The sequence below is a fragment of the Alligator mississippiensis genome, chromosome 5, assembly GCF_030867095.1.
Source record: "Alligator mississippiensis isolate rAllMis1 chromosome 5, rAllMis1, whole genome shotgun sequence".
Lineage (NCBI taxonomy): Eukaryota > Metazoa > Chordata > Crocodylia > Alligatoridae > Alligator > Alligator mississippiensis.
The window spans coordinates 75,128,923-75,198,289 of record NC_081828.1 but is presented as its reverse complement, the minus strand read 5'-3'; the positions used below and the strand labels follow the sequence as shown (position 1 = coordinate 75,198,289).

At 55.6% G+C, this 69,367-nt stretch overlaps 3 protein-coding genes across 10 annotated transcripts; 1 reads left to right on the top strand and 2 right to left on the bottom strand.

The window, feature by feature from the left end:
• Nucleotides 1-23,649: 23,649 nt before the first annotated feature.
• Nucleotides 23,650-25,549, top strand: LOC102574679 (urotensin-2 receptor). The gene is made up of 2 exons (XM_006266545.4): nt 23,650-24,765; nt 25,326-25,549. The coding sequence occupies exon 1, from the start codon at nt 23,746-23,748 to the stop codon at nt 24,733-24,735; it is 990 nt and encodes a 329-aa protein (XP_006266607.4). The 5' UTR covers nt 23,650-23,745; the 3' UTR covers nt 24,736-24,765; nt 25,326-25,549.
• A 2,402-nt stretch (nt 25,550-27,951) lies between these two features.
• On the bottom strand, nt 27,952-59,785 carry LOC102574445 (myosin-10). Of its 8 annotated transcripts, none has more exons than XM_019488027.2 (43): nt 59,574-59,785; nt 56,348-56,737; nt 54,149-54,305; nt 53,771-53,798; nt 53,335-53,437; nt 52,816-52,845; nt 52,004-52,024; nt 51,626-51,718; nt 51,318-51,381; nt 51,104-51,202; nt 50,292-50,435; nt 49,876-49,971; nt 49,484-49,602; nt 49,171-49,323; nt 48,407-48,580; nt 47,802-47,975; nt 47,263-47,377; nt 45,838-46,031; nt 45,274-45,395; nt 44,847-44,916; nt 44,080-44,240; nt 43,516-43,624; nt 42,912-43,043; nt 42,461-42,667; nt 42,060-42,197; nt 40,987-41,110; nt 39,995-40,166; nt 39,539-39,751; nt 38,922-39,066; nt 38,607-38,813; nt 38,179-38,283; nt 37,729-37,881; nt 36,650-36,898; nt 36,223-36,435; nt 35,783-35,995; nt 34,914-35,075; nt 34,588-34,716; nt 34,278-34,366; nt 33,826-33,949; nt 33,155-33,363; nt 32,452-32,560; nt 31,847-32,019; nt 27,952-30,525 (listed from the first exon to the last, which is right to left on the bottom strand). In XM_019488027.2, the coding sequence occupies exons 2-43, from the start codon at nt 56,693-56,695 to the stop codon at nt 30,345-30,347; spliced, it is 6,021 nt and encodes a 2,006-aa protein (XP_019343572.1). In that variant the 5' UTR covers nt 56,696-56,737; nt 59,574-59,785; the 3' UTR covers nt 27,952-30,344. The 8 variants fall into 8 exon arrangements, with proteins under 8 accessions (XP_019343572.1, XP_019343574.1, XP_059584472.1 ...); XM_019488029.2 differs by lacking the exon at nt 59,574-59,785 and adding an exon at nt 57,940-58,181; XM_059728489.1 differs by lacking the exon at nt 49,876-49,971.
• Nucleotides 59,786-65,741: 5,956 nt separating this feature from the next.
• On the bottom strand, nt 65,742-68,714 carry IZUMO3 (IZUMO family member 3). The gene is made up of 5 exons (XM_059729344.1): nt 68,495-68,714; nt 68,306-68,380; nt 67,237-67,326; nt 66,656-66,736; nt 65,742-65,836 (listed from the first exon to the last, which is right to left on the bottom strand). Exons 1-5 carry the CDS (start codon nt 68,712-68,714, stop codon nt 65,742-65,744), a joined length of 561 nt encoding a protein of 186 aa, XP_059585327.1.
• Nucleotides 68,715-69,367: the final 653 nt, after the last annotated feature.

The window sequence follows — 69,367 nt, the reverse complement described above, 5'->3', positions numbered from 1 at the left end:
CAGGTGAGAGCAGCAGCTATGAATTTAGGTCCATTGAACAAGGAGACAGCAATTCAATGGGTTGCAGAGTGTTTGGATCAAACAGGATGGACTATTCCTGATTGTCAAGCTGTAGCTCAAGCTAACTGTAATTCAGGGGACTGGTCAGTGATTAAGGCAGCCTTGGACAATGGACAGACAGTTGAAGATAACTTATATGGATGGACTAGGAGAATTCTGACTGCACTTTCAGGTGCTTGGATAGTGTCCCGGTTGTACTTTTGGGAAGTGCAGAAACCCGGAGAAAGCCCTGAAGCTTATATCCAGAGGAAGCAGTTGTTAGGGTGTGCATCAGGTTTAATTCCTCATCTGGGAAATGGAGATTATAACTTTGATGATTTGGGACTTAAGACCACCCTAATAGAGGGGTTGACTGCATCGATTAAAGTTATATTAGGACCTGTTGATGATGCTATACAGTGGCCTGAGTTGAGGACTCGAATTTGAAATGCAGCATTAATATACAGCGAGAGCAGTCCTAAAAAAGAAGTACAGAATAAGGGTGACAAAGGAAAACCAATACAGGCTGTTACATTTAGTAACAATGGACCACCTTTTTGGAAGTTTGGCACTCCTCAGCACAAGATTCAGGGAAAGAGGTGCAAATAGGGGTTGAGGACCCAGAGGTAGGATGGAATATGGAATCTGCAGAGAGGGTCAGAGGAAGGTTGTGATTCCCTCTGGACAGAGGTCTGGAAGAAACTGATGTTTATGGGGGAAGACAGAAACAAGTGGAATGGGGCTCCCACTAATGAACTAATGAAAAGATTGGTAGAGCTCATTCAGACAGAAGAGCTAATGGAAGGTACAGAGCCAGACCCACATCAGTCAATTCAGCGTTCAGCGCCTTCTGACCCACAGTAGAGATGCCACACTCCCCAGGCACCCAAGGGGCTGGTAGGATGAGTCTGCTTTGACTACTGGGGGCGCCCAACCATTCAAGTTTTAGTGGGAGACAAGGGGAATGTGAAAATCCCCCAAATGCTGATTGATACTGGAGCCTCAATCAATATTTTGCAACAGCGATGGGTTCCAGATGGGGTTTTAATGGACTCCAATCATTTGCAAGTACAGTCCTATACTGGAGAGTTAGAGGACTCATCAGTAACCCAACCTATTGTGACTCAAATAGGAGAGTGAAAGTTTCCAGAAAAATATGAAATACAGAAGGATAAGCCAGGAGGAGACAGTGAGAATGGAATTTTAGGAATGACTGCTTTGCAGCAGGGAGGAATACTGCTGGATTTAGCTAACGGGTGTCTGTAGAAATGGCCAGTAAAGGAAAAAAGTGTTGATTTCTGCAGTGCATTGGTGTGCAGCTATCAAGGCTCCTGCTGTAATTGATTAAGTTAATCAGGATGAGTGGATGCAGGCATTTGCTAAGGCTTGGGCAAAGGATAAGTTAGAATGTGGCAAGATACAGGTTTGTGTCTTGATTAAAGGACCAGACCCTCCACCACAGAGGCAATATAAATATCCATCAGAGGCTGAAGTGGGATTACAACTCACAATAAATAGTTTGTTAAGTCAAGAAGTAATAGTACAGAGGCCTAGTGTTTGCAGTTTCCTGATTTGGCCTGTTTTAAAAGCAGATGGGAAAACCTGGAGACTAACAATAGACTTCAAAGTTTTGAATGCAGTGACTCCTGTCACAGCTCCTGTTGTGGCAAAATACCCTGGAATTCTAGCAGCCATAGCAGGAGGGGCAAAATGGTTTTCAGTACTGGACTTGGCTAATGCATTTTTTGCCATTCTCTTGGCACAGGAATGCTGGTACAAATTTGGATTCACATTCAGGGGACAACAGTATTGTTTTACTCGATTACCCCAAGGATTTCACAATGCCTCAGCAATATGCCATCCATATGTGGTAAGGATGTGGGACAAGCTTTCTCCAGATAGTCAAAGTTGTGTGTTATCATATGTAGATGACATACTGATACATGGAGGCAATAAAAAGCAAGTAGCAAAAGTGACAAGGGAAGTGTTGCAGGTGATTGAGGAAACAGGATCCAAGGTTAATAGAGCTAAGGCGCAGTTGGTAGTCAAGGAGGTGAAGTACCTAGGAGTTACATTGGGACAAGATGGGAGAACTCCAGATAGGCAGCGAGTAGAGCTGATAGGCAAATTGCCAGCTCCAACAGACTTACCATCCCTGCAGGCATAGTTGGGAATATGAAATTTCTCACAGGACTTTATTCCCATGTTTGCTGAGAAAAGTCAACCTCTTGTTAAGTTATAAAAAAAAAAGGTGACAGTGGGAATGGGGCCCAAAGCAACCAGCAGCATTAATTCAGTTAAGAAGGAATCTGGTACAAGCTCGTGCATTGGCTTACCCAGATGAGACAAACCCTTTGCCTTGCAGCTGGCAACTACCAAGAGAGCTATTGGTGCTACCCTACTTCAGGGGAAAGGAAAAAAACAAAGACCAGTGGCTTAAGCCTCAAGAACCCTTGCAGGACCTGAACAGAACTTTAATCCATGTAAAAAGGATTTTTTTTGTGTTTGGCAACAATTTGGGCATTGAGAAAGTGGGAATACATTGTAGGAGGGGTAAGAGTAATAGTCCAAACAGCCCATTCCCCTCTAAAGTATATTATATCTGAAAAAATTAAAGAAGGATGTGTTTCAAGTCCCAGATTAGCTCGGTGGACTCTAGTGCTTATGAATCGTGCTGTTGGTTTTGAACGGCAGCAGACAATACCTACTGTATCATATGGGTTAGGAGTACAAGGGGAAGAGCATGAATGCCCTTTGCCAGAGTATCAAAGGCTGAAATGGTCAGTTCAAACAGGCTTACCTTTAGAAAAGGCAGAATCAGAGAACTGGAGCATTTGGTTTGTGGATGGATTAAGTTACTACATAGAGGGAAAACCATACACTCGATGTGCAGGAATTAGGGTGCAAGATAAGGAAGTGTTTCAGCAACAAGTGACTCATTGTGCACAAGCAGCAGAGGTGCAGGCTGTTAAGGCAGTGCTAGAGGTTGAGCCATTAGAAAAAAATGTAGCTATTTTTACAGATCCAGATTGAACTTGTAGGGTACTGACTACATGGTTGCCCATCTGGGCAAAGAACCGGATGTACATGGGAGAAGGAAAATTAGTGGCTCATTCAGCTTTATGGGAACAGGTGTATCAGCTTACTGTTAATAGATCAGGAAAGTGCAGTCCAGCATGTCAGAGGCCATCAGAAGACAAAGAGTAAAGAAGGATTCTGGAATAATTGGACAGATGCACTGGCAAAACAAGCAGCAAGAAAGGGAAAACAATGCCAGCAGCTGGACATGCTTACTTGGCAAGCTCAAAGGAAAAAAGATGGGGTGAGCCTAGGTGATTTAAAACAATTGCAGGAAAATGACAGACTTGAAAAGCCTTCTAGGCAGAGATACAACTGGATGGTGTGATTTGGAGGATTTGACCCACCTACTCAGGCTAGACAGTGGGCAGTTCCACAAGAAGTCAGAAATGAGTTAATACAGTTTGTACGTGAGAAAGGACACCTACGCTGGAAAAAGACCATGGAAATAGTCTTTCAAACAAGATGGTGGCCCTCTGTAAAGCAACATGTCAAGCAATGGGTAAACAATTGTTTGCCGTGTGCTATGGTCAATGCCGATTCTAGTAAAAGAAAGCTTTTCTCTGAGCCATCAGAGAATCAGGCATCAGAGCCTTGGTCAAGAATACAGGTGGATTACATCAGACCCCTGCCTGATGGAAACAGGTATTGCTTAGTAGTAATGGGTCCTTTTTCAAAATAGATTGAAGCCATTCCAACTAGATGTAACACTGCTAACATAACTGCAAAGCAATTGTTTAACATTATGTTTTCACAGTGGGGAGTACCTAAAGAAATAGATTTGGATCAGGGACCTCATTTTGTTGCTGAAGTTATGAAAGAAGTTCCACACTAGGAATTAAACAGAAGTTTCATATTGCTGGGCACCCTCAAAGCTCAGGTTAATTAGAAAGAACCAACGAACGTTAAAGGAGTCATTGGCTAAAATGGTAAAATGTGATGGAAAGAATTGGGATGAAAAGCTACTAGTAATTTTGATGGCACTTTGAGCAGCTCCAGCAGCTCACGGGCTTGCACCCTTTTCTGTCATGACAGGCAGACAAAGGCAACTGCCACAGCAGTGGTGGATCAATACAGACTTACCTGATGACCTAGTCCCTCAAGTTGTAACAGATCAATGGGTACAGGCTTTAATACGACACATCAATGATATACATGTCAGGGTGACCCAAGAATTAGGCCTAAATGTCAAAAGAATGGACAAGAGATTCGGGCCTAACAAAGATCTGACAGAATGGAACATGGGTGACCAGGTAATGTACTGAAAATGGGAAGATAAAGAGCTCGGACTGGATGTTAAATAGAAGGGACCTGCATATGCAGTGGACAAGGCAAGTCCAACTATTTACCTAGTTGAGTTACCAGGAAAACTGAGGGGAGATAGCCTTTGGAGAAAATGGTTTCACATATCACAGTTAAAACCTTGGAAAGGAAAATAATTTGTTTTTGCAGTAATATGCAAAAAAGCATAGAAGAGTTATAAAAGACACACCCTAAAAATTGCGGTGCTGTGCACATTGCCACTGTGCATGTTAGTACTGTAAATATAAATAATATCTTACTGCGAGGAATTTCCCTCGACAAGCTTGTTTATTTTCTTTTCCAGAAACCAGTGTGAAAATTTAATCTAGTGGTAAGGGTGGTGAATGGACCCAGAGGCCCAGGTGTTGTCAGCAGGGTCACCAGTGATTTCTCTGTCTCAACCATGGCTCAGCTGCTACAATGATCCAAGCTAAACCATGGCTATATCAGGATATAACTCCAGTGCAGATGGGATTGGATTTGCCACTTTTGCAGCAGGTTTTGTCTCACTCTGATCTACACACTATACTCCAATCTATTAAGAATATAATCAAGAAACTGTGGTTCAAATGAAACATAACAAAAAAGAAGTACTGACAGTACTAGAAAAGGTCCGGAAAGCTGGACAGAATTCTTGGTGAAAATCTTTAATTAAATGGAACCCAAGTGCTTTGGGATTTTTTTTTAATTTAATATTATATCCTATTGTTATTTTGTTTTTTGTGCAAATGATCATTTGTGTTCATGATTTTATTGTGTTGGAAAATGAAATGGCTATATTTTAAACTAGAACGCTATCAAGCTCAGTGACTGCAAGAATTATATTATGACAAGCTCCTTCAATAAGCAGGATGTCAAGCAAGCCTGGTGTAAAATGATCACTTGCTGCGTAAAGAGCTCAGCTGATGGTTGCAACTCATACAGGCCTTGAGCGGCAGGGGCAGAGTTTCATTACCAGACTGACTTCCATGCAGTGATGGCATAGGTAAACCTAGCCATCAAGGGGGGAACTGTTAGAGTAGCTTGTCATATTTTATGCTTTAAAGTTGCACCTGTTTATAGAGTGGTAAATTATAGCATTGGTTAAAGTTTTCTTTATATTCAGCCTAAAGTTCTGTATAGCCTCAATGTTATCTGAACTTTTCATTTTGCTGGTGTTTGCAATACCAGCTGCCCTTGTTTCTTGCAAGCAGCTTATGGCCTTGAGTTTGCTCGCATGGTGTTTCTTTCCTTTTTCTATCACTGTGAGAAGTATTTCTAACACAACACAGCAATAGTTTTGTTACTTGCTCAAATTAACTGAACTTGGCACTAATCAGCTGAATCAGAGGGATGAAATGGTTGGATATGTTAATGAAAGGTGCTAAGGAGACCAATGGACAACGTTTAAAGTAAGACACTAGAAAAAGGCCAAATTAAAAGGTGTGCTCTTAATGGGGATGTTGAACAAAGGAATATGCTGAAAGTTTAAAATATGAACAATATGCCGACTGCAGAAAGACCAATGCAAAAGCAAGGAGTCATCAAAGGAGTCAAGTTAAAGAAAAGCATAAAAGGGGAAAGCAAGAAAGTTAAGTGTCATCATAGTCATCATTATCATTTACATCCTGAATCCAGCTTTCAACACCTGTCTGGATCATCCCAGCAAACGACACATCCTTTGCTTCAGGAACTGAGTGGCCATCTTTTCTGTAAGGCAAAGTAACATCTGGGATTGGGTGAGATCATTGTACTAAGTGTTTTTTCTCTCTCTGAATATAGAAACTGCTGAGATAATACTTGTTGTATTAATAAAGTTAGACTTTGATTTTAGGACACTGAGTTGTCTGCGTTCGTATTTCACGTTCCATTTAAGAAACATGTGCTTTAATGATCCCTAAGCACTCTCTGCTGATCAGTGGTGCGAACACAGCGGCATCTCCAGAATGGTAACTTTGCAACTTCACACAGTGTGGTAGGTAGCCCTTCCTTAACCCTTCAGTATTTCAAACCTTCCTATTTCTCATCATTCCCATTTCCATTCCAGAATCCACTTCCCACTCCTGTTTCACCCACTACCACAGTGTTCTGCACTGCCCAGCGCAGCAGCATCAGCAGAATGGCAATTTTCCAACTTTCTGGAGTTTGGTACCTACCTACCTACCTCTTAACCCTTCAATATGTCCAACCTTCTTATTTCTTATAATTCACATTCCCGTTCCAGAACCACAATGATTAGTCAAGGTGGATGCTGCCTGCCAGACCGTCCCCCCAGATTATGAAGCGTCCCTAGTGGTATATAGGTAATGAATGTCCCAGTGACCGGGGGTGGGGGGGAAGGGTTCTGCAGGCAGGCGTCAGTGTTTTGACATTTGTTCTTTAAAAACCCCATTCTTCTTTTTTCTTCCCTTCCCTGAAGAACACTATGGACATCGGAGATTGAACATTTTCAATATTGATAGTAAAGAAGACACTTTTTTCCCTAAACTATATAAAAGTTCCAAAGTTTGAAATTGTGTCAGTTGTTCTTTCTTTCTCAGATTACATTTCTGGGGTGGGTGCGGTCGGTTGAGAGAAGTGCTGGTCGCACCCGCCCTTCTCAGTGTCAGGATCCTTTGCATGTATGCAAGTTTCACAAAAAACAGGAGGTCACATGAATCATTCACTTTTAACAATCCTATTGTTTAATACAAGATGGGGGATTTATGGAATCATGGCATTCCTGGAAAGATGGGAGGTCCTTCAAAGCTTTCTTTACCCACAATCCCAAATCCAGGAGCACTTTGTTGTAAGCAATAGACATCCCATTGTCCCCCACCCCCTCTGCCCGTCCACCCCAGAACCCAACAGACAGGAAGCAGCAAGAGGTAATACTTGGCCAGGCACACATGCAGGGACCTTAAATAACAGCAACTCTTCTATGTAATTGTTGGCTTTTGTTTTTCCCATGTTTTCACCCACCTCCAAAACACCCTCCCCAATCAATCAATCAATCAATCAATCAAAACACCATCCCCTCCCCAATCAATCAATGAAGTAGGAGCAAGTACAAATCAGGATTTTCTCTTTATTTTTTTCACAATAAATTGCAATGCTATCTATTTCAACTGGAAATCACAGCACAGCTGAAACAGTATAGACGTTTTTGTTTTAATAAACAATGCCGTTGGTAGTCAAGTGGTGAATAATAATTATCACAATAATAAAGATTGCAATGGGGCAACAGGTATCAAACCTGTATCTGATGTAACCAGTGACTTATCTACAAAACCTACATGAAAAGAAAAGTAACATTGTGTGTGGGGGGCGGGCGCCCATCCCGGGGGGAAACAGGGACCTAGGGAGGGAATTTTGTACCAACCATCATTTGATGAGACATGGCCAGTAACCAGAAAGGGGGAGAGTATTTTCCCTCAGCCAGAAGTTGGGTGGGGTGGGGTGGGGTGGGGTGTGTGCGTGTGTGCAAGGGGGCTGGAGGAGGTTCCTACAGACTTAGCCTGGGGCCCTGGTGAGCCCAGAGTGAGGGGCTCAGTGCATAAGTCTGTCGAATGACTGTCATTGGTAGTCAAGTGGTGAAGCAGAGTGTGTGTGTGTGTTAATGGCGGGTGACAACAGGTCACAGACCCCTGTCCCAGCTAGAGATAGAGGGAAGGAATTTTCCCCCACCAGAAGCAGGGTCATATTTTGGCCCTGGGGCAACAGGCAGACAGGGAGGGAGGGAGGAAACCCAGGCTGCAACTAGAATTCTATTATTCTATTGTTTGAATTTTTACTCGATAATTACTATTAATTACTATATGTGTAGCGTGTTTTATTTCATAGGCAGATTAACATGCATGGCTGGGTGGGTTGACTGGCCAAACTGAAGACTGCGCCCTCCTCAGCCAGTGTGGGGATGCTTTGCTTGGGGGCATTTATGGGGTCAAGGCATTACTGGAAAGAGTTGCAATCTGGGCCATTATCGGAGGTTGAATGCTTGTTATAACCCTCCCCCCCGGCCCCATCCCAGTGTATAGCACAGCAATCCTGGCGATCATACAAGTGGCAGGTCACAGGTGTCACTTACCAATGCATAAAGGTGACTTCAGAGCACATCGCACTGCCTTCCTTCAAGTCGCACATCGCAAAGCTGCAGCACTCGAAACTTCACTGCACCCCACTTCATCAGCCTGCAGTCTTCTCAAACCATGGATTCGCATTACTGTTCCTGCAGGGGCAAGTCTCATCACTGGGCTGAGACCTTCTCTCCCTCCGGTGCACTGTTGTCTTGCAGCTGCTTCAAGCCTCCCTCGTCAATAAGCGGACATGCAACCAGACCACTGCTCCCCCAATTTATAATCCACAAGCCCCCCCACCCCACCTACAGCCTCATTTTGGTGTAAAAAAACCAGACAGTCTGATGCCAGGCTGCAAAAGAGCGTGAAAAGAAGGCAGGAAAGTTTGCAAAGTCTGCCTCAACATTTTAAAATAGGCGAAAAGAAGGCAGGGAAAATTTGTTTGCATCAGCCACTGTGACTACTTTTGCAAAGTGCTTGTGTGCAAGCATGGCTTGTGATGGGTGACATACCACACACACCGTATGGGACCCCAGGCAGGCAAGGTTTGCAAGGTTTTCTGGGTTTTTGCCAAAGTCTGCCAGAAATCTGATTTTGCAAAAATCTGACACAGTCTCTTGTCATGCACAATGCAAGTGTGTATGCATGGCTTGTCGAGGAGGGGGAGACACCACTCATATTTCATGGGAACGTTAGAATGCTTCTCTTCTCCGAACTGATTGTGACTTGGCAGAGTGGAAGCTTTTCACTCTCCCTCCCCCAGTAAAGCCTGGCTCATGAAGCCTTATGGAGGGAACGTTATGGACCCACAGAAGCTGCTTTTCAACTACCGTCTGAGCAGCTGCAGGATGGCCATTGAATGCGACTTTGGCTGACTGAAAGGACATTGGAGGGCGCTTACATTCCGGCTTGACCAGGAGCCAGAAAATATAACGGCCTTTGTAGTGGCAGCCCGCATGCTCCACAACATCTATGAGACCCACAGAGAGGTTTTCAGGGACTCATGGGCTGAAGAAGAGGGACAGGCAGTGGCCTGACAGATGTGGCCAGGCAGTGCAGGGACTAAGGAGATTGACTTTTATTAGTAAAAGTTTAGGATTGTGAATCCAAAAAAGCTGACAAAGCCGGTAGAGAAATACATAGTGTCATAACCCAATGATTTTTAGTGCCTCTGTACATTGGAATTTTCCTGCCACATGGAGCTTTCTTTGCACAGTGGATTTCTCAGCTGCAGAGACAAAACCCCGGTGCAAAAGAGTTCCCGCCACACGTATGCAAATTAGTGTCCCACTATTGGTCAATTCTAAATTATTCCTACGTGGCAGCTGGCAATTGGCTCGCTAGCCATATAAAAGGTTAGAGCAGTCTCCGCCAAGTTGGAGGACTCCACAACCATCTCATGGGGAACTCTAAGCGCGCTGTGGAGCCTAGCAAACTCCGCGTGTGTCTTGGAGGAGGACATAAAGGCCTGATCAGCTTTTAGCCACTCCCCGTCATAGTGGAAAATTTGACGTACCCCCGTGTAAAGCACTCGTGGAGTCGTACATCGACCACTCATCTCGGTTCGGTTAGGTTCAGAAGAGATCTCATTTGTGTTTGTTTGCGTGCAACTGCAACTCAAGCAAGTTTCCTTCCTGCACTGTGACCATCGGCAGTGTAAGTAAAGCTCTCTTTGTAAAACCAATATGCTTCCGTGCCTAACTCTACTCCGTCGTGGAAAAACCCCACCTGACGGTCCGAGCTACTGACTGTAGCCTTAGACCGCTCTCGGTCCCGACACATAGCACCCGAGCGAGGGACTAACATTAGAGGGATGGGGGTGAGGAGGGGAACACAACTAGGTTACAGGAGATACAATGTTAGCCAACTAAGGGGGCGGGCGGGGAAGGGGAGGCAGGGGGTTCACGATGCTGAGAGAAAAAGAGGATAGACACACACAAACCCATTACAATGGTCTGCAATGGTGGAAGAAGTGGTTCGAAGAAAAAAGTGTCTCAGTCCATATAGAGTCTCATCGCGGTGGTCCTCTTCGGGTGGAGCAGGGTCATCTGTTGATGAAGAATCCTCTCAAAGTGAAGTCCATCTGGTGCAGAGTGGGGGTTCAGGCGGTCCCCTCTGGGTCCGGTCCGGTGGCAATTCGTCTGGTGGGGTCGGTGTACTGGCGGTGGCCCACGATGTGTTCCATGTAGATGTCACGGGACCAACGGATGGTGTCGGACACCATGAGGCAGTGCATCAGCTTGGCATAGCGACGGGAGACGCGACGGGCACACAGGACACTCTTGTTGCTGGGGTCCCACAATGAGCGTGTTGACCGTCACGTTGTAGCCGTGGCCCCTCAGGATGTCAGTCAGTGGGGCATACTTCTTCTTGTGAGCCTGGGCGTCGGTGAAGGCTTGGCGCCGGTTCTAAAAGGGGATGGTAACGTCCATGATCACGACCTTCTTGGCCTCCTCGTTGGTGATGACGATGTCAGGATGCATCTGGCTCTCGCAGCCTGGGACAGTGCGGTTCACAGAGACCTCCCCCGCTGCAACCGGGATGGCCCTTACTAGGTGGTCCTGGACAGCGTTGTGGCGGAGCTGCCAGGCCCTGGCGTGCGGCTTGCAGCTGCACAGCACATGGGGGAGGGTCTCTGCTGCATAGCCACACCGTCGGCACCTCTTGTCCCGGTGGCCGAAGCGAACGGCCCCGTTCAGAGGCAGGCAGTAGAGGCGGGCGCGGTGGAGGAAGCGCCAGTCCGCGAAGCGCGTGAAGCTCCCGCTGGGCATGAAGTGGTTGCTGGAGTCCCACTTCGAAGTCACGTTGAAGACCTTGCCCTGGTCGGGTTTGGCCCTCAGGTCGCCAGCATACTTGTTTTGGACGGCGTCCTTCAGGAACCTCCCCACAAAGTTCCTCGTGCAGGGCGTCACTGTCACAGGGTCGGCGTGTGGGGCTGGTTGCAAGGAGACTCTCAGCTCCCGGCGCTCCTCGGTCCAGGTCCAGGCGCAGCTGATGCGTTTCCTGAGGTGGCGCGTGGTGTTGCGGGCTCGGCTCCACAGTGAGGCACAGTCCCCGCCATCTCTGCTGAACTCGCCCTCCAGCAAGCCACTGAGAAAGGTGGCCAAGTCACTTCCAGTCGGCTGCCTCCTGATCCTCTTGCGGGCAGTCTCCTCGAGAGCGCTGGCGGCGATGGTACGTACCGTTGCGTCCAGGCAGGTCAGGAGGCAGAAGGCGTGGGTGACCACCGCGATGTCGCAGAGGTCTCCCATGCAGGGTACGTTGGCACCTCCCTGCCAGTAGGGAATGTGCAGGACCTTGTTGCTGGCCCTTAGCACCAGGTGCAGCCACCTCTTGAATAGCCACTGGATCTCGGCGTCCGCCTTCTTGAGGGGGGTCTTGGCGACCACCGAGCCTCTCAAGATGAATGCAACGCGGGGAATGAGGAAGGTGTTCACTGCATCTATCTTCTGCCAGGGGGCCAGCAGGGACGAGAAGCTGAACAAGCGGCACTTGTGCAAGACTCCCTGGCAGCACATATAGCTGACAGCAACTAGCAGTGGTCTTTCTTTTCAGTACAATAAATTGTTCTGCAATTTCAACTAAACATCTGTGTCTTTCTTCAGGGGTGTATGGTGTAGTGGACAGGGAGTAGAGGGGAGTGAGGGCTAGGTGGACTGGAGCAGGGGGTTGCTTCTTTGGAGGCTGGCATTGTTGGGGAGGGTTGGCGGGGGGGTGCTCATTACACACCAGCACCTACTGTCCTGTGGATAGAAAAGTTAAGTATACCTGTCCCTGTCGGGAGCGGGGGGGGCGCGCTGGGCAGCGGGAAAGGGGTGTGGATGGGAGGCGATTGAGCGGCCTGAAGTGGGGTGGGGGGCATATTATACCCCAAGCCCAACAACAACTCACCATTTCAAAAAACAATTTCACAGCATACCTCTAAAAGACGTTTGCAGCATCATTGATGTGTCCCCATGGAAACTGTTCCAAGCCCTGGCAGCTCGGGAATGCTGGGAAATGTCATGCAAGACCAGAAAAGCTCGTCTTCCACCATCAGTTGCAATATCACCCAACCAGGGCAGCAACACCCACAAACACCCACCCACCCACAATTCTCAGCCCTGTACACTTAAAAAACTCACCACCACCACCCCGCCGCCCCCACCGCTGCCGGCTTCTCCAGTCACTTCCTGTCCCCCTCGCCCACACTGCCACTGGCTTCTTTGGCCACTTGCTACCCACCTGCCCCCTCCTCAACCCCTGCCACTACTGCCACCGCTGCCAGCTTCTTTGCGTCAGAGAGTCTCAAAGCTATATCTTTCAGAGGCCCCCAAAAATTGTGGGCCAGCCCTGACTGTGGGCATCTCTGGCCCAAGTGACAGGGTTTTGGGGTGAGGAGGCTGTGTGCAAGGGTGGGATTAGCAAGAGACTCCTGGCAGGACAGGGGGCAGGGGCAGTGAAGGCTGGTTTACACGCACCTCCTGCTGTAATTCATCAGGAAAAATAGTACTGGGGGGTAGATTGGTATTTGGCTACCCCTGCTGGAATCTGCAGGGAATGACACACAAGACTTAATGTGCTCAAAAGAGTGTCATACAAACACAAATGCACTGCACCGCAATAACCCGGGTTAAAATTTTTCAGGCGCGGGAAATTAACAAAGATCAAACGACATGTCACCTACAAGTGCCCCTAGTCGTAGTGAATCTGTTTCTGTTTCAGCAGAGTCCACTGTGAAGGAACCCTGGTCTCAGTAGGTCTGTTTGTGGGCAGAGCTTCTCAGCATTAGGCTATATGTGTTTCTTGTTTTCCTGTTCATGAGCCTCATTTCCTGCCCAGCTCTGGCTGCAACATCAAGTGTCCAGGCACCGTTGTGGGCTCCATCGCCATGAGTTACATTCTGGTCTTCATTCTTATTACCTGTGAGTACACTACTTTTGTCCGTTATTTTCCATGCCCTCCCCTCTCCCTACTATTCACAACCCTCCCCCTTCCACACTGTTCCCCAGACCCAGCCCTCCCCTGCCAACACAACACTTATCCCTACAGCCCATAAATGTAAACTACCCTCCCCACCGCACACACACACAGACCAGCTCCAGTTCTGCCTGTGGGAATCTCCCTGCCCCACCCAAGTTCTCATTCCAGACCTCTTCACTCTGTAAACCTGGGGGGCTCCTGTCCTTCCCCAAGCCTGTGCCTTGGACTTCATCATGGGGCTTCCTCCTCTCTCCCAGGGCCCCCAGCAATGTCAGAGGGCCAGTGTAGCCATGTCTGCTGCCCTGCTGCCCCTGCCAGTCGCATAACATTCTTGGAACCTGGGAAGCCATCTTCCCCAAAAGGCTTGAAACAACCTCATTACAGGTGCCCTGAGGACCCGCTCCCCCATGGCCACTGCAGCACGTGAGTGACAATGGGGCAGCAGCCCTGGATGGTGGGTGGGGGCTTGAAGGACAATGAATACTTGCTCCCTCCCCACTTGGAAATCCATGCAACAGCTAGAAGCTCTCTGCAGTGCATTGGGGGTCCAAGGGAAAGGATTCCCTGCATGTTGGGGGTGGCAGAGGTATGATCCCAACCCAGAGGGAGGGGAGCAGAAGGGAGAGCCATACCCCCAGAACTGGGGTGAGCTGTGTGTAGGTTGTCTGTAAATGATTACTCTCCTGACTCCAGACAGGGCCTCCATCTCAGTGGCCCCAGCAGGAGCAGTGGTGCCCCCCGGAAGCAGAGTCACCATTCATTGTCACTGCCAAGTGCACTGCAGCCGGTTGTTCCTCTACAGAGATGGGGTCGCCATCCCAGTGCAGCACGCTGAGGCACAGGGTTCCGGGGCCACCTTCATCATTGCCAGCACAGGACACAGGGGCACCAGCACATACACATGCAGGTACCTGAGCATAAACCAGCATCCCCGGTGGTCAGATCCCAGCCGGCCCGTCCACCTGCAAGTGGGAGGTAAGCACTCTCCACACAGAACAACACTGAGGGTGGGGGATGCATCAGAACTGGGAGTTCTCACCAGATTCTGAGATACAGCCACCTTTATCATAAGGCATATTGGGGTTATCCAGGGATCTTTTGTACCAAAGAGCATGGTGATGCTCAGCTCCTGTCACCACCCTAGTACCAGCTGGAGCTGTACTGCCTGGGTGGCTGGTCTAGCACTGTTCAGGTGCCATGTTTATGCCTTGTCTTCCTACAGAAGCCAAACCAGACCTCAGGCCCACTGGGCCACACCGAGCCCAAGAACCCATCCCACCGCTCAATCCCACCAAAGAAACTAGCTCCAGCCCACAGACACGTAAGCAACCCTGGAAACCATGGCAGTGTGCCAGACCCAATCTCAAAAACCAGGAGCTCCAGCTCCTAGCAGCACCCCAGTACCAGCTGGATCTGCACCACCTGGGTGGCTGGCCCAGCACGGTTAAGTGTCATGTTTATGCCTTGTCTTCCTACAGAAGCTAGGTCAGGTCCCAGGCCCACTGGGCCACACCGAGGCCAAGAATCCATCCCACCACTGGTCCAAACACACAGCCCCAGTCCCCCCAAGGAACCCAGCTCCAGCTCACAATCATGTAAGTGACCCTGTAAATCATGGCACTGGGCCAGATCTTATTTCCCAAGGGAGTGTGGCCCAAGGGAGGAGGCAACCTTTGTGGTCAACCAGAGTCAGCCCAAGTACAGTAGGGCCAAAGCCAGATACTGGTCTCAGCTCCTTGCCTGTGGGTAGCGTTCCATCCACCTCTTGCACCACCCTCTGCGATGTAAGTGCTCACTGACACGTCTGTCCCTCATTTTAGTCACCTCTGCTGCCCCCAAACGTGGACACCAGAATTTCACCCAGGGGAACACCATCCGCCTGTGTCTGGGTGCTGGGGTCATGTTGCTCATGTCATTCATCGTGGCTACAGCTTGTAACAAGGAAAGATGACCATGGTGGACAAGCGACCAGCTGGCTACAGGAGAAGGGGTTGCACACCAGATTGACTTCTATTTACCCCAGATATGCCCCACTGCAGGGAGCTAGTGGTGAAATCCCAGTGCCCCACTCCTCTTCACTCCACTGAACATATTGACTATGCTAAATTGTTAATTAGTGGGTTGAAGTGGGCTACTGATTATCAAGGGCTTCCTGAATCTGTTTGTCATCTCATTTTTCCTTCCCTCATCAATATACCCTGTTATAGTTCAATATTGCTTGTGAGTGCAGAAGTTTTGTTCACATTGGAACACACAGGCAGAAAGTATTTCCCCAGGTTTTTGGGTAAAGGCTCAAGACAAGAAAATCAATTTGTGTAAAACCCCTAAATTAAACTTAGCCCTTGTTACTGCCATCTAGTGCCTGGCAGAAGGGTTTACACGTGGACTGGATAGCATGACATCTGTCCCTTGATGTGCCAGTATGGAACACAAGGGTTACTGCCAGTCAACATGGCCTAATGGCAAACAATTCTTGTCGATAGACTTGGGATCATTTTTGAATGAGATGATAGGCCTGGAGGGTAAAAGGAAACTGTGTTGAATTCTTGTACTCAGGTTTCTGTAAGAGCTGATACCATACTCTGCTCTGATAAAAAGCTAGCACTGCACACAGCTACCAGAGCTCACTGGAAATGAATTAAAACATGATGACATGATAGATCACAGAAAGTCATTACAGTAGGGAACTGTTTTTAGGAGGAGTGGGCATTCCCTCAGGGGTTGTTCTTAGCATAAGACCAAGCAAGATTGTTACCAAAGAACAGAAAAAAATACAAACTCCTTTTCATAGATTCATAGATTGTTAGGGGCTGGAAGGGACCTTGCAGATCATCGGGTCCTGCCCCCCCGCTCTAGGCAGGAAGACAACTGGGGTTAGGTGACCCCAGCGAGGGTCTCCTCTTGAAAACCTCCAGGGTAGATGACTGTACCACCTCTGGAAGGAGTTTATTCCAGTCTGGACACCCTGACTGTGAAGGAGCGTTTCCTGGTATTAAACCTGAAGCAGCCTTCCAGGAGTTTGTACCCATTGGTCCTGGTCTTGCCCGGGGGTGAACTAGTGAGCAGTTGTTCACCGAGCTCCCAATGAACTCCTCTGATATAGCAATAAGCTCCTATCAAGTCCCCTCTCAACCTTCTCTTCTTTAAGTTAAAGAGGCCCAGGTCCCTCAGCCTTTCCTGGTATGGCTTGCCTCACAAGTCCCTGATCATACAGTTGGCTCTTTTCTGGACCTTCTCAAGTTTTTCCACATCCTTATTGAAGTGCGGCACCCAGAACTGGACGCAGTACTCCAACTGCAGTCTCACCAGTGCTGAGTACAGCAGGAGTATCACTTCTTTAGATTTACATGAGATGCATCAGTTGATGCATGCCAGCATGTTATTTACCCTGCTGACCACCGCCTCGCACTGACAGCTTATATTCATACAATGGTCAATCATTACCCCTAAGCCCCTTTCAGCCGTGGGCACCTTTTGAACTTGTGCAGAGGATGAAGCCTTGTGTGAAAGAGAAGGCTCTGGTAGAGAGAGAGTGAGGCTTCCCCAGACCACACAGCCCATGCAGGATTCTCTGTCATGCAGCAGAGTATGCGCCAGACTTTCCAGGGGAGGTGCATGTTCTGTGGAACAGAGGCTCCCAAATGCATTGGCCCTAAGACCCACGGCCATGCTACAGCAGGGAAGAAGAGCAGGGGAGCATCACTGGGTCCAGGGAGGTAGAGTTACCAATAGCCCCAGCACAGAATTCCACAGAGACAGCCTATGGTGAAAGGCTGAAGGAGCCACTTCCATCTAATAATCCCTAGAAAGGCACCTGGGCCATGGCCTGTGGCTCCCTGAACCAGCTGGGGCATTTTAGGGGCACAAGACCCTATAGTCCCTGCCTAGCTAGGAGTTGATAGGGAGAACCCCATTCCCCTCAAAGCCAGGAGCACTGCTCGGTAGGAAGTCTCAGCACCCAGGACAGGTGTCTCCCCACAGGAGCAGGATCACTGGGCTGGAGGCACCTGAACCCCTGCATGGACCTCAGTGGGAAGGTCTCACATCCACGCTGGAGGGGAGTCCTAACTAGGAGAAGTAGCTGGAGCAGGGGTGGGGCATTGCAGCCGGCTGGATCTGAGGCCCTGCTGGCCTTCATATCACTGAACCAGGAGCAGGGGAGGGAGGGAGAGAGGGGGAAGAAGCAAATCCCTGTCCTTGCCCCCAGGAGGCCTCCCAGCTTCACAGAGACCTTCTCTTCCAGGCTCAGAAGCCTTAACTTCAGCGGCTCCCTGAAATCCTCTTTCATCAGCTGCTAATACATCAGTGCTTGTACTTTTCCAACTCACGCTGCTAGCTAGCCAAGCAGTAACCACAGACCTGCCCATAGCCTTTCACTTCCTGGTGACTGATGCCATAAAACACACACATGTGCGCGCGCGCACACGCACACATACATACACACACAAACATCCTCTGCCTCAGGTCTGTCCAGCCAAGTCCTGCATGCCTCAAACCATGGCCACAGACCAAAGCAGGGGAAAGGGGCACACAAGGGCAGGCTTCCTGACAGGGCCAGGTACCTGTGGCCCCTGGGAGCAAGTATCAGAGGGCTGTGACAGCCCCCATCCCAAGCACAGACACTGATTTGAACCACAGTGAACAGGATCACCTAGAGCCAGGATGGGGGGAACCCCAGGATGAGTGGGGGGGTGCTATTCCTGCAGCAGTGGAAGGAGGTGAGGTCTCCAACTGCTTCCATCACTGACCTTTGTAAAATAATCAATATTAGACTCATAGCATCAACCCAGGGGATTGCCCCAGAACTGGGCCGGCAAGTGAAGTGTCCCTCAGACCTCCAGGGCTCCCAACTGCTCTAGCCCCAGACCCCTACACATGTGCACAGCTGTTTCCCACAGTCGCCCCAGTCCTTCCCCCCCCCCGCCCCCCGACTTACCAGCCAATCCCTCCTTGGCAAACACAACCCCCTCCCACTCTCAGTACAGATCAAAGTCGTCCCCCCCACTCCCTGCCCAACCTGTGCCCCACAGCCCCCTCCCACCCTTCACAACCAGGTGGCAAAATAAACGTTGCTGGGAACAAGGCCCCTTCTCATGTTCACGGGGCCCTGTGGCGTGGGCAGCTCGGGGGCAGAGGAACAGGATGCGGATGGGAGAGGGAACCTCCAAGGGTCTCCACCGGGCTCGGACACCTGGGTTCGATCCAGTGCTTGGAGGGGAGCGTGGCCTGGGGGTTTAGAGCAGAGGGGCTGGGAACCTGGGTGCCTGGGTTTTCTCCCTGCTCCAGGAGTTGGATATGGGATCAGTCCGAGACCCCTTATTTAGCTTATGGCAGGGATGAGGCTCCCAGCAGCTGCCGTTGGCCTCAGAAGGTTTATTTTTCCAGCAGCTGGGCCAGGTCCTGGCTCTGGGCACTGGCAGGCCCTCCCACGGGCCTGGCCTGCAATCGCCACAGGACAGCCAAGGCAGCTGGGAGTGGGGCCCAGACACACTGTGCCCTCAGCTGTCACACCCCAGAAGGCTGACAGACAGCACAGGACAGAGGCAGCAGGGACCAGGGGGGAAGTGCAGGGACCCAATAGAGAGCAAGGAGCCCACGAGGCAACCTGACCAATTGGCCCTCACCTAATCAATCTCTCACCAAGCCCAGCCACAGCCTCATGGGCAGCTCTCCTGGGCTGTGGCACACCACCAGACATGGAGAAAGGATCCAGGCTCTCAGCCCCACTATCCCAGAGCTTGGGGAAGACCCATTCCCACCCCCAAGCTTTAAAAGGCTGGTGCACTCTGCCTGCCGGGGAGGGTCAAGGGTTACACAAATGCGGGAGCTGTAAACTGTCAGCTGTTTGTCTTGGCAGGGCCCAGCTGCCCTCTGGATCCACTGTGCTGCACATCACCCTCAGGCCATCCCCTGCTGCTCTGTGTGTGTGCGTGTGTGCGCACGCGCGTGTGTATGTGTGTGTTCCAAGTGTGTGGTTTAAGCCGGTGTGTGTGTGTGTGTGTGTGTGTGTGTGTGTGTGTGAATGCGCCAGGCATGTGTGCATGTTCCGGTCTCTGTGGTCTGTTTCATCTCAGTGGGATATTTACCGAAAATTGCACACAGCATTTTGCCTGGCTGGCAGCCCCCACACTGCTCAGGATGAGCTGGGCGAAGAAAGAAAGCTCTCTGGAGACCCTGGGCAGAGAGAGAGTGTCATGAGGGTGCCACTGAGGGAGCAGGGGTGGGTAGGGAGTTCTTTCCTCTCCTTTCCTGCACAACCCTACTCCACATAGATTCATAGAAGTAGGGTCAGAAGGGACCTTGTAAATCATCAAGTTCGACCCCCTGCCCCGGGCAGGAGAGAAAACAGGGCTCAAATGACCCCAGCCAGGTAGACATCAAGCCTCCTCTTAAAGACGCCCAGGGTAGGAACCATCACCACTTCCCTTGGAAGTTGGTTCCAGATCCTGGCCGGCTGCCCTGACTGTGAAGTAGTGCCTTCAGATGTCTAGTCTAAACCTACTCTCTAACAACTTGTGGCTGTTATTCCTTGTTACCCCAGGGGGCAATGGGGGAACAGGGTCTCTCCCAAACCCGGCTGGTCCCCCCTAGTGAATTTATAGATGGCCACCAGGTCCTCCCTCAGCCTTCTCTTGCAAAGGCTGAACAGGTTCAGGTCTCATAGCCTCTCTTTGTAGGGTCTGCCCTGCTGTACCCGGATCATGTGGGTGGCCCTCCTCTGGACCCTCTTAATGCTGTCGACATCCTTCCTGAAGTGCGGCGCCCAGAACTGAACGCAGTACTCCAGCTGCAGCTTGACCAGTGTCACATAAAGGGGAAGGATCACCTCCTTGGACCTGCTGGGGATGCATCTGTGGATGCATGACAAGGTACGGTTAGCCCTACTGACCATGACCTCTCGTTGTCGGCCCATGTTCATCTTGAAGTCAATAATGACTCCAAGATCTCTTTCTGCCACCATGCTCTTGAGAAGGGAGTTTCCCAGCTTATAAGTGTGCTGCTGGTTCCTACTGCCCAAGTGCAGCACCCTGCACTTGTCAGTATTGAAACTCATCCTATTTTCATTAGCCCACCCCTGTAACCAGTCCAGGTCCTGCTGTAATCTGTTCTTCCCTACTAGTGTGCCCACCTCACCCCAAATCTTGGTATCATCAGCAAATTTAAACAGGCTGCTTTTTACCCCGTCGTCCAAGTCACTAACAAAGAAATTGAACAGTGCGGGCCCAAGGACCGAGCCCTGGGGGACTCCACTGCCCACTTCCATCCAGGACAAAAAAGACCTGTCCACCACTACCCTCTGAGTATGACCCTTCAGCCAATTTGCAATCTATCTGACTGTATAGGCATCAATGCCACAGTCACCTAGTTTTTTTATGAGAATGGGGTGTGAGATAGTGTCAAAGGCCTTGCAGAAGTCCAGAAAGACTACATCCACCGTGACACCTGCATCCAATGCTTTTGTGACCTGATCGTAGAAGGCAATCAGGTTGGTCTGACAGGACCTTCCCCTAATGAAACCATGCTGGTTGCCCTTAAGCATCATTCCTGCTGCTGGCCCATCACAGATGTGCTCCTTGATGATCTTCTCAAAGAGTTTCCCTAGGATTGAAGTAAGACTAATGGGCCTATAGTTGCCCAGGTCCTCCCTCTTCCCTTTTTTGAAGATGGGAACCACGTTGGCTTTCTTCCAGTCATCTGGCACCTGGCCAGAGCACCATGAGTGCTCATAATGCCGTGCCAGGGGCCCCGCAATAACCCCTGCCAATTCCCTCAACACCCTAGGGTGGAGAGCATTTGGACCTGCTGATTAGAACATGTCCAGCTCCTCCAGAAGCTCTCTAACCCGGTCCTCCCTGACCTTAGGCCTGGCGGCGTTTCTCCTGAGTCCATCTGGAATCTTAGTTGGGGAGTCACGGTCCCTGCACAAGAAAATGGAGGCGAAGAATTTGTTAAAGAGGTCTGCTTTCTCCTCTGGTGCAACCACCAGATTGCCAAGCAGGCAATCCACCCGGCATCCAGCTGGTTCCTTGGGCTCCCAGGATGTGCCAGCTCCCTGGACCAGCTGTATGTCTAGCCCTACACCCCTGGGGCAAGCAGAGCCCCAGGCACAAGCCTAGGAGGAACCCTGGCATCTGAGTGCAGACCCTCATGACCCTCCACTCTTGGAGTCCTGCTGGCTTCAGGAGGGTGCTATGGGGGTGCCATGCTTCATGGCCTGCTTTGTTCCTTCCTAGTCCTGTAAGTCTTGAATTTCACCCCCCGAAACATCCCTTCCTGAAACCCATTGGCGACATGTAGGGGGTGCACGCGTGAGATCAGCCATGCACCCCCTGGAAGTGCTAGCCACGAAACCAGAAGTGCACTTCCGGCTTTGCTGCTGGCTCAGCGATCAGCCCCTGGGCCCCCCCCCAGTTGGTGGTTGGCCACCACTGGGGGACCATCCCCCCCACCACCAGTTGGTGATCTGGTGTCCCCCCAGACTCAGGAGGCACCAGTCGCCCATGCTGAAACCTAGTCCAGGCAAGCCCAGTCTAGTGCCAGTAAGTCACCAGAATGGGGGGGCTGTTATGTCAGATGATGCCAAGGCTCAGAATCACCAGGATCAGGGCCTTGTCACAACAGGTGCTGCCTGGAACCAATGTCAGCAGGCATGGGCCCTGCCATGCTGGGTGCTACCATTTGCAATCAGGAGCAGACCTCTTCTGGCACTGGGCAATCCCCACCCTCGCTCTGTCTTTTGAGTGTGGGGCCAAGGGACCACCCCCCCCCAACCATATGGCATTCATAGCCAGTCTCTGTGGGGTGGCAGCTTGCACTGCATCCTGGGGACACTCAAATATAGGAGCCCCCCGTGCCATGGGGCTGTGCCCTCAGCAGTGCTACAGAGATGCAGGTGTGGCTTGGCACGTGGGGGAACAGCCCTCTTTGTCCTCGTGATGGGATCCCTGAGATTGAGGAGATATCCCCAAAGAGGTTATTTTTTTAGCAGGGCAGGTTCTTGGCAGGCCTTGCAGGCATCAGCAGGTGGACCTCCTTGCCAAGGGGTCCACTACAGTGTGGCAGGGGAGCTGGCCCAGATGGTGTTGGAGAAAGTCACTTGCAGAACCTGGCTGGGGCCCAAGATAGGAGGGGGGGTTGCAAAGGGGCCATGGACCCACACAACAGGCCCTGGGCTTGGGAATCATCAGGGAGCATTTATAACTGGGCTCCTCAGAAGCTACCATGGGTCAGAGGCAGCCCCCTCACCCTCACACTCTGTCTCTGCCCTGCAGCCCCATTTCTTTCATTCATTCTTGCTTTCAATCTGTTTGCCTGTCTCCTTCTGTCCATATTCTTTCTTTTCTCCATCCCACTCCTTCCGTGTCTTTACATCTCTGCCTCTATTTATTTGTCTCTCAACTGGCGTGAGTCCTCCAACCAGCAGGGTCACGCCAGCACATGGCTTGGCTTGACTTTCTTTCTTTATTTTCTTTTTTCTTCCCCTCCTCCCCCCACCCCCTACATCTGTCTGTCCATCCATCTATTTTCCCCCCTCTCCTGTGCCCAGTTCCCACCCCAGAGCGGGGTAAACAGGTGGCCTCCAACACAGGCAGGCTCAGCTGGAGCCAGAGCACCCCCCATGCGGGCCAGCCCCACATACCGACACTGGCAGGGTGCTGGGCTGTGGACAGAGGAGGATTCAGAGTCCAGACATACACGCAGACACCAGCCCTCGCTGGGGCTGCACACACACACGCCAGCCAGCGCGTCGCCAGACACCAACCCACCAGGCAGCAGGGAGGGGGCCGAGGCCCAGGCCCCCGGCACCACCTGGGGTTTGTAGAGCCGGACGGGGAGCGCGGGACGGGGCCGCAGATGCGGGGGTAAGAGAGAGAAAGGGTAGGGGTGGATGGGCACGGATGGACAAACGGACGAACAGAGTGAACACAGACAGACCAACCAACCGACAGACAGACAGAGGTAGTGTCTGGGGTAAGAAAGACCTACCGAGACAAAGGGGATACATGGGGAGATGGTAGACCAACACAAACAGACAGGGACAGGGAGTGTGGGGACAGATAGACCAACACAGACAAAGAGGGTGTATGGAAATAGCAAGCGTGTGCAGACACAGAGCGGGTATATGGGGAAAGATCAATAGAAAGGCAGACAGACAGGGCGTGTGTGCAGGCAGACAGACAGACGGCAGGGGTCTCTGGGGGCAGGTTACCTGGCATTGGTGGAATTTCTTTTTGTCTCCCTCTGCCAGAGCCCCAGCCCAGGGCAACATCCTGTCACTGCCACAGCCTCCCCAACACACTCTGCCACTCCCAACACCTCCTCCCCTGCCATGGGGACCCCCTCCAACCTGTCAGCCCCTTCCAATGGGTCACTGGAGGTGGGTGAGGCCCCAGGGGACTCAGGAGTGGGAGCGGCCACACTGGGGGCAGCACTAAGCCTTCTGTGTGCTGTGGGGGTGGCAGGGAATGTGTACACATTGGCCGTGGCACGAGCAGCAGGATCTTCACTGCACACCCATATCGTCAACCTGGCACTGGCTGACCTGCTGTACCTGGGCACTGCACCCTTCATTGTGCACACTGGCCTGGCGAAGGACTGGCAGTTCGGGGAAGCTGGCTGCCGCCTACTGCTGGGCCTGGATCTACTCACTATGCACGCCAGCAGCTTCCTACTTGCCCTCCTCAGCACTGAGCGCTACCAGGCTGTGGCCCAGCCTTTCCGTGCAGCCCACCGCTCCCACCAGTGCCGCTACGCCTTGGCTGCTGCCTCTTGGGCTGCTGCCACAGTGCTGGCACTGCCCATGATGCTCATGGTGCGCCTGGAGGAGAGGACAGGCACAAATGGGCGGACACGGTACCTGTGCACACCAGCCTGGCAAGAGGAGCACTACCGTGCCTACCTGACCGTGCTCTTCGGCACCAGCATGGTAGGCCCTGGCCTGGTCATTGGCTGCCTCTACGGGCGCCTGGCACGCACATACTGGCTCTCGCAGACTCGTGGTATGCTGGCTGGAGCAGGTGCCCGCCGAGCCCCCGAGCCCCGTGTTTTCCTGCTCATCCTGGCCATTGTACTGGCCTTCTGGGCCTGCTTCCTGCCCTTCTGGCTTTGGCAGCTGGTGCCACTGTACAGCCCGGGCACAGCCACCCAACTGCTGCCCACCACTGAGATCAGCATCAACCACTTGGTCACCTGCCTCACCTACAGCAACAGCTGCATCAACCCCTTCCTCTACACCCTGCTCACTCGCAGCTACCGCCAGCGCCGCCGGGCACAGGGCCTGAGGGGGCTACCACCACACCAGCCGGCCACCAGGGTCTGAGGGAGGAGCACACCCACTCACCAGCAGCAGGTATATATGGGCACAGCAGGGCAGAGGTGCTGCTGTGGGGAACAGGGCACTGCTGCAGGGGAGATCACAGCACAGGGGAAGTGGGGCATCCCCATTGTGGGAATGGTAGCACTTGGGGAGTGGGGCACTGCTATGGGGAAGCTCACTGCCCTGGAGTTCCACCTAGAATCAGCTTCAGTCTAGTCCTGGCATGGAGCACTGGCTGACTTTAGGGATGGTAGTGGGGCAGGGGCCATTCCCCTTCAGGGTAGCAAGACCAAATCGGGCCCCAGAGGGGTATTGGCTGGTTCAGGAAGGTGGGTATGGCAGGGGCCTTGTCTGTCTTGTGGGGGTGCCAGATTCAACCTGGCCCCTTCATATCCTGAGTCCTGCTGGTTCCCTGGTTTATGTACACCCTATGCTCCTTTACAGCTGCCCTCCACTTCAAGGGCAGGCTATGGGGGGCCAAAGGGGAGGAATTGGCATACTCACCTCCAGTGCCCCAGAAGCCCTTGTCCTGCTTCTCCCCCACACCCAACCCAGGGCCTCTCCCTTCCTTAGCCAGCCCTCTCTTCCCCCAGGAGCAGCACCATGGCCATGGATCCTTGCTACCCTTCCCAGCCAGAGCTGACCCAATCCAGCAAGTCACTCTCTCCACCCACAGGATGACGAGCCCTGAGCTAGAACTGGAAACACCACAAGCCTCACTAACAAGAAGCACAGCATCAGGCTGCCTGGTTTCTAGCCCTGTCTGGGAGGGCAGTGGGGTCTGATGGTTAGAGCAGCAGAGCCAGGACTCCACCCACGCCGAGTGTGTGCTCCCTGGCTGCAGCAAGCTGCTCATCGCCTCGTGTCCAAGTGGTGTCCAGGGCAACACTTGCCTGGCGCCAATAAAGTGTGTGACTGCAATTGTCTCCAGGGTGTCCCTGCCGTGTCCACATCCACCCCAGCCTGGGCACCAAGGCAGCTGCAGGGCACCTTAGGCAGGCATTGCCCAGGCTGTGAGGGTTTAGGGATCAGGATGGGAACTCTAGCTCCAGCGCTGGCTGGCTTGGTGGGTGGGAATGAGGCAGGGCCTTTCCCCTCTGGTCTTGCCCCTGGAAGTCAGGTCAGCTCTGGGAGTGGGGTCTGGTGGGTAAAGCACAGGGTTTGTCACCAGGATGTCTAGGTTCACTGCCTCTCTCTCTGGAAAAGCACACACCATTATTGTACAGTTCATCACCTCAGGGTTACCCCTCAGATCTTAGTCTGTACACACCCTGCCTGTGCCCCCCAAGGTCCTGGCTGGGCTCCAAAGATGGGCACTGGAGTTTTTCTGGCCAGGACAACACTGGGTCACTGCAGAGGTCCCGAGCCTCCCCTTGCGGGAGGGCAGCCTGGGCCTGGTTCACCTGCATCACCAGGTCCTGATGTTCTGCCTTCTGCAGCGGCTATACAGCATCAGTAGCCATGCAGCAAGGGGCCATCTGGGGAGTGACTTCCTCCACCACTTCCAGGGGCTCCAATACGACTGGCAGCTCCTTGGCCTGTGGGGCTTCTCCCTGCAGGACCTGCAAGGGCTGCCAGATTTCTACCAGGACATCTTCCAGGCCTGGAGGCTGGTCTTCGCCTCCAGGTCCCCTGCGACATGTGCCCAGGGCACCAACCTGCACATCAAGCTACTCCTCTGGAACCCCCAGCTGGAGGTCCCAACAGCAGAGGCACCCCGGTTGCAACAAAGGTTGATCCTGGGTGGTGGCACCCATATTAGAGACCTCCTGGCCTGTGATAGGCAGACTTGGGTGAATCCCACTGCACTGGCCCGGAGGATGGGTCTACCCACAACACAAGACTTGCCACCTAGTCCAGGAGGTGAAATCCACCTTATCTCCCGACGCCCTTGTCTTTATTGACCAGGTCCTGCACATTAGTGGTCCATCCCCCTCTACCCCATGTCCTCCAGCCCACCGGAGTTTGTCATAGGGCCTCACGGCACTCCACACTCCACCACCTGAGCTGGGGGGAGGACACCAAACTGGTCCACTTTTCCACCATCCATCGCCGCCACCTCTACATGCTCGTGCACCGCAAGATCCGTCATGCCGCCCTCACATCCCGCTCAGACACTGAGTGGTGGGACCTGCTCATCAAGGGCAGGGGTACCCCAGTGACTGAGCCTATACTCCACCTTCATCCCACGAGCACTGGAAACTTAGGCTGGTTGCTCCTCCATAGAGCCACTGCCACAGGCGTGTATGTGGCAAGCTTTACAAACACCCCGGTCTCCTGCCCCTTCTGCAGGCAAGGGGAGACCGTCACACTAACCTTGAGTGTGCCAGATTGCAACCTCCTCCTGAGATTCTGGATGAACTTCACCCCCTACCTTTTTATTTTTGGGCACCCCATCCACAGCCCCACCAAGTCCTGCAACCTCCTGATCAACCTTCTCCTGGCTTTGGCCAAGTGAGCCCTGTATTTGACCAGGAATGAGGCTCTGGCCAGGAAGGTGCCCGGGGACTGGAGGGACACATTCCTCTCCCTCGTCTGTGCATGTTTCTGGGTGGAGCACCACTAGGCAGCATCCACCGGCTCCTTGGATGCCTTTGAGGACCGGTGGGCGCAGCCTGGGGGGCTCTGCTTGGTGTCTCCCTCAGGAGCACTTATTCTCATGTTTTGACCCACATGACACTCCCACCATTTTTTGCTTTTCCTGTCCCAAGAAATGTAGTTTCCCATTCATCCATTAGCCCCTGTGAAAAGAAGCTACTAGTTATCCGGGTGGGAGTTAGCCCACGGTAAGTGAATGGACAAGTAGACAGGTCTCAGTCTGGGTCAGCCTCTGCAGCTCAATGTCAATGCCCAGCTCCTGGAGAAATCTGTTCTTTGCAGTGATCCAACCCTCAACCTGGCACTGGAGGAAAAGACCTGCAGGTGTACCCTAGTACTGGTGAGAGCAGCAGCAATTTACCTGTACCATCTCCTACCTAGTGGGGCTCAGGGCACTGGGGCACATAGGCTCCAAGGATTGATCTGGGGCAGGGAAGGGGTGAGATACCTGGGTGGCTGGGCCCATGGGGCTGATCTAGGGCAGGATACCAGAGTAAATGGGCCTGAGTACAGCTACTGGGAGGTGGCTCCAGTGCCTTGTACTGCAGGAGGCAGGTTTGAACTCAATCCCAACCTCCCTCTCCCCCACCCTAAAGCAGAGATTTCAGCCACAGTACATGGTAAATCTGAGATGAGCTTTACTAGAAGACACAAACCTCGGTGCTTTTTAAAAACAGAGGGAACTGGCTTGCGCCCTGTGCAGCCAGAAGCAGCAAGCCCTGGGCCCCACAGGGAAGAGATATCATGTGTCAGCCCAGGCCCCTGCAAGGCACTGCTCCCATGCCACCAAACCTACCCACAGAAATGCCCTGGTAACACACAACACAGCCAAGGGAGCACGGCAGAGAAGGGCACACAGGAGCCATGCAGCCTGCACCTAAGCCCTGGGCACAGGTCATCCCCAGCCCCGGAACTATGAGCAGGGCAGGTAATAAGGGAACATAGGGTAGGGTTCAGGGGAGGAAGCTAACTGACCACAAGAGTATTTGAGCCTCCTCTCCAAAAGCAGGAAGCTGGCAGAAAAGCATGAGGGACCCTGGGCACGGAGTTTCCAAAAGGCTGGCAGAGCAAGCATACACATATTCTCTTCTACACCATGAAGCCACCATAAGCTGCCTGGGTGCAGGTGGTAAACAGCAAGGCCAAACCTAGGCCACAGCAGGGCCTGCATCAGCAAGGGGGGGACCCAAGGAGTGATGTGCCACTTCCCTAGATACCTCCTGCCTGGGTGTTGCCAGTGTCCAGAAAGGAGACATGCTCCTAGCCTCCCCTAGGTGCACAACTTTCCCTCAGTCAGTCCCAGCCCCACACATGGGGAGACAGCTATGCAGGCACAGCACAGCTTGCAGGAAAAACTGGTCCTACCCAGGAGGAGGCATCCACACAGTACTTATCCTGTCCCTGAGAGCCTGCCCCTGAGACTCAAGAGCCTGTGTGAGACCTCTCCCTAGCTGGGACTGCAGCTGCTCTGGGGGGATTGACCTTGCTGGTTACAAACCCCTAATTCCCACTGCAACCCCTCCCTTTATAAAGAATTGCTGGGTTTCATGGCTTGAACCTGGCCAGTTCCACCTTCTGTCCAGGGGCATAGAAGCCAAATGTAGGGGCAGGCCCAATCCAGTGAGCCCCATGTCAAGGACAAGTGCCAGGCCCTGTCATGACAGCCAGTTTACAGTCACTTAATTCTTCCCGCCAGCCCCCAAGCTGTCTCACCATCTCTCTGACCTGGGATGCCACAAGGGCAGCTAGGCACAGGCCCCTTACAGTGCTGGGACCTGGGAGAAAACGGTCTGACATGTGGACACTTCAGCCTCAGAAACTGAAATGAATCCACCCTCCCCCAACACATCACATATAAATGCATGCACAAGCCTTTACCCCAGCATAAATGCAGCCACACACAGGGTCCTACCATGGGAAAGGCTCTGCCCACCCACAACTACTCCCAGAGCGAAGCCTGGGGCAGAGTGAGCCTGACAAAGTGTGGGGCAGTGCTACATCCCCACCAGCTACTGCCATCACCAAGATGCAAAAAAGTAAGATACTGGGATAGATGGGGCCATGAGGCTGAACTGAGGAAGGCCAGTTGTGGGGGGGATAGGGGCACAGTTCAGGGAAGTGATTCCTATACTGTTTTGAAGCTGAGCCCCGGTGAAATCTAGGCCCCTGGGTTTAAAAATCCCAACTGTGGTGAGTGATGAAAACCAAGCTGCACATGGAAAGAGGAAGAGCGATGCCAGGAGAAGGGGGAAGAGATCACAGGTGCTCTACTCCAGGCTACCCTAAGATGGGGCTTTTGTGCAAAATGAAGCTAGGTCCAACATGTCTAAAGCACAGCTGTTGCTGGAAGAGAGAGAGTGTGAAAGTGAGAGAGGGACTGTGCATGTGGGAGTGAGTGCATGAGATGCAGCACTGTCCCCTGCTAGGATGAGTGTGCGTGCACACATATGGTTGGTGCCCCCTGCTGGAGAGATCCAGACCTGTACTGTACACATGCACTCGTGTGCAAGAGGGGATGATATTCAGGGGTTCTGTGGCACCGGTTTCTGTCACACACAGCAAACCCACAACAGGACAGAGAAGGGAGCACCTGGAGGGCAGCTGGAGGCTGCACAAAGGGAGGAGCCTGGTGTGCAGGGAGAATCAGGGGACATGCAGTGGGGGGCTGAGCCAGGTAGCATGATAGAACCATCCCTACATTGACAGGGTCCTGTAATGGCGGGGAGTCTCAGTGCTCTGGAGGGGTGTCGGCTGGACCCCACGGTGGGGTGGGAGGGGTTCTACAAGAAATCCAGTTTAACTCCAGGTGCATCTAGGCCGACCAGCTGCTCCCAACCCCCCTGTTATAAAGTGCTGGCTGATATAAAGAATAAAGCCCTGGGCAGAGCCAGGTGTGCAGAGGGGCCAAGCCCTCAGACCCCATAGTATAGGAGTCCAGGTTTGTGCAGTGCTGGGTGAGGGAGCTGCCCCAGCTTTGCCTCCATGCCCCTTCCCCTCCCCAACCCTGGCGCCCCTCACTCGCTGGGGGGCTGCTCAGCCAGGGGTGACTGCGGCTGGGTCTGGGGGGGGACAGGGGAAGGATGGTGGTTGGTAGCTGTGGTCTCTGCATCCTGCTCCTCCGTCTCCTCGTCTGAGACCCCCTCCAGCCGGAAGACCTGGCGCACTGTGCGGGTAGTGAATGTCAGGGGGGTTCGCCTGAGGAGAGACACATGGATTAGCACAGGGGGCACAGTAAGCTTCAGACCCAGCCCAGACCACACAGAGCACCCTGCTGGCCTCTCCCTACCCCACAGGCAGCACCGCTGCCCGACCACCCCCAAAAGCTCCCATCCCCAGCACTCCTATCCCATGGTCCCTGCAGTGCCCCTGGCTGGGCCTCCCTTCAGTGGTCACACCGCCCTATGCCCTTGGGTGTGGCAGCATCACACAGCAGGGAGCAGCGAGCAGGCAGGGGGCACCAGGTAGCCTAGCCACCAACCCCCACCCTGAATACCACATACCAGTCTAGCATCACCCCACCCCACCCCACACCCTGAACAACACACATGAGCCTGGCAAGGGGAACGCAGCAGCCAGGAAAGAGCAGGCCCCAGGCAGCAGGCCCCAGGCTCAGAGCCAGTTAGGCGAGGCACAGGGGGAACAGGGCAAACCAGAGCTTCAGGAGCAGTGAGGGAGGGACAGAGGTGAGAGAAGGGAGCTCTGAGGGAAGGGTGCGGCAGGCTCCGAGTGGGAAGAGACCCCTACATGGGCAGGAGGGGGAGTTGCTGCCCCTGGTGAGGACCCAATCCCCCTCCCCCTCCTGGCAGGCTGAGGCAGTGGCATAGGGACAGCAAGCAGGGCACACACGTACTTGCGTTGGAGATGCTCTAACTTGCTGTGGGAATGGAAGAGATGAAGAAATGCAGAGAATGAGAAAGAGAGAAAGAGAGAGAGACCCGCCACAGCCCAGGGAAGAGAGGCAGCATGAACACAGGGGTTTGGAGCCACGACACCCAAGTTCTGTCCTCACTCCAGGAGGAGAGTGGGATCTGTTGGGTTTAAGTGGAGGGGCTGGGAACTGGGACACCTGGATTCTAATTGTGACTCTATCCCATCCCCTGGTCCCTTGTGAAGAGCTATTTCAGCCTGAGAGAGCTCCCCTGGAGACTGAATCCCAATAAAAAAAGGCAGCGGGCTAAGAGCATCCCCTGGGGACATATAAGGGGCTCAGATGCCCTCCTGCAGGTATCCAAACCATACTTTCCACAGACACTGAGCCACCTCTGTACAAAGCACCTGAAGACACCAAGCAGAGTCCCTCCACCCCTCAGGATGGGTCCTGCCTGGCCAACGTGGGACAAGAGCCTGGCATCAGGTTGGTGGGAAAGGGGAGACCTTGTCCCAAGCTGTGCCATGGGAGAGCCAAATTTAATTAGGTGCCTGAAGTGGGTACCATGTCCGGCTTGAGTTATACCCTGCCTCAGGACTGACTGAGGCATATCCAGCACTGTCTCCCACCCCCACCAGCCAGGACTACCTGAGGCGGTTGCGCAGCGTGGTAACCTCACGGTTCATGGACTCGGCTGACTCAGTGACATCTTCAAGCTCACGCTGCATGCGGCGGCGGCTGGCATTAGCCCGAGATGCTTCCTCCTCTGCCTCTTCCAGCTGCCGCTTCAGCTGCTTCATGCGAATGTGTCCCTTGTCCAGCTGCCAGCAAACAGCAGACACAGGGTCACACCACTCCATACCGGGACAGACTCTTATACACATGCATGGCACTTGGAAGTGCCATGCTGCAGGGGACAGGGTGGGATGCTTGACAGGGGGGTGTCATGTGGTTGCCATGCCATGATGCTCAGTGCAGCGGTTCAGCAGGATGAGTACCCCATAGGATGGGGTGTGGAGGAATCTGTGGTACTGCAGGGGACAAGGACTTGGGCGGGGGGGTGGGGTCACTGTGCCACGGTGGGCAGACAGCTGAGCATGCTGCAGGTACTCTGCAATAGGGGGCTCAGTGGGAGATGCCATGCCACAGGTGGTTGATCACAAGGGGGCTATGCTTTGGGGATCAGGGGCAGTGCCATGCCACAGGCAGGACAGGGTGCCAGGTAGCAATGTGAAGTAAGGAGGCAGCCACACCTGGTCCTTGAATTGATCTGCATTCCTCCGCTCTTCCTCCACCTGCAGCACCACCTCCTTCAGCCGCTTCTCTGCCCGGCGCACCAGCTTGCCCGACAGCATCCGCTCCCTGTCAAGGGGTACAAGATAAGCAGAGCCCGGCCTACCCAAGCATGATTTGCACCAGGGTATTCTAAGTAGGTACCCCACTGCACCCCAAGGAATTCTAGGTAGATGTCCCACTCCCCACCAAAGCCTCCTGCTTCATGGCAACAGCTCAGCCCCTAACAACATCTTGGAAAAGATGGGTATCATGCCTTCACCCCTAAAATTCTGGGTAATCTGCCCCTTGGCTTTGAGGCTCACACTTCGAAAAATTCAGCATAACAGGAACCCCTTTACAACGAGTCATACACAGGAGCACTCTGGGTAACCAAGATAATTCTGGATAGCTATCTGCCCCTCTGCTGAGGACAGGGATCCCACCAGATGGGTTCTGGGTAACCAGAACCTGGCCCATTATAGCCTTTTTTCCCCATAATCCTTTTGGGGGGTAACCTTGTCTATCTCCACCCCTGAATAAAGGATTCCACACACGAGAATGTGGGTGAAGCAAACTGCAATCCTCAGAAGGTGGTCTCCCTCAGAGGATTCTGGATAAGTAGACCATTGTCCCTAGACACGGTTCCCATCTGGGTATTCTGGGTAGCCAGCCCTGACTTACCGAGCCTCTTGCTCCAGCTGCTCTTCGAGCTGGGCCACCTTGGCCTCCAGGGTGGCTATGGCCAACTTATACTTGGATTTGACTGAGGAGTCCATCTCGCCTAACTTAGCCTTCAGTTCCTTGTTCTGCCGCTCTAACTGCTGCCGTGAGTTCTCTGCCTTCTGGGAGAAACTGTGCTCAGCGGCCAGCTCTGTCGTCAAGGTCTCCACCTGCGGAGGGTGTTGCCAGATCAGACCATTGCATTTGAAGGCTTCTCCCACTCGGCACTCCACCCCATGAGGCACTGCACCTCACAACACTACTGACCCCTACACTACATGGCAGCCCAGAAATCCATGAAGCCAGAAATGGGGCAGAGGCTGGGGGGGGGGGCAGCGTGTCTCTGCCCTAGGGCAGGCTGGGTAAGTAAGTCAGTAAGACTCCCACCCCAGGGGATACTGGGCAGCCTGTTCTGGGGCTCACTACCCCAGAACATGTCAAGCCCAGAAGGGAGCCCCATGCCTGTGGCCTGGGGAAGACTCCAACAACTCCAATCCCGGCAGCACCCCCAGCCTGGGAGGAAGCCCCCTAGCCCAGAACATGTCAAGTATGAGGGTCCCATCCCTGCACTGGGGACTTCAGGGCAATGATCCCTGGGGGTACTGGCACCCTTCCTCCCAGGCAGCCCCCACCTGCAGGGTGAGCTTGCGGTAGCGATCATTCAGCAGCTCCATGTTGCTCTGCTCCTCATCCAGCTCCTCCTCCAGCTGCCCAATCCGTGCCTCCAGATGTCGCTTCTCATCCAGCAGTGCCGACCTGGAGAAAGAAGAAGAGCCAAAGGGGTGGGCACAGGGTAGAGGACCACTTGGGCTTAGCAGGAGGTCCCAGGACATGGCAATGTAGCATCAGCAAAGACAGGGAAACAGGCAGGGCATGGAGGAGATAACACCCAAGCGGGTGCAGGAGGTGAGGCATGAGTGGGGTCTAGGGAAGCAGGCATGACTTCAAGCACTCAGCTGGGCAGAAAACAGTCTTTGCTGAACCAGGTGTTGTGGGCACTTCTGGCATGGTGGGGTTGGGCCAGGGCTGGTAGGTAGTCTCTGGCATAGTAGGCATGGCCTGGGGCAGTGAGCAGGGCACTCACTTGCCACTGGTCCCATTGGCCAGCTCGTCAGCCAGGTCATCACGCTCCTGCTGGGCCTGTCGCTTGGCTCGCTCCGACGCTGCCAGTTCCTGCAACGGGACAGGGTGCTGAACAGGCAACAAGGACCCACACAGACACCCTGCCCCCACTCCATCATAGCCCTGCCCTTGCCTCACCCCAACCCCACCCTGACCCAGCCCCAACTCCTGCTCCGTCCCCACAGATTGGCCTCCCAATGTAGCTTTGCCCTCTCTCCACTTCTTCCCACTCCGCTTCTCACCCACCCCAGCCCCACCCACTCTGGACTCACCTCCTGCAGCTGCAGCAGTTCTGCTTCTAGGTTTTTCATCTTCTTCTCGCTCTCACGGGCCTGAATGAAGATCTCCTCACGGGAGGTGCGAGCCTCCTCCACCTCCCGCCACAGCTCCTTCATCTGTGCCTAAGGGGCGACAGGGCAAGACTGAGCCAGAGAGAACCCCGTGTCCCAGCCACTGAGTTTCCAGAGTACAGGAAAACTCCATCCTATGGAGCACACAGTGTCCAGATATTGGGGTCCTATAATACAGAGTAACCCCTAAGTTCTCACAGAACACTGGGTACCACTGCGTGCCCCCTGCAGCCAAGCCTTGCCCCCACCTGCAGTTTCCGGAGCTGTTTGACGGCCTCCTCACGCCCCTTGTTTGCAGCTTCAATCTGACCCATCACGTCCTGCAGGTCGAGCTCCAGCTTCTTCCGTGCAGCCACAGCCAGTGCCTTCTGTTTCCGCTCTGCATCCAGCTCCTGCTCTAGGTCCCGCACCTAGGAGTATGGAAAAGAAAGGTGTCAGCTCCTGCCCATGCCCCCTCACTCCCCTGCACCACCCACCAAAGACCACCCACACTTGCTCCCATGTGCTTTCATGACTCTGTCCATGCTCCTCCATCACCTCGGCCCACACAACCTGTTTCCCCTTGATTCTTTGGGCCTACCCAGCCTATGCCCCCTTGTTGCCCTGAACCCAGACCCTCAGGCAGGTGTCAGGGGCCCTAAGAGGCAGCCTATTCTGGATTCATTGCCCAGTTGGCTAAACCTGCCAGGGACTCTTACCTGGCAGCCCCAAACTGGCTGATGAACCAGCTGGCCATTATGATGGCCTCCTAATTGTCTGCTGGGGAGAGCAGCCTCCCCATTTAAGTCCTTCTGTGGCAGCAGACTGCAGACCCACCAAACACTTATGCCTGACAGTCTACTGTGGTCATCCTCTTTGGATCTTGTGCTCTTCAGTTTTCTGGTTTCTAACCCAGCTCCACCCTACTTTTGGACTCTGGCTGTTTTGAAACTCCACTAGGCTTCAGTAACTTGGCCTCTGACTTCAGAACCCCGAGTAGGCCTGTGACTTGGACTTTGTCCCTGGATTTCCCCTTCACTTTGGGAACCATGGATGCTAGCTCCTGTCTCTGGCCCTCCCCTGGTTGCCAGACTGCCCATGACCCAGTCCCTTCAGCAGGTGCTAGCCCTGTGCCAACCTGCTTGAAAAGCAGCTTCTTCTTGTCATCGTTGGCATCATCACGGTTCTGCAGCTCCCGCTCATGTTGCGCCTTCATGGCCTGCATGTTAACCTCCAGCCGCAGCTTCCCATCCTCCGTGGCCTGCAGCTCGTCCTCCAGCTCCTCCAACTGTGCCCGCATCTCCTGCACCTGCTGCTCCAGAGCCCGCTTCGACCGCTCCAACTCATGCACCTGCCAAGGAAAGAGGACACAACAGCTCTCAGAATCCACTGCACTGCAACCTGTCTTGAGGAACATGGACTACTGCCCCCAGAATGCACTGAACCCTGACCCATACAGTCCCAGGGATGGACTATGCCCCCCAGCATGCACTGCACTGTTAGTCCTTCCACCCATGCTAGTGCTGAGAAAGAACCCAAGAATCCAGGTTCCTATCCAGAAGTTCTGCTGAGGCTTACATTCTTGCCGACGTCATCCTTGGAGCTGACCAGGTCGTCCATCTCAGCACGCAACTGCTTGTTCTGGCGCTCCAGTTCAGCCTGCAGCTCCAGCGCCTCCTCTAGCGCCCGGCTCAGTGACAGCACCTTCGTCTCCTTCTCTCGCGCCTCAGCCTCAACCCGGTCCCGCTCCTCTGCATGCCGCGCTGATACCAGCTTCTCTTCAGCCAGCATCTGTGCCACAGGGGGTGGGAAGAGTTAGACAAGCGGAGCAGAGCACAGGTTGAGCAGTGGTGAGGCAGAGGTGAGTCAGACCCCTGGGAGCAGGTGGGGACAACTTAGGCTGAATGTAGGGGTGTCAGGAGCTGGGGGGCCAACATTTAGGGTCGTCAGTAGCCAAGAAGCCAAGCCCATTTGGGGAAGGGCCTGGGGGCTGGGAAGGCCTCACCTGATCGAATTTCTTCTGACGGCGCTCGAGGGCTCCTACAGTCTGGCGCTGCTGGCCCAGCTCCACGCTCAGGTCATCCAACTCCTGCTGTAGCCGTGCCCGCCCCTTCTCTGCCTTCTCAGCAGCCACCACCTTCTCAGCATAGCGCTGTCCTAGCACTTCCAGCTCCTTGGCCACCCGTCGGCGAGCCTCCTCCAGCCCCTCTGCCACCCCTGCATCCTCCTCCAGCTTCCGCCGTGTCTCCACCACCTGTAGAGACACAGCATCAGATGTCCGCAGATGTTGGAGCAAGGTGGGGAGTCCTGGGACATGGGCTTCTGTCCTGCAGTTCAGAGGAGCTAGGACTGCACAAGGCCCAGAGGAAGGGGAGAAACTGATCCAGCATGCCAGTGCACTGCGCACCATGACACACAGGGGCAGTCTCCACAGGTTGCACTGCTGTGCTGCACTGATGGACTGTACTGCACCAGCACAAAGTAACAGCATCACACTGCACTGACTCACCACACCACCATACTGACCTGGAACCTTCACTGACACACCATAGCAGCACACTACATTCCCACATTCCACTCACCCCAGAATGGTGTGTGGCAATGGCACACTGGGCTGCTGCACTGCAACACTATGCCAGACCCAAGCACATTCATACCATGGTGCACCACGGGCCATGCTTTTGCACAGCACTATTAAGTATGCTGATGTGCCAAACCAGCACACTACACTACTACAATGCACAGTAACTCCAGAGCACCACTGCACTGTGCCACCAGACCTTAGCTACGCGTATGGGCAGCACACCACACCATGCTGTCATGCAACAGCACACTACATTGTGCTAACCATACTCCATCCATGCATAACAGACACAGCAACACACAACCTACTGTAAGCATTGCTCCACACACAGAGTACTACCAAATGGTGCTACATCACCGTACCTCATTGTGTCACTGCCCTACACCTCTGCTCCAGGCAACACAAAACACACCGTTCTACTACCCCATATGCATTACACATGCAGCACACATTGCACCACTGGTCTGCGCCCTGCACTATTCACATCCCCATGCCCCCACCTGCTGCTGCAGGCTCTGGATCTGGCGGTTCAGGTTGGCCTTGGCAGCCTCATCCTCCTCCATCTGCTCCAGTAGGACACTCTTCTCCTCCTCCAACTGACGCACCCGCGAGCTCAGCGCCAGCTTCTGCCTTGTCTCCTCCTGCAGCAACTCCTGAGGGTGAGAAAAGAAGGTAAGGATCAGTCAAAGCCAATGCCCAGATGCCACCTGGTTCAGAGACCCTGCCCCAGCCCCTACCCACAGATCAAAGATCTCCTCCATTACCCCTGGATCAGAAGCCCTGCCCCTCTCCCACCCCACATAATAGACACCCCCGGACCTCACACCCCTGCAACCAGTCCCAATAGCATCCTGCTGCACTTCACCTGCATTAAGCCCCTCCTGCCCACAGCCACAATCCAGAGGGCACACTGTGCTGCATAAGCTGGCCTGTGAACCCCCATGAGGTACCTGAGTATCCTGCAGGTGGGATTCAACTGTGGCTAGGTCCTTTGTGAGTTTGATGGTCTTAGACTCGGTTGTACCCAGAACCCCCGAGACTCCATCCAGCTCACTCTGCGAAGGAAAGGGCACAGCACAGTGAAGGGGAGGGCTGGAGACCATACTCTGTGGGCACCTCTGCTCCAGAAGAGTTGTGACCCATGAAGCCCATCCACAAAAAGAAGCGTTATGGGACATTCCAGGTTGGCCAGTGACCAAAGGCCAAGTGTCAGCTGCAGACAGGACCACATACAGGGGCCAGATATGAGGGCAGAGGGACCCATGGAGAGAATCCAGGGGAGGGAGGGGACAGGATGCCAGGGTAGATGGGCCCGTAAGGCAGGACATCAGAGCAGACAGACCCATGGGGCTGATGTGGGAAGACATGTGCGTCTCACCTGCAACTTAGTCAGGCGCTCAGTGAGCTCAGCCTTAGCACGCTCAGCTTCACCCGCCCGGGCCTGCAGCTCCTGCACCTGCCCCTCTAGTTTCTTGCGCTTCTGCTCCGAGTCAAGGCGTGTGCCCTGCAGCGCCTTCACCTCCTGGGCCAGCTCCGCCTTCTCCCCCTCCAGCATCTGCTTTGCCTTCTCCAGTGCTGCCCTAAACTGGGGGGCAACATAGTTTTCCTTGAGCCACGAGAGAACCCAGGTGACCAAACTCCCAGCTCCTTGTGCTCAGACCCCTAGATCCTTCCCTGGAATACTGTCCCATACCCGGCGGGACTGCTCTAGCTGCTCTGACAGCTCCTCCAGGGTGCTGGTGTGTCGTTGTCGCATCTCCAACACCTGGGACTCATGCGTCTTCACCTCCTCCTCCATCAGCTTCTTCAGCTCCGTCACCTCCTGCTCCCGCTTGGACCTGCAGTGCAGAAAGGGTTGAGGCAAGACATGGGGCACAGGAATGCAGCAGCCTCAGGTGTGGAGTATATCAGGTGCTGTTTAAACAGAGACATCTTGCCCAGCACCAAGCCAGCTTGGGAGTGTTTATGCTGGCCCCTTCAACTGTCTTGTTGTGTAGTGGTAGAGACAAGAGTAGCTCTGGAGTGTTCTGCAGGGCGGGTACACCAGAATCACAGGCCTGTGCCACAGCAACAGAGTGCTGCAGCTGGCTCAGGAGGAGAGATGTTTTGGGGACTAGTAATGACAGGGTTCTATCCTGTGTTATGGGGCGGAGAGGATGTTGCAGCCAGCCCTGGGTGGGTGTTGTGAGGGCAGGTGCACTGGGCCAGTGTGGCACAGCAGCTAGCTGTGGGGAGTACCAGGGAGAAAAACAGTGCTGCAACTGGCTCTGGGGGCCACAACCAGCAGCGTGGAGCAGGGGTGGGACATACCGCAGCTCCTGCTGGGTGGCGGTGGAGTCCAGCGTGTCCTCCAACTCAGTTTTCAGGGCCTCCAGCTCCTCGCCCAGGTCTCGACGCTGCTTCTCGGCCTTAGTGCGTGCCACTTTCTCTGCCTCCAGGTCCTCCTGTGCCTCAGCCAGCTGTGCTTGCAGCTCCCGCAGTGACTTCAGCACCAGGTTCTTCTGGGCCACCTCCTCCTCCACCCTGTGGCAGAGGCAAGGTCAGTGGGTCAGAGGGATCCCAGAAGAGTTGGGAGCTGGGGGGATGGAAGAAGGGCAGCGCCTGGCCTGGCACGAAGGGGAGATGCTGGGGGAGTTAAGACCCCAAGGGTGGGGGATGGTGCCTGGCCAGGGAAGTTAGGAGCACCCCCATCTGACCCAGGGGAGTTGGGAGTAGGCAGAAGGCAGAAGGGGGGAACCAGTGGCATGGAGGGGGGAAGGGAAGTACCTGGCCAGAGCAGCCTGCAGCTCGGCTTCCTTGCGTGCTAGCTGTGCCCGCAGCTCCTCCAACTGCTGTTGCAGTTCCAGCACCTGCTCTTGCAGGTCTGTGGCTTCGCCATCCAGCCGCCGCTTCAGCTTCTCCAGCTCCTGCCGCCCCTTCTCCTCCTTCTTCAGCCGGTCTGCAGGGAGGGCAGGGGCTCAGACCCAGTGGGCCATTCTTGCCCACAGGGACCCCCAGTCTGCCTGGAGGCTGGCACTTCCCTTATTTCTTACCCCTCCTCTGGCTAGTACACCCCCCACCCCAGACTGCCTCACACAGGAGACTCCTCCGTAAGCCTCTGGCCTGTGGGTCCAGGGATGCCCACCAGCACCCCTGCTGACTACTCAAAGAAGGGACAAGCCCTGGAGGTTTCCCCAGTCCCACATGCCACCCACCCTGAGGACCATACCCAGACCAGGCAGAGCCCCCAGAGCCACCCCCTCTGGTTGTGCTATCCAGCAGGACACTGGATAGGTTGGGAGGGTGGGGGGAAGCACATCACAGCCTGGGATGAGGATCTGGAGAGAGTCCAAAGAGGAGGAAGCAGGCAAACAGATGAGGACTCTGGGACATGGGCCCACATGGCACCGACCCCACAGGCTGTGCTAGATCCTGACAACTCAAGTAAGGACACATTCCCCAGCAGCAAGAGCGCCTGCCCAGCACTGAACATAGAGCACTGAGGCACTGGGCAGAGGCATGCAGATATGCCTTTTGAGGGCTCTACAGCCTCCATGTCCAGACCTACCCTCCTGCCCAACCCAGGCCGGGGCTGCACCCACTCCCATCTCTATGGGAACTCCATTCAGACCCCAATCTGGAGGGGGACCCAGTTCAGCTCTGGACCTGGACTCATGCCCCCAATCTGGATGCATATCTGGAGCCTGACTCAGCTGCAGCTCTGCATCCGGGTGGGGCTGAGACCAGGGTCCAGAGTATGTGCTCCCTGCCCTGCTCACCTTCCATGTCAGCCATGACAGCCTCGTACTTATTGCGCAGCTTGGACAGGCTCTTCACCTTCTCCTCTTCTTCTGCCATGTGGGACGTGAACTCCGAGAGGCGCTCTTCCATCAGCTTCCGCTCCTGCAGGTATGGCACAGGATAAGGCCATGCAGGGCACTTCCTGCCCCAAGAACCAACCACCTCCCTCTTGCCCTCCTCCCCAAGAACTAACAGTCCTCCCATGCCCCCGACCAGAAGCCATGCCCACAGCCCCAGCCAGCTAGGGTTGACATAATCCAGACTCGCACTGAGGCACTGACACTGCACCAACTGCCAGGTCCAGGGCTCACTCTGACTCTGCAATAGGATTCAGTTTGGAATCAGGCTGTAGCCCAGACCCCACAGACCTGGGTTGCAACCAGAGGGCTCAACCTGAGATGCTGAGGTGGGCAGAAATTTCAGCCCTGCTGTGGCTTCTGAGCCAGCTACCTAATCAGCCTCAAGTTTATGCTAACAGCCACTGAGAGACTGAGCGCTGCGCCCAGGTCTGGGGTCCCCAGCTTTTGTCCCAGGCCAGAGCATGACTCAGGTTACGAGACAAAGGAAGGGACAGGGATCAGAAGCAGAAACTCCGCCTTCCAGTCCCAATCTGGGTTCTGCAACAGATAAAAACTAAACCCCAAGCTACAAACCAGAGGGCCAAAGGCTGAATTAGCATCCACACCAGGACATCCAAAGGAAGCCCAGACCAGGGTCTACATTGGGTTCACCCCCTTTTGAAAGGCAGAGCATGGTCCAGATGAAGATCCAGGCAAAGGTCAAGATAAGAACCATCTCCAGGCCCCAACCAGATCCCACAGGGACCCAACCCATCTCTAGCCAGAAGCTGATGCAGGTTCAGACTGGAGCAGATGTTGGATGAACTGGGGCGTACAGGGCCCAGAGATCCACCTCCAGAGCCACCCAGCAGTAGGCCAGCCCCACCCAGAGGCATGGGGGCAGGACAGAGGGCACAGTCCACCATGCCATTTGATCTCTCCAAGCTCGTACCAGCCCTGTGGATGAGAGGCTCATGGCAGGGCACCCTCACCTTAAGGAACTTGGAGTTCTGGTCCTCCAGCAGCAGGACATCCTCCTCCATCTTCTTCAACCGGGACTCCATGGTCACCTTCTCCAGCTGCAGCTTCTGCCGTGCCGCCTCCTCCTCTTCCAGCTGCTCCTCCAAGTCCTGGAAGGAAGGACAGGAATCAGAGGACAAGGGCAGCATGATATGTACCCCAACAACTTCCTTAGCCAGGTGCCCCACAGCCCAGAAGGGAGCCCTATGCCTGTGGCCTGGGGAAGACCCCAATAACTCCAATCCCAGCAGCATCCCCAGCCTGGGAGGAAGCCCCCTGATCCCTGCAACACCACCAGTCCAGGACAGCACTTGTGATGGCCCCTCTTCCAGCATACCCAACCCATTCTGCCCTGCCCTACAGCCCCCAGCACCTGGACGTGCTGCTGCATCTTCTTCTTGTCGCTGTGTAGCTGCTGGGCACGCTCCTCCTCCTCCTCCACCCGCGCCTCCAGGTCGTGCAGGATCTCCTCCAGCTCCTGCTTCTTAGCAGCCAGGCGTGCTCTCATCTCCTCGGCCTCAGCAAACAGCTCCGTCTCTGCCTGCAGCTGCTCCGCCAAGATAGCTTTCTCCTCTGCCAGCTACACCAGGACCAGCACAGGTCAGCTCTGAGACCCAGACACCTGGGTTCCAGCCCCAGCATGCGTGGGGTGGGAACCAGGACACCTGGTTTCTCTCCCAGTTCTGGGAGGGGAAGGGTCTTATGGGTTAGAGCAGAGTGCTGGTGGGAGCCAAGATGCCTGGGTTCCATCTCAACTCTGGAAGCAGATACAGTCTGGTGGGTTGGAGGAGGCTTGTCCCTGGGTTTCTGGGTCCCCCCCTCACCTGCTGGTACTTGCTCTCCAGCTCCTGGAGGTCCAGTTGGGTTTTTGTGTGCTTCTCCTGCACCTTCTGCAACTCCAAGGCCTTGGCCTGCATCACCTCATCCTGCCGTGTCACCTGAAGCAGTGGCTTCACCTGGGGGCAATGGGGTGTGATGCGGAGGAGGGCTACGACAGCCCCAAGTATAGCCTTGTCTCCCCCTGAGACTCAAGGTCCCCTCCACCCCCAAGTGAATCCAGTTCCCATCACCCCTCTACATCCAGGTCCATATCCCCCTGCTGCCTGCCCCAGCACAAGTTCTGAAAGCAAATACTAACCTCCTGTACAGCCCCATTCTCAGCCACCACCCCAGGGCCTGGTCCCCCCAGCTCAGTCCAGAGCTCCTACTTCTTCCCCTCAACCTGTCCCAGAACCAGGCCTTCCAACACCCAAAAGGCTGGCCCTCCTCGCTATCTCACCCAGGCTCAGGAACTGCCTTCACTATCCTTCAGCCTATACCCCATTGCCCACCCCTCACTGTCACACCCCAGCCTTGCCCCCTAGACCATGCCCCCACATCCCAATCCATGCCCCTCCCCCTGGCACACATCCTATGCCCCACTCGCACCTTGGTGAAGAGACGCCACCACTGCCAGTGGCGCAGCTTGAGATAGGCAGCACAGTTCCGCTGCATCACCCGCAGTGCACTCAGCTGCTGCTGCTTCTTCAGGAACGCCCTACAAGTGTCACTCATCATCTCCTGCCCCAAACACCAAGGCTCTCACCCAGCTCCGGTTGGGCAGGGGGTCTAGTGGACCAGAACAGGAGGGCTGGGAGCCAGGACACCCCATTTCTATGCTAACTCTAGGTGGTGAGATGGATCTGGTGGGTCAGAGTTTGGGGAAACAGAGAGGGTCTACCAGCCTTGTTGCCTGGTTTTGCTCCCAGCTCTGGGGGCGACTGAGTCAGAGCAGGGTAAATGGGAGCCAAGACATCCAAGTTCTCTCTGCACTTCATGTTTCCTTGAACCCAAGATTCCACACAACAGCCCAGTGAATGGGGGGGGACGGGGGGACGGACGACAGACACAGACAGCAGAGGAAACAGACCCCTGCTTCCCATTCCCCCACCAGGCCATGCCCCCCCTCCCCCCACCTACACCCCACAACCCCATCCCACCCTGCACACTCACCTCCTGGCCAGGTAGCCACGGGCAGCAGCCTGGAAGGAGACAATGATGTCGGTAATCTTGAGGTCACGCTCTTCTTCAAGGTGCGCCAGCACACCTGCCCGGAAGAAGATCTTGCTCTGCCCAATGCGGTACAGGTTGGGGTCCAGTTCCAGAGACTTAATCTGGAGCAGGGCAAGAGACCAGGTCAGCAAGCCTGGGACTGAGGAACCATAGCTCATACCTACACCTTCCTGGGGACCCACCCAGCACGTGCCCAGCCAGGGGCCAGCTGGGCACTTGAGCCACTGGTGGTGGAGGGGATGGAGAAGCAGGTAAATGGGGAAGTGGACACTGAGATGGGTGGATGCAGCGAAGGAGAGGATTGGGTGGGAGGTGCAGGGGAGTATCAATGCTCAGAGGGATGCAAGGGAGTGATGGGGCAAGGGAAGGATGGAGTTGTATGAAGGAAGCAGTAGTTGAAGGTAGGATGATGAGTAGTTGAAGGTAGGATGATGAGAACAGGGTAGATCCCTACAGGTGGGGCTGGTGGGTGGGCAGGGTGAAATGCCATCTGAGCAGACGGACAGTGCTGGACAGGAGGGTCAGTGGGAATGCTGGATGAGGGTGGAAGCATGGCTGGTAGGTGGTGGTTGGGAGATAGGTAGCCAGGTTGGTGGGGTGAGGATTAATTAAAAGGTGAATGTATGTGGTGGCTGGGTAGGCAGCAGCTGGGTGGTGATGGCTGGGAGATGAAGTTGAACCCCTGGCCTGCCCCACCCTGCTCATACCATGAGCTCGCAGGCCTGCTTGCCGTCCATGAAACCTTTCGGGATGGCGTTGGGTGTCAGGATCTCATACCTGAGTGGAAGGGAGGACACAGTGAATTCAAAGATGACACGGCACCATCCCCTGCCTTACAGATCCACCCCTCCACAGCATGGTCTGAGCCAGGGCAGGATATTGGGGTATATAGATCAGTAGGAGCTGGGGGGCAGGATACTGGGGTATATGCATCTGTCTAGGTGGGTCAGGGTGGGATGCATACTGGGAAGGCGGGAGTGGCCGGGAAGGGCCAGGATACTGGGGCTAGATTGGCCTCTGGGGTTGATCCAAGACAGGGAGGGCTGGATTCATGGGTCTGTCCTAGGGTAGAGGGGCTGGCAGTCTGTCTGAGCAGAAGGTATCCTGGGGTGGGGAGGGGACCAGGGGCACTACCTCTGACGGAACTCCTGGAAGATGATGCGGTTGGGGAAGCCCTGACGGCAGATGCGGATGCCCTCCAGCACCCCATTGCAGCGCAGCTGGTCCAGCACTAGGTGGGGCTCCAGCTTCCCAGCCTGCTTGACAGCCCACCAGGGCAGGGACAGGGGTCAGTGCTGATGCCACAACACAGCCACCAGCATGCACCCACCAGCAGGGACACCCCTGCCCCTGCAGCAAGACCAGCCTCAAGTGGGAAACATGGTTTCACAACCATGAGCAACTATCCCCTCACTGCTGTGCGTGCACCACACTGCTGCAGCTTTTGCCATGGGAGCCCTTACACAGCCGCCCCCTAGGCATGCCCCCTTGTACATCCTAGCCCCAGGGTAGCACACCCTTTACCACCACCCAAAGGCTCTGGCTAACACCCTATCCCACATGCAACAGCTGATGCAGGTCCATCACACCCTACCCAGGTCAGGCCGGACCGGTGCAAGCAGGTCCCTGCCATCACCCTGTGCACTAGCGTGCTGCACATGCAGTGCCTGGCAGAGGAAGGGAGAGGACAGGACTCACCCGCTTCTCATGGTTGGGAATGATGCAGCGCACAAAGTTGGGGTTGGTGTTGCGCAGGGTGGACATGAGCTTGGAGAGCGACTCCTTGTAGAGCTGCCCCACAGTGCGGAACATACCCTTCTTGGTCTTGTAGGATGAGCCAAAGGCCATCTCGCCCATACCACTCACTTGGTCCAGCCCCACAATTCGGTCCACTGAGGAAGAGATGGAAGGGTCAGGGAGAATTAGAAAGGTCTCATACAGCACTCCCTGCTGCCCCCACCCCAATGCAGTGCCTGCCCCACAGCCCCAAGCACTCCCCACAGCCCCTCTGCCTTGCAACCCCCACAGTTACAACCCTCAGAGCACCCTCTTCTTGCATGAGCCCAAATGGATGGAGGATGAAAAGTGGTGCAGAGGGTTGACTGCAGGTCCCCCACCCTGTTGGCCTTCATGGGAGGTCAACTCTGACCCTGAGGCCTAGGCCATGCAAGCACCCCAGACCCCAAACACTGCCCTGGGGTTGCCTCACTCCTGCCCCAAGGTCAGGGTCCTGGCAGGGGGAGGAATGAAGTGATCATGGCAGTGGTGGTGGAGCATGGACGTACTTTCACCAGGGCCTGGGGGTGCCACAGCGTAGCTGTCAAAGAAATACACCTTCTGGATGTTCTGGATCTCTGGGGAGGCCAATGCCAAGGCCAGAGCAGGGCCAGGGGCAGGGGCAGGGAGAATGGACAAACAGAAGACACACAAGATGTTAAGGACAATAGAGACAAGAAAAGATGGACAGGCAGAGCCAGAGATAGGCAGACAGATGAGACAAGAAGCAGAAGGAGGGCAGGATGGCCAGGCCAGGATGGAAGCAGTGAAGCGAGGATTGGAGACAGCAGAAGAGCAAGGAGGTTAGTGCAGAGGCATTAACATTGCATGGGGGGTTGGTGGTTTTCAGTGGTAAGGGGGCAACCTTGCCAGGGGGGGAGAGGATCCCAGACCTGGTACATGTTTGGGAAGAGGGGGTGACCTCCATTATGGCCCCTGAGACAGGATGGTATATGGGTGGGGACAACAGCAAGGGGCAGGGCATGTCCACAGGGGCCTTGCTCTGGGGGTGTCTGTGCAAGGGAGTTGCCTCTCTGGGGGGTGGCCACAAGGGTTGTTGGGTTGAGGGAGATAACTGTGGATGGTTTCTGTTAGGGGAGACAGTGACTGCTGGGGAGGGCCATGGACATGGGAGAGCCTCTGGTGGGAGAGTCCATGCTGACAGGTCCCTGCTAGAGAGTAGCCAAAGGGTGTCAGAGGCAGGGTTCTCCCTTGGGACGCAGTGGCTACATGCTATCAGTAGGGGCACTGTCCTGTGGAGTGTCTGCTTGAGGACAACTGTGTAGAGTGTTTTTCATGGGTTCAAATGCCCCAGCCCCAACCCTGCCCAGCATCTCCAGGCCTCACCGTCCTTCCAGAGCTCAGCGGTAAAGCGGTCAGCACTCTGGTGGAGAAGTGTGGCCACATTGTCATTCAGGGGGTCCATGTTCTTCATCAGCCACTCATCTGCCTTGTAATCCACCTGTAGAGAGCAAAGGGTCAGCACTGGGACACACCCCAGCCCTGAACCTGGGGTTGGGGGCAGGGTGAAAGGAAGGAACCCCCAACACACACCCACTTGGCTACCTGGATGCCTGGGTTTGCTCCCAGCTGAGAAAGGGGAGCAGGGTCTGATGGGTTAGAGCAGGGAGGCTAGAAGCCAGCGCACCTGGGCTCTCTGCCAGTTGTGGGAGGAGTGGGGGATCTAGTAAGTTAGAGTTGGGGGGGGGGGGGCAGTGGCTAAGCATTCTTCTTTTCCTGTTGCAACAAGTGGCTGCAGTGAGATAACAATCCACTGGGGGGCAGCCTGCCATTAGAACAGTGCATGCACACACGCACACACACACACACGCGCGCACACACACACACACGCGCGCACACACACACACACACACACAAAAGCCCACCTTGCCAGCATAGTGGATGATGCAGAAGTCGGCCTTGTCACGCAGCTGTCGGGGCTTCTGGAACTTAGGGTGAGCACCTTGCTCCTGGATCACCTTCTCCACAAAGCTCTTGTCTGTAGCCTTTGGGAACCAGCACTCCTCATCCAACAGGGCTAGCACCCCAGGGGGGTTTGCCTACAAGAGACACTTTCACACGCTACCCTAGCATGCCAAACCCAAAGGGACCCATGCCGCCCACCACAGCACAGCATCTCCCACCCTTCTCTTCACAGCAGGACACTCCCTCCCTGCAACACAGTGCCCTGACTTCCTGTCCCACAGGGGCACCTTCTTACTCTTCCTACCCTAGGTCCATGACATGATGCCAACTGACCTCCTTCCCCACCTACCCTACTCCCTGTCCCATGGTACTCCCTGCCAAACACAGCACCCTGCTTTCTGCCTCACAGGGGCCCCCTCTTGATTCGCCATAGCCCAGCCCCACAGCACAGCGCCCCCTGCCCTTCACCACTAACACAGCATTCCTTGCCAAGCCCACACACCCTGCTTCCCACTGCACAGTACAGCAACCCCCATGACTGCCCCAAGCCTGCCCCACAGCACACCGGACGCTCAATGAGGTCGATGCAGGGCTGCAGATCGAGGCCAAAGTCAATAAAGTCCCAGGCGATGCCCTCACGCTGGTATTCCTCCTGCTCCAACACGAACATGGTGTGGTTGAAGAGCTGCTGCAGCTTCTCATTGGTGTAGTTGATGCACAGCTGCTCAAAGGAGTTCAGCTGCGGAGGGAGCACCACATGTTAGGGGTGCAACAACCACCAAATGGGAGGAAGGGTATATTCTACCTGGGGGTACTAAAAGAGCTATGGAGAGGGCTCACAGAGGGTTCTGGAGTGTATGAAGGTCTCTCAGGATCTGGGAGCCAGGACATGAGGGGTCTGCATAGTATACCAAGGTGCATGGAGTACACAAGGGAGTCCATGTGGTTTGAAGCCATATGGGCTGTGCTTCATGGGCTGTATGGGGCAGTCTGTGGAGTACCAGAGTGTCTAGGGGCCACAAGGGGACAAGGTGCATGCAGGTATCTGTGAGGGATTGGGGTGCATGAAGGGCCATGGGGCACAGCAGGGAGCATGTGGGTGTCTCCAAGCCAGGCAGGTAGCAGATGCTGGTAAAGGTAGGTGCTCGTGGATGGTGTTCCCAGGTGCAGAGGACACAGCAGGGTTCAGTAGGTGAGCAAGAGGCATCTAGATGCACAGAGTATCTGTGTGGTGTGGGGGAGTACAGGGGCACTAGGACATGAAGGGGTCACCAGTGGGATGGTGGGGATAGAGGACAGGGGGTACCCTACAGGATGTAGGGACCTCACCTGGAAGATCTCAAAGCCAGCAATATCAAGGATGCCAATGAAGGCAGCACCCTGGCGCTTGGTGCGGTCCAGTGCCCGGTTGATGCGGTGTACCAGCCAGCGGAAGAGTCGCTCATATGTGGCCTTGGCCAGAGCCTCAATGGCAAAGTCAGCCTGTGGGAGGGATGGTGGGACATGTGCTACACATGCTTCTCTTGCACCCTGGCCTCAGACCTGCCCCCCCACTGCCCTGCACCCTCCTTCCCTTGGCCCCAGAGCACCCCCTCAAGCCCTGCTGCCACCTCCAACCCCTCCAGCCCTGCCCAAGGCTCACCTGCTCTTTCGTCTGTGCCTTCTGTACATAGTCACGCCCCACCTTGATGCGGGGCATGAGGATGGCACGGGAGAACTCAGTCACATTGAGAGCCAGCAAGTGGCACAGCTTCTGGGCAGCTGGGGACACAGTGAACATCAGTGCCAGAGCACAGTGCCCCACAAACCCCCACCGCTGCCAGCTTTGCTGCATAGGGGAGCCAGCCAGCTCCTGCCCTAGAGGACAAGGCCCCTAGCCCCACCCTGAACCAACCAGTACCACTACCACCCTCCTCCCCCAGCTAGATTGGGGCTAGCAGCCCATGGAGAGGAAAGGCCTCTCTCTCCTTCCCCTGCTCCAGCCAGCCCCAACCTAAATCAGTGCCCCCAATCTATAACCATGCCCACCCATACCAGTGTTATCCGGCATGGAGGCCTGGTCTGAGTTACGCTCCTTGCGGAAGGCAATGTTCCCAAACTGCAGCACAGCTGACACCATCCGTAGCATACCTGAGGGGTGGGGGCCATGAGGGACACGTGCACCCCACCCACAGCCCCAGCCCCTATGCTTCACCCACACTCCCAGCCTGTCCTATGGCCCCACAGCCCGCACCACTCCATCCGATACCCCGACCACAAGCCTATAACTACAACCTGCCCCATGACTCCCCACCCTGTCTGAACCCCCAACCTAACCCACCTGCCTCAGGGCATCCTGCTCAGCCCCCTCTGCACCTCAAAGGGACCCTATGCAGTGCTTGCCCTCCTTGTATCCCTGACCTGGCCACCACCCTTGCACCATGGGCCCTGCCTGCGCCCCACAGACTCACTGTGAATCTCCTCATGAGAGAAGCCCATAATGCGCATGGACTCTAGCGTCTCCTGGAAGACCTCCCTGTCCTGCTGGCCCGGGATGGGCAGCACCCCATTGGACAAGAACCGGTACTGGCTGAATGGCTCCAGCAGCAGTTCCCCTGGGGAGACAGATTGGGTAAAACCATGCCCTGAGGCCTTGCGATGCCCCCCCCAGACTGAACACACGGGGCAGCTCCATGGCTGGCCTCCCTCCATACCGACCCCAACTCCATGGGATGGGACAGAGAACACTGCAACCAGTGTTTGCCACTGAGTCCAGATAGGGCTCATGGAGCCAGTGGGGAATCAGGCAGGAATCCTAGGAATCAAGGGAAAGTAGGACTGAAAGGGACCTCACAAAGTCATCTAGCCCAGCCCCCTGCTCAAGGAAGGCTCATCCCTGACTAAAGCATCCCAGCCAAGTATCTGTCCAACCTGCTCTTGAAAATTTCCAGAGATGGTGATTCCAGAACTTCCCTAGGTAGCCTGTTCCAATGCCTGACCATCCTCACAGTCAGGAAGTTCCTCCTAATCTCCAACCTAAATTTCCTTTGCTCCTAATCCTTTCCCCTACAACCACAGAGAAAAACCCAATCTCCATCCTCTCTGTAATCAGCCTTCAGGTATTTGAAAACTGGTATCAAGAGAAATGAGGCCTAGTGGTTACAGCAGGAGGTGGGGGGCCTGGAAAGCCAGAATGTCTAGGTCCTTTTTCAGCTCTGAAGATGAATAAAGTCTGGTGGATTAAGGCAAGACACCTGGGTTCCCTGGAGGCACAGGGCCATACCCTTCATGTGGTCGCCAGCCCCAGCCAGCAGCTGGTAGAAGATATGGAAGGTTCGCTCATCCTTAGCCTGGCGGATGGCACGCGATTTCTCCAACAGGTCTGAACCATATGCAGTCAGGGAAGGAGATGCAGAACCTGGGCCCAGCCTCCAAAACTCCCCCCTTCATGCACCCCAACAGCCCCGACCCCATGCCTTGCCCCACACAAAGGATACAAGTCTCAATGTTGGCTCCCACAATGTAGCCTGCAACGTCAAAATTGATCCGGATGAACTTGCCCTGGGGACAGAGGGACAAATGGGGCTGGCAAGGACTGGAAGAGCCTCTCACCCACCCCACAGCCAGGCATGCCTGTCCACCAGTGCAGCCTTGTAGCACCACCAAGCTGACCACACACCAGGCCAGTCCTCACACTCCCAGGTCCAGCAGCCAGCCCTGCCCCACCAAGCCTTCCATTTATAACCAGCCCTGCACCCTGGTTCCCCTCAGCTGGCAGCCTCTCCCCAGCAGAGGCCCCACTCACAAAGCGCGAGGAGTTGTCATTCTTCACGGTCTTGGCATTGCCAAAGGCCTCCAAGATGGGATTGGCCTGCAGCAGCTGCCGCTCCAGCTCACCCTAGGGACAGGTATAAATTGTCAACCCATCATGTGCAGCCTCCAGCTACTCCTGCCGTAACCAGAAGGGGGTGCTGTGGAGCAGGAGCACTGGCTGGGGCAGGCTGGGCAGCTCCTCACAGAGCACTGTGGGACTGGAGCACAGGCTGGAGGGGGTACCAGCTATCCCTGTCCTGGCCAGATGGGGGTGCTGCTTTACAGGCCAGAAGGTAGTTTTGAGTACAAACACTAGGAATACATGAGGAAGCAGCAGATGATGGGGTGGGCAAACACTGTAGCTACTCACGTAGGAGCCAGGGCTGGAGCTCTGGAGGGGATGCAGCACAGGGCACAAACAGGGGTGAGGGAACAGGCACCAACAGACACAGACAAAAACCAAAGGGTTAATCAGATCCATGCAGCACAAGGCACAGGGTTGGGAGGGGGGAGCACCCTGCTCCTGGGGCCCATACTCCCCTCTACCTCAGCATGAGTCACCTATCCACTGCCCCAACCCACCCTACCCACCCAGAGCTGTAAAGGAACCCAGCTGCCCTGGTTCCCAGCTGTCAGCTCTACCCCACCATGCCCCATCCCCTGCCCAAAGCCGAGAGGAAAACCAGGAGTCAAGGCTTCCAGCCCCCTGCTTCAACCCACTAAATTTCACTCCCTGCCCCAAGCTGCGATAGGACCCAGGAGTCCAGACTCATGCTCCCAGGGTGCAGAAGCCATTCCAAAAAGTTAATATGCTAGCTGTGGACAGCTATCACCTTCAAGCACTTAGAAGAGGCAGGGGAGCTGCCACAGGGAAGAAGCATCAGCTGTTATGTCTGCCCACTCCTACTAAGGAGTAAGTGAGCCAGACCACTGTTCCCTTAACCCTGAATGCAAGAGGCGGGCCAATGGCTCCAGTGACACCAGTGCACAGCCCCAACAGCTGTGAGGGAACACCTAATGCTGGTGTATTCACTCCCATCACAACTGCCCACATCCTCCAGCAAAAGAACCAAAGGGAACTGCATTGAAGCACCAACTCGGTGCAGTACCCCCAGGGTTGCCATGCAGGGGGAAGAAATGTGGAAAGACAAGGGCACCAGCATGCAGAGTGTGTCAACTTGCCTGGGTCTTCCCTGGGTTGGGAGTCTCCAGCTGGGGGCAGTGAGACACACAAGATGGGAGGTTACCACAAGAAGCAAGGGGTATCCCACTGTGCCCTGCTTCCACAACGGGTCAACATAGAGCTGGCTCTGAGATAGGGCATATCAGAGCTGATTATACAGGGACCTTTCATCTGGTGCTGAGATGAGGCCGCCTCTGGGGTGGAGCATGTCAAGTGCCAGTTAAACAGGGACTTTTAGCCCAGCACTGAGATGCTGCTGCCACCTGAAAAGGAATCTGGGTCTCCCAGTTCCCTTCCCCAGTTCTCGGTACTTTCTTGAACAGTCTACTGGGCTTTCCCCTGGGCTCCCCTCTCCAGGGTCAGCCAATTCCCAGGGTGACACATAGGGGACCATGAGGGGGCACCAGAAGCCAGACCCAGAGTATGAAGATGGGGGAGGGGGAGGAGTCACACCACACCACACATCCCCAGCTCCAGGCAGCATGCAGCCATGCCCAGGCAGACAGGTGGGCACTCACCGGGACACTGTGCTCCTTGCGGGCCTTGTGGGAAGAGGCAACATGGGCAAGGTACTGGATCACCTTCTTGGTGTTCTCCGTCTTGCCAGCTCCCGATTCTCCCCTGCAACAGCACACGGCTGCAGGCATGGGGGCAGCACAGCCCTCTTGGAGCCAAAGGGGTGTGTTTAGCCCAACCCTATAGCAGGCAGCCCCACATACGCAGATCCACAAGGCACCCAAGCCAGGGCCACAGTGCCCAACCTATGCTGTAGCCCACAACAACCATTCCCTACCAGCAGCCCATGACACCCACCACACAGCCTCACAGCGCCCAGCTCAAGCCACAGCATTTACTCCCCACCAAACCCCATGGCACACATGCACCCCCAGAGCCCCAACCACATGCCCCACTTGCCTCCCATTCAGATCAGCCCACGCCTAGCATAGCACTTACGTGCACAGAATGGACTGGTCCTCCCGGTCTGCAAGGGGACAGAAAAGGGGGTGATCAGGGGGCTGCAGACACTTTCCCAGCGGTGCCATTCATACCCTGCCCCCACCTCTGAACACACAGCTGGCTCAGTAGGCACTATAAAATTCAGACCCCATCCCAGCATTCATGGCACCAAGCAATACCAGCCACCATGGTCACCAAGGGGAAGCAGGGACAGTTATGTCTCCTTCTCTCCCACCAGGATGCAGAGGCCAATGTACACACCCCAGCAGGAGGCAGTAATGTACATGCATGCACACCTCCCTCCTCTGCCCCAAAAAGCCCCTCCTCCCCACTTCTACCACCAAGCTCCTCCCATGCCCCTCCTACAGTACCCACCTTGCAGCATGCTGCGGTAGGCAGCCTCAGAAATAGCGTAGATGTGGGGTGGCATCTCATGGCGCTTCTTGCCACGGTACATGTCCACAATCTGCTCCGTGTAGATGGGCAGCACCTTATACGGGTTGATCACCACGCAGAACAGCCCTGAGTATGTCTGCAGAGATAGGGCCATCACAACACAGCTTCATGGAGCAGCCAACCTGCTTGGGGAGGGGGCTGGGGTCTTGCAGGAACTAATGCAGGTGGGGAAATGGGAGCCAAGATATCTCGGTTGTAACTCAGCCATGGGATGGGAGTGAGGTCTGGCAATTAGAGCAGGAGGGCTGGGAGCCAGGATGCCAAGTTCTGTCCCAGTGCTGGTTCCACAGTGCTCCAATACAACTAAACTCCCTCAGAGCTAGGACAGAACCCAGGCATCCGGGTCCAAGTCTAGCCATGTGCTGAGTGTGCAGCTTGCAGTAGCTTAGTAATTATGGTGACTGCTCTGTACTTAACTGTGGGTAATTAAAGGCCCCAACAACAGCGGGCAGGCACCTCCCTCCCATGCCGGGCACAGTGCCGCAGCCAGCACAGCATGGTGGGAGGGGGAAGGGGAATCCATCCCCAGCCTTCCCATTCCATGCAGGGGACCAGGAGACCAGGGTGCTCTCCCAGCTCAGAGAGGGTGAATTAGAGCTGGGGGTGGTGGCTGAGAGCCAGGATGCCTATGTTCCTCTCAGAATTATCCAGGCCAGGGATGGGTAGCAGTGGGCCAATTAAACACTAATTGCCCCTTCCTCCACTTGGATGGGAGGTAGGTGGAAGTTACCCTGAGCATAGCCCAGACCCCACACTCTGGCCCAGGCAGAGATGCCCCCCTCCCCCCACCACAGTGTCCTGGTTCCGCCCCTCTGCCCTCATTACCAGCCCTGCCAACCATTAGGGCTTGGGTGCAAGCCAAGGGGCCCGGCACGGGGCTGGCGCAGCAGGCATGGGGGAGGGGAGGCATTCACAGGCCAGGACAGAACAGTGGAGCCCAGACACCTGGGTTCTCTCCCTCCTGAACCCAGCAGAGGAGTGCGAGTTAGGGAAGAGAAGGAGTCCTTGGTTCTGTCCCTGCTCTAGGAGGGGAGCAGGTCCTTCTAAGTTACACTGCTGGGGGTGGGGGCAGAGCCTGGGATCCTGGGTTTTATTCTGAATTGCCCTGGCCAAAGAGATTATATTCCTAGATGAAAAACCACCCACTCATGGGGCTTTCTGAGCCATGCGAGGAGTATTTGAGCACCTCCCAACAGGGGCTGGTCAGTGCCTAATACCAAAGTCAGGTTTATTTCTCAGGCCTGGCATAAGGGAGGGCTCTGATGGCTGGGGAAGCAGACTGCTGAGTGCCCCCCCCCCCCACACACACACCCCCCAGGAAGGAACCCCAGCCCCTGCTTTTCAGGGGTCTCCTGCTCCCAACTGGGATCCTGACACCATGGGATACTAAGCAGGGATCCCTGGTGGGAGACCTAGCTGGGTCAGGGGTCACCTTGGGGGCCTTTTCCCTCTCTGTGAGCCCAGACCCCTTAAATGTGACAGAAGGAGGGGGTACCTGTGCACTCACTCCTCCCCCACCCAGGTAGGCTTTCCTGCCCCCCCCCCATCCCCATGGTGCTGCCGCCACTGCCTCCATTCTGGCCAAACAGGTTGGGCCTGTCCAGCTGGAGTGCCGCCCAGCTCTGGCGCTGAGTCAGGCCTGCCCTGGGCTCCCCCACCTCGATACCCAGCAGAGCACAGCATGGCCCCAGGGCTCCCTACAACAGTGGCATATGCCTTGGTAACATACCCTGTGCTGGCCGGGCATGGACATGCCATCTGCCCCACTCCCTAGCAGCACCAGCACTAGCCTGGGGTGGGGGTAGGGGTGAGGAAGGGCCCTCTGTGAAGCCAGGACACCTGGATACTCCCTGTAACTCAGGAGCAGACTGGGATCTGGGAGGGTTAGAGAAGCATGGCTGGTATCCAGGACTCTTGGGATCTCTCCCACCTCTGGGAGAGGACTGGGGTCTGGTGGACAGCAGAAAAGGGCTGAGAGTGCAGATGCCTGGATTCTCCTCCTGCTTTTGAAGGAGAGTGGGGTCTAGTGATTAGAGCAAGGATGTCTGGGAGTCAGGATGCCTGGGTTCTAGTCCCCTGGAAAGGTGCAGATGGTAGGCACCGGGGTCATGCACTCACATAGATGAGACCAGAGTAGTAGCGATCCTTGAGGTTGTGCAGCACGGAAGCCTCATTAAGGCAGGTCAGCTCTGCCATATCCTCCACCTTGGCAAACTTGGGGGGGTTCATCCTCTGGACATCATGCTTGGGAACCCGGGCAGGGCGCCCTGTCTCAGTCAGCTCCACTAGAACCTCATCACCCTGTTCCTCACATAGACTGGCTGCCTCAAAACCATGCCGCTCTGAGGGCACCCACACCAGGCGCTTGGCCGTCCAGTCGGCCTGCGTGGCCAGGCCACCAACCCCACTGCGGTCTACAAACAGATAGCGCTCAGCCTCATCCTGTGGGGGCACCCGCATTGCCATGGCTCTGGCACCGGCTGCCCTCTGGCTGAGTCTTGACTGCAGCTGCAAGGAAATACAGGATAAGAGAAGCCTGGTGATAGAGTGACACCCCCAAAACCCCCCAGAAAGACTTCCATCTGCCCAGGCCCTAGGAGACCATGCAGAAACTGGCCAGCCCAGCCTCCCCCTGAGATTCCAGAGATCCAAGAAAATGCAACAACCCACCCAGGCCCTGGGAGTCCCCAGGAAAAGAGCTCACCCCCACCACCGGTCCAAAGGGAACCTACCACAACACACCTATTCCTAGAGACGATATGAAAACATCACAGCCCCCAGAAGAGCACATCATGACACCCCAGCCCCTAGAAATCCCATGGAAACAGCCCTACCTGCCCAGCCCCTGGAAGACCCTACCATACCACCCTAGCCTCCATGATACCTGACAGCCCCAGTGAAACCCTAGAGTAACACACCAGCCCACTAAGCAAAACCCTAGGTGCCAAAGCAGGTTCCCCAGAACAGCCATGACATCTATGAAAGCAAAGCACATCATAGATGACAGCTCCCAGCACATCAAGATCCTACAATAACCACCCAGTAGCAGGCTCCACAACACAGCTCCAGCCCCTGCCAACCCAGGGGGCCCAAACAACCCGTCTCCCCCAAAACCCTCCAACAAGACTCTGGCCCCCAAGATACCCTCCAACAAAGCTGCAGGCCCCCTGGAAACCTTCCACCAAGGTACCACCCCTCCATACCCTCAGAGAAGCCTCCTTCCACTAACATATCCGCTGCCCAGCACCCCTAGAGATCCTGCAATACCATGCCAGTCCCCGTGCCAGTTAGAGCGCAGGTGGAAGCCAGGACACTTGAGTTCTCTGTACTCTGCTCCCTCCATGCCCACTGGGCAGCAGGGTTGGGGGGGTACTTGCTGTTTACTTTCCAGTGCCCCGGTGCTAGCACTCTCCCTACCCCCACACCCAGGCAGGTCTCAGCCTGCCTGCAACCTACAGGTGCTGTAATGGGGAGGGGAACTGGGGCTCTGTTTGCCCTCAGGAAAACCAACACCTGGTTTCAGCAATGTGGGGGGCCTCCTCCCCACTCCCCACCTCACCACTGGCCAGTTCCTCCAGTGCCTAAGAATAGGGGGACCCAGTGCCAAGAGCAGCCTATGGACCAACCCCCCACCCCACTACCCTAGCTTGGGGGCACCCAGGAAGCCCCAGTGGGAGAGGTCCTTCCCAGCACTGCCCCCAGCCCCTCACCTGCAGACAGGGCTCCAGTGGTGGTAGTGGCAGCGGCAGCAGCACCGCGCGGGCGCAGAGCAAGCAGCTGGCAGGTCACCACCGCGTCACTGCCACTGATTGGGGAGGAGCCAGCAGGAGCTGCCGCTCACACAAGCCAGCATGCGGCAACTCCCCCCCCTCTCACCAGGGAGGGGAGAACACAGGAGTCCTGGCTCCAAGGCCCCTCCCTGCCCCAACTGACTACTACACCCCAATCCCTCCCAGACCTGGCACAGAATCTGGGCGCCCTGTCTCCCGGCTCCCAGCTCCCCCCTGCATCAAGCCACCAGACCCCACTCCCCTCCCAGACCTGGGCTAGGACCCAGGAATCCCAGCTGCCAAAGACAGGTCTATGCAATGTGCTTGAGCATGATTCAGCCCCTACGGGCACGTATGGCTCATCAAACACTAACAGCCCGAAACTGAAACAGAGGTGCTGTGGGACAGCCCAAAGCTGGGAGGCAGGGGGCTGCAGGTCATGGGTGAGGGATGCCGGCAGGACTGGGTAGGGGGCCCCTAGGACTGGGCTGGCAGGGCCTGTGAGCAGGACTGGGAGGTCTTTCCTCCCTGCCCACAGTTCCCTCACTGGAGTGCACCTCAGCTAGTGAGGCTGCCCCAGCCATCCCCCATCCTGCCTACCCAGAGGCCGGGACTGTCTCTTACATGCCCTAAAATGGAGAGGAGGAGTTAAGGCTCCACACCCTTTGGCCAGGACCCAGCACAGGTGGATCTGGCAGGGCAGAGAGCAAATTCCACAATCACCTGCTCCAGCCACTCCCTCTATGAACCACAGTGCGTACCCAGGCTTCCTCGCACCAGCCCCGTCAGCCTTGCTCTCATCACAGAGCTGGGGTGTAACCCAGGTGCCCCGGCTGCCAGACCCCTGCTCTAGTCTAGCCCACCAGACCCCACTGCCATACACTAGTGGCTACCGACCTTCTGGCCCTGCAGGTCAGAAAGGTGGCATGGGGTCAGTTCATGGGCCAGACCTGGCACAGGGATGGCACACGGGGTGGGCCAGTGGCTGCAACCCAGCATGCTGGCCCAGCCCCACGCACCAGATCCTGCTGGATGCCAGACAAACCCTGCGTGCTGACACAATCTAGCACTGGCCATGTTCTGTGCCCCACAGGGCTCCCCAAGGATCTGGAAATAAGGCACTAAAGGAGCAGCCGTTAGTGCTGCCACCGCTCCCCTGCCGCCAGATTTCCAGACGTCTGAGGAGCTCGGCGGGGGGGACGATGACACAGCTGCATGGGCTGGCAGCTGGGCACGCAGGGCCTGGCGTGCCCTCCCGCTCGCTCTCCTGCAGAGCGGTGCCCTTCTTCCCCAGCCCTGCCCTGCACCGCACACACCATAAAGCAAAGGTCCTCAACGCTCGCAGTGCCGTGCCGTGCCGTGCCCTGCCCTGCCTGCACCCGCAGCCAGCAGGAAGATCTGAGTGGCACCACATCCCCCGGAGCCAGGCACGGGGCCAGACGGGGCCTCCCTGGCAGCACGTCTGACCCTGCCGGGGGACACCCGCGCCCACCGCAAACCCCCGCGGCACAAGCCAGTCCCTGCCCCACAGCCCGGCCCAGGGGCTGCCCGGCACTGCCCGCCCCGCAGGTTACCTGAGCGGGGTCCCGGCCCCGGGGCAAAGGCGCCTCGGTCCCTTCAGACAGAGGACACCAGCGTGGGCAGCATGCGGGCCGTCAGCCCCCCCCGCTCGGGGGCGATTATTCAAATATCTGTAAATATATGCCAACGGATGCAAATGAGCGCTGCACAAGGGCGCCCTGAGGTTGAGGCCAGCGGCCTCCGGGGGTTGCGGGGGGGGGGGCAGAGCGCCCGGATGTGGCCCGCGCGCCCCCAGCCCCGCCCCGCCCCGCCCCGCCCCCGCCCCCGCCTGAGGTCCCTCAGCCTCGCCTGCGGGGGAGGAGTGCAGTGCCCTGGCCCCGCCCCCGAGGGGCTCTCACCAATGGCAGGGCGGCAGGCAGGGCCAGCGAGGCTGTGATAGGGGGAGGCGGGCTGACCACGCCTTCGGGGCAGGCGGGGGGAGGGGTTGCTTTGTGCGCGCGGTAGGGGCTCAATGGGCGTATTGTCCGGCCTACGGAGAGCCGCGCCGTCACGAGCGGGCAGGAGGCCCGGCACGGCACCGCGGGCACCCGCCCCTGGCAGAACTGGGGGGGAAACCCAGGCGTCCTGGCTCCAGCTCCCCCTCCCTTACTAGCCCACCAGCCTCCTTCCCCCCCCTTCCCCCACCCAGGGCTGGGAGGAAGCCCAGGTGTCGTGGCCCCCAGCCTCCCCCATTCGCCCACCAGGCCCGGTCCCTCACGCTTATGTTTACTTAACGTTTTATTTCCCGGTGGGACTTTGGATCTGTTTCCCTCCCAGGGCACGCAGAGGGGTGGCTAGCATAGGGTGCCCAGGGGGCTCTGGGAGATGCCCACCCATGGTGCTAGAGGTCCTCTGGGCAGGAAAGTCCCCTTCCAGCACTGTGAGACTTCGGCATCTTCCCCATCTTTGCCCTCTTGCTCCTCTCCCTGGATGGTGTAGCATAACAACAGGAGTCACCATCTCTGCTAAACTCAATCCGCACTCCTTTCCCATGGCTCCACCTAAGGCCGGTTGAGTTTGGCATTGGTTTATAAACACTTTTGGAGCCAATCTGTTTCACACATCTTCCCGGTGTGCTTGTTAGTGTTTTTACCAGTGCATGTTCACATGCATCTCACCTGGATAGCTGGTCTAGCCCAGCTCACAGGGATTGCATCCACTTTCTTGTGGGGAGGACTGACCCTGGTGCTAGGGTGGTCATTGTAGAGGGCATTCTGGTTTTCTGCTACTCTTGTCTTCTGTCCTCTATTGATACAAAACCCGACACCTTTATGTCCTCTTTTTCTCTTCAAGAGAAAAATAGAGGACATAAAGGCATCGGGTTTTGTATCAAGAGAGGACAGAGGACAACCAGACTGTCCTCTATGATGGCCACCTTACCTGGTGCCCCTTGGCCCCTGAAACTCAGCAAGCAGGAAATCTACAGGCATGTGTTGGTCTCCCCACCCCAGAGGAAAACCACTTGGGGCATCTCATCACCTGCTCCCCACAGGTGCTTCGCAGGGCAAGTTTCAACCCTGAAACAGATCAAAACATCTCCAGCTGTCTTCCCTGTTTGCTTGGCAGTTGTACTACATGGGTCTGGAGACCCAACTCTCCTCCCCTCCTCTGCCATGTGGCCATGCCCACTTGCACCCTCAGGGTCCCTTACCACAATTGTCAAACGGGTCCCTAGGATACAGAATCTTTAAGAGAAGGATATTGTTGCCAGCCTGAGTATTGCCCGGTGCAGGTGAGGCCCTGATCCTGGACCTAACAACCGCCAGCAGTGCTGGTTCAAAGGGCCCCTGATCCCTCAAGGTCCTGGGACAGAACTCCATGGGACTGGACCCCACTCCTGACCCCAGGGCCCTGGTCAGCACCTGGTGTGAGAGGGGCCACAATCCCAGACCAAAGAGCCCTGAGCAGTGCCCAGTACAGAGATACGCCCCCTCCCCCCAACACCCTCCTCCTCCCCCCCACAGTCCTAACATGGGAGGGCCTCAAACATGACCATGAAGGCCTTGGGTAGGGTCATGCACAAAAGGGCCCTATCCCAACCCCAAAAGCCCTAGACATCCAGTATGAAGGGGCCCCCAATCTGGCCACAGGGGCCATTGATTATGCCTGGTATAAAGGGGAGCCCTCATCCTAGCCCCAGAAGCCCTAGGCAGTGCCTGGCATGTGGAGCCCCTTATTCCTGACACAAGAGCCCTAGGCATTATCCAGTGTGAGAGGTCCCTAATTCATGCCCACAGGCCACAGGTAGCATCCGGTGCATGGGGGCTCCTGATCCCTGCCCCAAGGGCCCTGGGCACTCCTCAGTATGAGGGGAGCTCAAAATGCTGGACTTATGGGCCCTGGACAGTGTTTAGCATGGCAGGGAGGGGCAGATCAGAGCCTAAAGTGCTGTGGGCTCCAACTGGCAAGATGTAGGCCCCCTATCAAGATCCAAGGCACTGGACAATGAGTAGTGCAAGGGGAGGGGGGGGCACAACCCTTCACTGCTAGGGCCCTGAGCATGCTTGGCATGTAGGGCCCCCGGAACATGCTACAAACAGGGGGATGGGGGGGACCAGTGCTGGCCTCAAGGGCCCTGGGCAGCTCCTGGCATAACGGTGCCCTGAGATTCCAGTCTAAAGGGCCCTGGGTGGCACCTGGTATGGTTTCAGACCTAAGAGCCCTAGGCATTGCTTGGCACAAGGGAAGCCCCAATCCAAACCAAAAGAGATCTGGGCAGCGCCGGGTGTGAGGGGGTCCCCCCAGTCTGAGCTGAAAGGGCATGGGCAGTGCCCAGGGCAAGGTGACCCCCAACCCCAGCCAAAAGGGCTCTGAGCAGCACCTCATATAAGGGATCCCCTGATACCAGCCAAAAGGGATCTGGGCAGTGCCTAGCATTAAGGGACCTCCAGTGCTGGTTCTAAGGGCCCTGAGCAACACATGGCATGAGAGGAGTGAGGGAGACCCTGGTCCCAGGGTAACAGAGCCTGACAAATACCTAAGACAAGAGGTTTCCCAAATCACAGCCCCAAGGTACCTGTGCAGCTGCTGGAGTAAGGGCAGCCCTTATCACAACTCTGAGAGCAGTGTTTGACCTGGGGGTGAGGGGCACAATCCCAGGGCTGGTCCATGCTTGGCAAGAAGGGCCTCCCAATCCTGGCTCCAAGGGCCCTGGGCAGCACTTGGCACGAGGGGGTCCCAATCCCATCACTAAGGGCCCCAGCCAGCACCTTGCAAGGTAGGACCCCAATTCCAGCACAATTTTTTTGCAATGCCTGTTGTTTGCAGGTACACTGTGTGCCATACCCCTATTGAGGAGGAAAGAGCAATAAATCTGTAACAACCCCTTCCTGCTCAGAACAGCCCCACAGGCCTACCTACCTCAGCATCCTGCCCTGTCTCTGACTCATGGCCCACCTCCCCTGTGTCACATCTGGTGCTGGGCAGCACTGTGAAGTCACACCTTGCCAGGGTTCTGCCTTCCACTGCCATGCTATGCCTGCTGCTTTGGGCTGGGCTGCTGACTGTGGGCACCCACAGCTGCCTGCAGTGTGATGCTGATGTGAGGGGGGCTCTGGCAGCTCTGCGCACTGGGCTGGTGCCCCGGCAGATCCACGACAGCCGGTTGCGTGCCCGTGCCCAGGCCCTGCTGCGTGGCATGGAGGGTGACTTCTTCCGGCACTATGCTACCAGCCAGTTTGCGGGTGTGGCAGGTACAGATGAGGGCAGGGTCTGCCATAGGGAATCCAGGAAAAGAGTCACAACAGCCTAACAGTATCCCCATTAGGTGCCCAGCCCTCACAACCTCACCTACAGAACAGGCTCTGATTAGAGCACTCAGAGTGGTTCAGAGGCCTCTTCCAGACATGTGGGTTCTACCCCAGACCAAGCAGGAGAGAGGCCTGGAGATTATATTCAGGGGACTGGAAGCCAGGATGCCCGGGTGCCACCCTGAGTGCTGACACTCTGGGCTCTTGGATAACTGTATTCAAGTGTTTCTGGGTCATGGGTGCGACATGCCATGAGGGATGGGGCAAGGGTTGGGTGAGGGTGCCATGCTCAAAGATGTAAGACAGAAGGGGTTGCCATGTCATGGGAAATAGGGCAGGGGTGCGATGATGGAAGGAAGGGGAAGCAACCTGGATCGTGTCCTGGTGCTGTGGGGGTGGGGGTTCTGGATCATGTACTAGTGTTCCCCCTCCCCTGCAGCTCTGAACCAAGTGAATGCCCTGATTCACTCAGTCAGACAGACCACAGCTGCCCTGGCCCAGAGCCCCTTGACAGGTGAGGACCCGGCCCCACAGCACCCTGTGCTAGGGCAGGAGCAACTAGGAGCTCCCCAGCCCAGCCAGCACTCCTGCCCCAATTCACCCCCCACCTCATCCTCAGACCAGGCACTGCTAGATGAGCTGGTGGAGTACCGGAGGAAAACAACACTGGAGCTGAAATCAGCACTTCAGGAGCATCAGGAGAAAGGTTCCCAACCCCCCTGGGCTCTCCCCCAGCTGCACCCTGCCCCACCCCTGTGCCTGCTCTGAGCAACCACCAATCTCTCATTCTCTCACTCTGCAGCTTGTGACCCTGAGAAGTGTGGTAAGAACAACAGACATCAATGTCGGGGAGCAGAGTCAGCCTCCCCCCAGTCAGTGCCCAGGAGAGCACAGGCTGCTGTGGGGCAGGCAGAGATGGAGCTGGGGTTGCTCTCTCCCTGTTGCAGACTGGCTCCGGTACAATGTGTTTGACTGTAAATCGTGTGTCAAGGTCAAGGCTGTTTGCCTCCAGAGAAGCAGCTGCCTTGGTAGGTGGGATGCTGGGCAGGTTGGTGAGAGGGGCAGGGGGTGCTGGGTTATTTGGGGAGCAGTGTGGATGCCCATCCAAGCCGGTGTCCTGGAGCCTCCATGAGCCAATATGCCTGTCAGCAGGGGCACAAGACTGGTAGGTGCTGGCACCAGCAGGGGGCAGCAGTGGGCTACTGACAGTTCATAAATCCCATTCCTTGTCCCAATCCCTGCAGTGGACTCCCAGGAGCGACTCTCTTTGAGGTACAAGCCCCAGGCTCCGGGCCCAGACATCGCCCGCACTGGCGTCTCCCTGGTGCTCATCATGAGTGCTGTGCTCCTTCTGGCATTGGTCATTGGGTGAGTGAGAACAGGACTAACACCCCACCGCAGAGATGGCTGTATCTCAGCACCGGGTGGGGAGGGTTTCTGTATAACCAACCTCTAACACATCCCACCCCAAAGGCTGCTGCATCTGAGCACTAGGCAAGGGGTCCTGTATATGTTCAGTCCCCAGCAGTCAGTCCATCTGACTTGGTCACTCTTCCCCACAGAAACATCAAGTACTGGAGGACCAGGCTGCTAACGAGTCTCCAGAGCTGATGCTGGGACCCTACAGGGAGGGGACAGGCTGGGGGAACAGAAAGCAAGATCCACCGCTCAGCTCTGGGCAGAGCTCTACTATGGACATCCCCCCCCCCCCCCGACCCCCGACCCTGCTTTACCCAGTTGGAAATTCAAGGGGGAAACCCACCTTCTGCTATCAACTATCCTGCTGGCTTCTGTGCCCTACCTGGAGGCTCTGTGCCCTGTCCTCCAGGCATGCCTAGTGGCATAGTCCAGCTCCCAGCCCATCTGCACCAAACTCCTCTTCTTCCCAATAAGGACCACTCTGTGTTTACAAACTGCACCTGTTCTTTATGTCCACAACACTGAGGCTGGGGGGAGGTGGGGAGGGCTGGGCCCCTGCCCACCTCTGCTTCCGGGTCTGATGCCAACTGATGCCGACAGTCCCTGGATCCCTGATCCACAACAGCTCCAGCCTTCAGGCCCACTAGGCCTGTTTCCACGTACGCCAGCGGAGCCGCCAGCACACACAGTACCTGGGAGAAAAGAAGTCAGCACCTGCCCTGCCTTCAGATGCCTGGGTCCTACCCAGTACAGGGAGGCGAGTGAGGTCTTATGGATTAGTGAAGGGGGTAGCTGAAAGCCCGAACTCCTGGGTTCTCTCCTGGTCTGGCAGGGGAGTAGGGTCTGGTGTGGAGGGCAGCGTATCTGTGTGTCCAAGTGCAGGGGAGGGGCCACCCTCCTCTCAGGAATGGTGCTGAGGCCAGTGGAGTTCAGGGCACCAGCCCAGCCAGACTCTTGTGAGGTGTCTAAAGGGGCTCTTTTGGATGGGGAGGGGGGGCACACGGGGAGGGTGACTCACAGCAGAGTGCCTGACCCCAGAAGCACGCATTCGCACACCAAGAAGAGGTACAGAATGATTTCCTTCCGTTCGACCTCCCTCTTGTCCTCCTCTGCAGAGAACAGTGTTGAGCCAGAGTCCCACAGTGCAGGACCCACCCACACCCAGAGCCAGCTGCATCTTAACGCCAGGCAGCTGAGATGAGCCATCCCCAACAACCCCACCCCAGAGGTGGCTACATTTCTGTGCTAAGCAGGGTGTTTCTGGATAATCAATTCCCAGTGTAAGCATCCCAGAGGCACTCATATCTTCATAGTTTCATAGTTGTTAGGGGCTGGAAGGGACCTTACAGATCATTGGCGATGTGTAGGGGTTGCACATGAGTGCAAGTGCACCCCCTGAAATTGGCTGTGCACCCCCTGGAAGTGCCAGCTGTGAAACCAGAAGTTCTGGCAGAAGTGCATTTCAAGTTTCACCGCTGGTGGTTCTGGGCTTGGCGATCAGCCGCTAGGGGATCTCCCACCCCATACCTCCCATCGGCATTCTGGTGAACCCCCAGACTCGGGAGGCACCAGTCGCCCATGTTACAGATCATCAGGTCCAGCCCCCCTGCACCTGGGCAGGAAAGACTGCTGGGATGAAAAGACCCCAGCAAGATGGGTGTCAAGACGTTTTTTGAAGATTGCTAGGGTGGATGACCGTATCACCTCTGGGGGGAAACTGTTCCAAACCCTCAGCACTTGGTTTGTAAAGTTTTTCCTTCTGTCTAGCCTGAAGCAATCTTCAATCAGCTTGTGCCCATTATTTCTTGTCCTCCCCTGGGGAGCCTTGGTGAATCTTAATGCCAAAAAAGAGGTCCCTGTGTAAACAGCTTCTGCCATGCCTCACCCCACAGGCTGCCACATAGCTCTGCCCCCATCCCTGTGGGTACCTCCACACAGCTCCCCACTGAAGCACTGGGCGTTGATGCGCAGACACGTCCAGCAGTCCAGGACTGGCCCTTCGGTCATAGCTGGGATAGTAATGGGGCCCAGGTCAGAAACAGACAACACCTGGCACTGGGCCTGATCTGGCCCCATGGTGGGGCACTGCCTCATTCAGGATGTGGGGAAGGGGCAGGGGCCTGACCCCTGAGTTGGGGTCCCTAGGCTGGGATGGGGAGGATTGTCACTCACTGCAATCCTCTGAGCAGGCTGGAAAGAAGCAAAGACAGAGATACCATCAGTGCCCCCAGCCTTCTCCAGCCCCCACAGCACTTGTAGCCCTTCTTCCCACAGCCTCCCAGCCTTCCTAGGGAGCTCCTGGAAGCGGAAGATCAGTGAGTGCTGACTCATGGGCCTCTCTTCCCAGAATAGGACAGCTGCCATGGGAGGAGGATGCAGCTAAACCTCTGCCCAGAGATGGGGTAGCTCCCCGCAGAGAGAGGAGGGCCCTGGCCTTTCCCTGGGTCGCTGTCACCAAGGGGGGGGGGGAGGGGGTTGTAGACTCTCTCAAGATGGTCCAGCATATTACCAAGGTTGGCAAATCTCTCAAGGGCACCATGCAGGCTGGACAGGAGCGAATCACGCTGCTGGGCCAGAGCCAGCTGCAGCAAGTTCACCCCTGTGGGAAGGATAGACAGAAAGACTGGGTGGGGGGCAGGGACAGACCAAAAAGGGGTGCAGTGGCAGTCGTACCCCCTTTCAGAGCACACCATGGGAGCAGCAGCTGGTGACTTTTTTAAGTCCCCGAATCAGGTAAGAATTCCAGCCCCACCACCTTCCCCTCCATGCTTAGCAGCACATTCTGTCCCCTGTCTTTTCCCCTCCCCCACCCACTTTTGCCACTGCGTCTACTGTGTTCAGCTGTCACAGGCAGGGGAACAGCTCCAGAGCTGCTCCTGCCCCACTCCAGCTGGGTTGCAGGTGGGCCAGACTCAGTCAGGGACAGCAGCAGCCATGGGAGAGTTCCTCTTCTCTGCCCTGTTTCCCTGAGGCTTCTCTGCCAGTCTGGAAACAGGCTCAGGGTGGGAGAACCTGCCTGCCTGCCACTACCACTGTCCCCAACTGAGCCTGGCACTGCTGAGCATGGAGGGGAAGAGAGATGGTGCTAAGAGCCAGGGAAGAGATTTTTACTTGATTCAGGGACTTAAAAATGTTCCTGGCTGCTTCTCCTGTGGTAAGATCTGGCCATCCCAAGGTAGGGAGAAGAAGCTGGAAGTAAGGGTGCAGCCACCCCTCCAGCACCAGTTGCTGCTCAGGCCTCTGCCCTCCTCCCCTCCCCAGCTTTTACCCATGGCTAGAGAGACAGACAGGTTGGGATAGGGGCAGTCAGTTCCATATGGTTGCAAGGGGGTAGGGCCCACAGCCCTGTACAGAGCCCAGGCTGAACCCGGATGCTGGCAGAGGTGGGGGTGGGGAAGTGGACAGAACAGCCACCCCACCCCACCTCTAACATGAGGGGTCCTCCTGGACAGTCTGCCCACAGCACCCCCATGCACCTACCTCACCTGCCCGCCCCTCTACAGAAACTCCCCAGCAAGCCCACCCACTCCCCAGCCAGGTTCCAATGCTTCCAAGTCCTATCCAACCCTCCGCCCCACCTTTCCAGGGCTCTTCCTTGACACCTTTCAGCCACGTGGTCAAAGCAGACTTCAGAGACTGAACCCCTCGGACATCTGCAACAGAGACCAGAGTTAAAAGGCAGCCCCTAGCCCAGCTGATGCCCCTCGCTTATGCCCCACAGATCCCAGCCCAGCCTGGTATCTGGCCATTGCCAAGGCAGAGCCCACCCAGCACACGGTGCTGCTTCTCGCGGAGGTGGAGGGTGTAGAGCTGGGTGAAAGCCTCAATGTGGTGCTGGATCAGGGTGTCCCGCTGCGGTACCGTGGGTGGCACCACCTCCCCCAACAGCGCCTCCAAGGCCTCCAGGAAGCTTCGGTCACAGTGGAGGCAGCTCCCTGCCTCTTGGAGGCAAAGGACAATCAGGAGCAGCAGCAGGGCACAGGGCATCCCCACAGCCACACCTTCCCATGGGATTGGTGGGCATCTGTGACCTCAGTGATGTCACAAAGATGGGGTACATCTTATCTGGGGTCAGGAGGATGTGATGTCAAAGATGTCAGAGGCAGAGGAGCCATGTTTAGAAAGGAGTGGCTTCAGCACAGGAAGTGAAGTCAAAGGCTGAAGGTGAGGGTTGGAATGACTGGGATGAAGACGGTAAGTGATGTCACAAGCAGAAGAGGGCTAAAGAAGAACTGGAAATGATGGCAGAGCATACTGATGTCACAAGCAGAGAAGCAGCCCCCTACATGAACAGGAAAGACATCCAGGGTCAGACGACCCCAGCCAGGTGACCGTCCAGTCTTCTCTTGAAGACCTCTAGGGTAGATGACTGCGCCACCTCTGGGGGGAACTTGTTCCATAGTCTGGACACCCTAGTTGTGAAGAAGTTTTTCCTAATGTTCAGCCTGAAACTATCTTCCAGGAGTTTGTGGCCGTTGTTCCTAATTTTCCCCCAGGGCACCCTGATGAACAGTTGTTCACTGAGCCCCTGATGTACACCTCTGATATATCAGTAAGCTGTTCTCAGGTCCCCTCTCAGCCTTCTTTTCTTTAGGCTGAAGAGTCCGAGATCCCTCAGCCTCTCCTCATATGGCTTGCCA

Coding starts and splice junctions, on each gene's coding strand:
- LOC102574679 (XM_006266545.4), top strand. CDS start 23,746: ATGGGGACCCCCTCCAACCTGTCAGCCCCTTCCAATGGGTCACTGGAG.
- LOC102574445 (XM_019488027.2), bottom strand. CDS start 56,695: ATGGCAATGCGGGTGCCCCCACAGGATGAGGCTGAGCGCTATCTGTTT. Junction 44,241..44,846: donor AGCAGGCCTGCGAGCTCATG/GTATGAGCAGGG, acceptor GCCCTGCTCCAG/ATTAAGTCTCTGGAACTGGA. Junction 36,899..37,728: donor TCCAGAGCCTGCAGCAGCAG/GTGGGGGCATGG, acceptor GTGTCTCTACAG/GTGGTGGAGACACGGCGGAA.
- IZUMO3 (XM_059729344.1), bottom strand. CDS start 68,714: ATGCCCTGTGCCCTGCTGCTGCTCCTGATTGTCCTTTGCCTCCAAGAG. Junction 66,737..67,236: donor TGAGAGATTTGCCAACCTTG/GTAATATGCTGG, acceptor TTACTATCCCAG/CTATGACCGAAGGGCCAGTC. Junction 65,837..66,655: donor CAGTGGGGAGCTGTGTGGAG/GTACCCACAGGG, acceptor TGTTCTCTGCAG/AGGAGGACAAGAGGGAGGTC.